The sequence below is a fragment of the Abramis brama genome (genome assembly GCF_963993115.1).
Source record: "Abramis brama genome assembly, contig: SCAFFOLD_98, whole genome shotgun sequence".
NCBI classification, from domain to species: Eukaryota; Metazoa; Chordata; class Actinopteri; order Cypriniformes; family Leuciscidae; genus Abramis; species Abramis brama.
This window is the reverse complement of record NW_028155924.1, coordinates 1-72,089: the sequence shown is the minus strand read 5'-3', so window position 1 is coordinate 72,089 and position 72,089 is coordinate 1. Positions and strand designations below refer to the sequence as shown.

Here is a 72,089-nt window from a genome sequence, read left to right as displayed (position 1 = left end):
CCAGGGGCAGCGCTTGCAGGTTCACCACCTGGTCCCGGAAAAGAGTGGTGGGAACCTTGGGCACATATCCAGGCCGGGGTCTCAGGATCACGTGAGAGTTAGCCGGTCCGAATTCCAGGCACACTTCGTCAACCGAAAATGCCTGCAGGTCCCCTACCCTCTTGATGGAGGCCAATGCAACCAGGAGCGCTGTCTTCATTGACAGGAACTTAAGCTCCACTGATTGCAAAGGCTCAAATGGAGCACTCTGCAGGGCAGTTAGAACCACTGAGAAGTCCCAAGAGGGAACGAGAGGAGGACGAGAAGGATTTAGTCTCCTCGCTCCTCTCAGGAACCTGATGACCAGGTCGTGCTTTCCAATGGACTTACCTTCAACTGCATCGTGATGTGCGGCAATAGCGGCAACATACACTTTCAGGGTGGAGGGAGACAGCCTTCGCTCCAACCCTTCCTGCAGGAAGGAAAGCACGACACTGATGGGGCATTTCGTGGGTTCGTGATGTTTAGAAGAACACCAGTTGACGAAGAGGTTCCACTTCAACGCATAGACATGTCTCGTAGACGATGCTCTAGCGGAAGTGATGGTAGCCACCACCGCAGGTTGTGCCAGGAGGGTGCCAAAGGGTGCCCCGTCCCTGAGAAAGGAGGCTCAGAGGAATTGGCCAGGGAGGTGCTGTCGCGAGGAGTACCAGTTCGGGGAACCAGGTCCGGTTGTGCCAATACGGGGCAACCAAAATGACCTGCTCCTCGTCCTCCCTGATCTCACTGGCGTAGGCCCCGCGGCCAGCTGTGCGCCAGTGCATCCGTGCCGAGCGTGCCCTCGGTCAGGGAATAAAACAGGTCGCAGTGGGACGAGTCGTGGGAGGCAAACAGATCTATCTGTGCGTCCCCGAACTGATCCCAAATCAGCTGGACCGGCTGGGGATGGAGTCGCCAATCTCCAGCGAGAGGCTGAACTCGAGACAGCTCGTCGGCCGCCTGATTCAGGTGTCCCGGGAAATAAATGGCAGATGCTTCTGACTCCATATGAGGAGGTGGCGAGCGAGTTGCGACATACGGCGGGAGCGTAGACCACCTTGATGGTTGATGTACGGTAATGTTGCGGTATTGTCTGATCGGACTAATACGTGCTGAACCCTGAGCAGCGCACGGAAGCGGTGCAGGGCCAGACGTACAGCCAGCAACTCGAGGCAATTGACATGCCAAAGGCGCTGGGGTCCTGTCCAGGAGCCCGCGGCAGCATGTCCATTGCACATGGTGCCCCAGCCCGTGGTGGAGGCATCTGTTGACAACAACATGCCGAGAAACTCGTTCTAAGGGCACTCCGACCCGTAGAAAACTGAGGTTCGACCACGGGGTGAAGGTCTGACGGCAGGCTGGAGTCACTGGGACTTGGAGCGTGCCGTATTGCCATGCCCACCTCGGGACTCGATCGCGAAGCCAAAGCTGAAGCGGTCTCATATGAAGCAATCCGAGCGGCGTTACTGCGGCTGCGGATGCCATATGCCCCAGGAGCCTCTGAAAAAGTTTCAGTGGAACCGCACTCTTGCCCTCGAATTGGCGAAGACAAGTCAGCAGTGACTGCGCGCGCTCGCTCGTAAGCTGCGCGCACATGGCGACCGAGTCGATCTCCATACGAGAAAAGAGATCCACTGCACGGGGCAGAGTTTGCTCTTCTCCCAGTTGACCCGAAGGCCCAGACGAACTAGGTGCCGGAGCACTAGGTCCCTGTGTTCGCAAACCTGGTCTCGAGAGTGAGCTAGGATCAGCCAGTCATCGAGATAGTTCAGGATGCGAACCCCGTGTTCCCAGAGGGGAACAAGGGCTGCCTCGACGACCTTCGTGAAGACGCGAGGAGACAGGGCTAGCCCGAAAGGGAGAACCGCGTACTGGTATGCCCGCCCCTCGAAAGCAAACCATAGAAACGGTCTGTGTCGAGGTAAAATGGAGACATGTAAGTAGGTGTCCTTCAGGTCGATCGCTGCAAACCAATCCTGCGGCCGCACACACTGGAGGATGTGTTTGGCCGTGAGCATCTTGAATGGCAGCCTGTGAAGGGAGCGGTTCAAGACGCGCAGGTCGAGGATTGGCCGTAACCCACCTGACTTCTTGGGTACAATGAAGTAAGGGCTGTAAAAGCCGGACTTCATTTCGGCTGGAGGGACAATCTCGATCGCACCCTTCGCCAGTAGGGTGTCTACCTCCGCTCTCATGACAGGGGCACTGCCACCGACCATAGTGAAGCGGACTCCCCTGAAGCGGGGAGGAGATCGCGCGAACTTGAATCACGTAGCCGAGCCTGATGGTTCTCGCGACCCAGCGGGACAGTCTGGGAAGCTCTAGCCAGGCCTCCAGAAAGTGCACCAGCGGGGTCATACGAACTACAGACGTACCGTCGGTGGGGCAGCGAGGCGGAATGACCGGCACCGGCGAGGGTGGCATAGCGGCCCTGTGCGGGGGCACGGTCATTAACCGCGTCCTGCCAGAGGAGGCCAGGGGAGGACCAGCGTCCCACGGGGGCGTGCTCTGGCAGGGGTCTGGCGACAGAGGGGGATGAGAGGAGCGTGGCCCGTGGGCGGCGCATGCTGTCATCCAAAACCTCTTGGGGCTCAGAGAAAGAGCATCAGTTCTTTTCGAATTAGATTTTCCCCCAGCCCTCCACCGGGGGAAGGAGTGGTCCTGCTACCAGCCCCTGAAGAACTGAGCCCTAACTCCAAGCTGCCCATCTCAGGAGTGCTGCTTAGCCAGGTGTTAGCCGGCTAAGGGGCGGAGACAGGCGGTGCCACCCTGCTGCGACCTCCTCACGCTCGGGGCCGGTGAAGGCTCGAGGGGAGGGGCTGCAGAGAGGTGGTGTCGGCGGGAAGCAGGCTAAGGAGACCGCACGGACAGATGACCGTTGGTGCAGAAGGTCCTCAGCCTGCTCATTGGGTGATCGAAGACTGTTGGGCGCAGTCCTCAACCCCACCGCCGATCAGGCTGCCCGTCTCAAGAGTGCTGCTTAGGCTGGCGTGTGGCAGTCTAAGGGGCGGAGACGGGCAGCACCGCCCCCTTCTGCGACTTCCTCCTGCTCAGGGCTGGTGAGGACCCGAGGGGAGCAGCCGCATGGAGGGGGCCTTGGCGGGAAGCAGACTCAGGAGACCGCATGGATGGATGACCATCGGTGCAGGACCCGAGTCTGCTTCAGGTGGTTTGAACACACACTGCCAAAGAGCCTAGCCTGGGACATGGGAGAGCTGAGAAAATTAATTCTCAGACCCCCGCACATCAACCTGGCTAAGCCCATGTCTGGACCACACTAGTGGACATCACCTGACCCAGGATCACGCAGGTACCGATGTCGCCTGAGCGAGGTCAGTAGTGTGCGTGGGGAAAACAACCAGGCCGGGCATGGAAGGCATAGCGTCCCAGCATGGGGGCGTGGTTTGGGTTTCCGCATTCTGTCAGGGTTGGCCAGGGAAGGACTAGCGTTCCACAGCGGCCGGTTCGGACAGAACTCCTGGGACAGCACTGCAACGAAGGCACAGACGACACACAGTACTACATGACTGTGCCACGATAGTGACAGAGCATACAGACCATGATCGCCGCGCGATCGAAAGCAGCGAAGGCGGAGGACGCCCACGGGCCACGAAAGTCACGTGGACTCCCGCAGAGCGGAGGCGTCCTGATGCACGTCCGGGAGATGCCTACAGCGCTCGGGAGGAGGGCAGTGCCATTCCAACCGATGCTGTCAGCTGCCCGGGGAAGCATGGCTGACAGCTCTGGATCGGTCCCGGCAACGATGGCACTCCCGTGGGAGGCAACGTAGTCGAAACTTCATTTCCAGAGGAATCAAGCCCGCCTTGTGATGCTGTGAGTGACATGACACCATCTGCTGGAGCCCCGAATGAAAACAAGGGGGCCCCGAGAGGAACCAGGCACACACGGAAGCCCCACGGTTTGCGATGTGGAGGGGGGCGTGGCCCGAGGAATGCTCGTCGGTATTATGCCACACTAACCCCTCAGATCACCCTGGCCACCAGCCAAAGTATCCCCTCTCGAGGAAGAGATAGATTGGGGTGTGGCAGAGGGGACTCTCACACAGAGATCATTGAGTCTCAATCTATAAACATCGCGATGGTCATGTTCCCGCAATGAAAACATGACTCATCCGCGAGCGCTGCCGAGCGTGATTAAGCCCAACACGCGAAACAGCGCTCGTGACCGTTAGACAGATGAATCACGCGCCCAGAATGGCTTGTAGGAGTGAAGAAAACTCTCGGCTCCGAAGCGAAAACATATCTGCATGTTGCCAGCGTACCCCTGCGGTGGGCGGAGATACGCTATGCAAATTCCGCAGACCCATGACATTTCATTGTCATTGGCTCGTTTTGTATACTCGAAGGTGAGAGGCTTTCTAAGCGAAACCCCAATCGTCGTCATCCGACGTAACTCGGAGTGACCACGAAAGGGAACAACACCGGCCCAAGGATTGATCCCTGAGGAACACCACGACCAAGATGTTTGTTAGTGGATGAGTATTGTCCCAAATGAACAGAAAAACATCTATCTAACAGGTAAGAGTGAAACCATTGTAAAACAGAACCACGAAGTCCTACACAAGACTCCAAGCGTGACAGAAGGATGTTGTGGTCGACTAAATCAAAAGCAGCACTTAGATCTAACAGGACCAAAGCCATTTGTTTGCCTGAGTCAGTGGTGCGATATATATCATTTAAGACTCTTAAAAGAGCAGATTCAGTGCTATGTAATGCTTTAAAACCTGATTGAAAAACTTCATTGATAGAACTATTTAACATGAAAGATTGTAATTGAGCCAATACAACTTTCTCCATGATCTTTGATACAAAAGGAAGATTTGAAATAGGTCGAAAACTGGAAAGAGATGAAGGATCAAGATTCGTTTTTTTAATATATGGTGTGATCGCAGCATGTTTAAGGCAGACTGGAACAGTGCCCGTATATAAGCATTTATTAATGACAGATTATAGACCTGGACTAATTGCATCCATAGTGTGTTTGAGGAAATGCGAAGGAACAATATCTATGGCCATGAAGTGGGCTTAAGGCAATCCACAATTTCCTTAAAGGAGTGCAAGTTGAGTGTCTCAAACACAGACCATGTGGAGGAGTATAAAGGAATCTCTGACATAGTATATCCAGTCTGAGCCATTTGAGATCTAATATCCAAAACCTTATTTCTGAAAAAGTTTCCAAAGCTTTCACAAAGGGAGACAGAAGGCTCAGGGAAAAGATTAACAGGTGGATTTAGCACAGAGTCAATAGTAGAAAAGAGGACACGAGAGTTATGCCTATTTTTCATAATCAGATCAGAAAGATATTTACACTTAGCAGCTTTGGCTGCCCTCTGAAATGAAGAAAGTGAATTTCTCATAATTTCATATGAGACCTGTAATTTGTCCTTTTTCCACTTGTGCTCAGCCTGTCGACAGGCCTGTCTGAGAGAACGCACTGATTCATTAAGCCAGGGAATTGGCACTGATTTACGAAATTTAAGCTTTAATGGAGCAATACTGTTCAAAATAGAAGCGCAAGTAGAGTTAAAATAACTGAGATGTTCGTCTGCATCCAAGTTATGTAGAGTAGATTCCGTTTCAGAAGAATTCCAAACCTCATGAAATGCTACAGTGAACTCCTCACTGGAGCGTGTAGTAAAGGTACGAGACATGCGCCCCATGGGCTGATTTTTTAGAGTTTGACCAGAGAATGGAACAGAGATATAAAATACAGGCATATGATCAGAAAAGTTTGCATTGCTAATTGTGATATCTGAAACAGATAGTCCATGAGTTAAAATCAAGTCCAAAGTATGACTTTATGCTTTAACAAAACAAATAAAACATGTATGTTATGCAGAAGGGTGCAGGCTTTTGTGTTTTATATACAGAAGACATAGGACAACAAAAGTACAAACACATGGTCAAACAAAAAAAAAGTAGCCTACACAATAAAACAAATATACAAATTATATACCCAGTGCTTTAATTTCAGTAATGTCTACTGACATTACTGTTCAGGAGTAATATGGGCTAAAAATACATCTAATAAAGTCAGATGTAAAATAACACTTCATAGTTTATCATAGATAGATTAAAGCTTATAAAAGCCAAAATTATTCATTCAAGAGCTGCAAATGATTTTCTCTTTGCCTTTTGTTATTTGATTCACATTAATGGAGCAATCGTTAGCAGGATTATTAGACTGCTGCCTCTTTAAGACCAAATGCAGATCTAATCATTATTGCGCATCATATTTTCTCCCAACTATTTACGTCCATTTAAGACATAAACTGTATTTAAGTGAATAAACTGTTTAAGTGAATCTCCAAGACGGCCATTTTGACATATTTGTGTGTATATTTGATCGTTTAGATGCCCACATGAAGCTCAAAATATACGTTGCTTGTCTCGTTGCGGTGTGTTTTGGAGTGCGCGCCACATTTGGAACAGCGTCTATTGCGTCAATTTTGCGTACTTTTAATAGCCTTTTATTATCAAACGCATCCCACAGTTTAGCAACAGTAAAGACTACATTTTACAACAATCACCGATCGTGCAGATTCTGCCATTACGTTTGGGATTTAGGGAGAAATGACAGCGCACCGCCGTGAAGTTAAGGAAGTTGCGCTGGAGAGAATGCGGCTTTAGTTTTTAATGGTTTGTAACAACAATGACTTTATGTTAGGGAATTAATTAGCTCAAATCAGCGGTAATATTCATCAATGTGAATATGCATATGTTGCTTACATAAATTAAATTATTCAAAAATAGGGAATAGGTCAAAACCTCGGCTTATATCAGTGATTACACAATTTCTCGTAACAACCACTGTTATAAACGGGTAGGATATGGTCAATTTGGGGAAATTGGAGTAGAAGTTTAAAGAAAGTTCATTTAATATGCAGACTGCACGTCCAGCGAACAGAATGTATAAGTTTTGAACAGAAATCTAGCGTCTTTAACACCGATAGATAACACTTTTCCTGTGGCCACAAAGAAAATAATTATCTTCGTGTTTTAGACAACTTTAGATTTCTTTTAATAGTAAAAATAATGGTAGAGTTTATGAGGTAAAAATCTGCACTTTCAGTGACTCAGAATTGAAACAAACAGGCAAGCTTAATTCAAATGATTTAACAAAGTTTATTCAAACAAGCTAACGGTTACATATACTACTTTAAATCACGCAGGAGTAAATATGCATAAACAAAACAACAATATAACGATCGTAACACGAAATACAATAAAATAAAAATAAAAGGTTGAGAGAGAGGAGAAGAGAGAGAATTGGGAGAGAGAGAGAATCAGCGAGAGAATAATAATAGTGAGAATGAGAATGAATTTAGGAGTGTGTAAGATTGTAGCGTTCGTAAGATGAGGTGGGAGTGTGTGTGTACAAGCACGCCTCTAGCACGTGTCGTGTGTTTTGGTCTCGGAACCCGTGGGTGAGCCTATGTGTGTGTGTGTGAGGTTGTGTGTGTGGAAGAGAGTGTGTGAGTTTAGAGCAAAGTTAGAGAAAGGCAGAAACAGTTTAAAACATTCATTAATCAACGAAACCCCAACATTCTTAGCAATTCTTAGACAACGTTAACAGTATTTCTTTCAGATTGCAAATTTAAGGATTACGTTATGTCTGTTTGAAGAACTGCCCTCTTTGTGTGTTCGTCTGTGTTGAGCAACAGTCACGTGGGTGCGTCTGGTTGCTATGGCGATTTGAGACGAGCAAAAACGCAGCAAAGTTGATCTTTAGCTTTAAGTTGGTTTCGTGGGTTGGTTGAAGAAGACTATCAAACTGAAGTAAAGTAGTTTTAAGAAAGTAAAACTTGGAAAATAAAACGAAATAAAAGCGAACGAGGCTTCCAAGGATGGAAGAAGGCGTGTCGTCTTTTCTCTCTCTGGCGGAGTGCCCTGAGATGAGAGAAGCGCGAGATTTTGAAGGGGCCAAACTCACGCCCTCTTGCGTATTTCGGCCAATCGTCTTTAACAACGTATTGGCCCAACCTTCTGATGTTTTGAGGTGTATACGCCTTTGTACTGGGTATTGGAATTCATAACTCAGTTCTTATCATCAATACTGCTGGTATTTAGTCAAATAACACGTTTTCTGCTATTTTGTGTCAAAGATCCAAAACCGTTGAGATTTCTGGAGCAAAATGATAGCAAGAATGGCACTTATATCACCCAATTTACATGGATACAGGATTTCTTGCGATTACAATCACATCAAATTGATTACAAACCAATAAAGCTATATAGGCATAATATTTGGGACAAGGGAGCATGCATACATCAAGAAAATACATTTTAAACATTTTTCAACTGCTTTGAATCCCACGTGGCGGGATCTGCATGTGTTTGTGTGTGCGTGTCTTAGCTGACACAGACAAAAGCTGCGCTGAACTTTTGGTCCTCGAGCCCGGGGTGAAAAGGGTATGTGTGGGTGTTTTAGTGGTCTTAATGAGATTAGCAGTCCGCACATCTGGTCGAACAAAGTCTGGTTGTTTTCTGGGTGTTAAATCAGTGTCTAAATGCAAATCAATGTCCAGAGATAATCCCTGGGGGTTTCTCTCGAGATTGCTCTTATTGGTCAGCGGATGCTCGCCGAGCAATAAACAAGAGGCTCTTGTTGACCTAGTAGTAAGAGATCTGAGTCTGCCGATAGGCAGTCAATGATTTATCTGATTCGTGGCGCCGTTAGGTCTACGCGGCAGAATCTTGAGACAATAGAGGTGTTGTAAATGGTGATTTCAAGAAGTTGATTAGGTCCCAGACTAATCAGAAGGGGGATTTTGATCACGGGGTAATTTTAGTAATTCAATCATATAGAGAGCTGACACTGATCATCTTCTTTTGCGTTACAGGTTATACCTCAAATATCTTCTTTTTTATAATCATTGGAAGCCAAAATTTAAATCTAAAATAAAATTAGTTTAATATCAAAGATGTAACCATTTGAATGTTTAGTTCTGTCCTCATCGTCACTCATTAAAGGTGCCCTAGAATGTGTTGAAATAATATTTTAATTTTGTCTCTGATATCTACATAGAGGGTATGGCTTATTTAAGGGCATTTAAAATGTCCAGATATGGTTTTACAGGTCCATTTTCAACCCTAGAAATTGGCCCTAGAATGAAATGGTCTGTTTTTACCTTATTTGGAAGGGTCATGAATAGTAATGAGGAGTTCTGCTCTAGTAGCTCAGAGTGACAGCAAACGGTCCGGTAACCCTTGCTTTTACAGTCCCCTAATTACTAGGTATTTACCTGGTAAATATATGGTAATTTATAGTTGGTTATTCTTAATTACCACAGGTAACAAGTATGTAAATGCAGAGAAACTACAAACTTATTACTAAGTATTTACCTGGTAAGCATATGGTAAATTATAGTATTTTAGTGTGTAATTACTTAACCCCCAGAGGTCGACGGTATCGCCGGCGATACCAGCTCGCTTTTTTTTTATCAGTGTAAAAGAAACTCATAAAAAAAATATGAATAATATTAATAAAATATTATAATATAATAAAATAAACTAATATTAAAAAAATAAAAAAAATACTCTGTTGACTTTGATTTTCCATAGGAGTTTCATACATCAATCGATTCTGTTAAATGTGTATTATTTTTGTGTATACTCACAATAAAAACAAAGTGTTGTGCTTTTCGCCAAATAAAGAAAAATAAACACGAAGCGAGTTCTGCCTTCTCTCTGTCTGTGTAGTCCATTCTGAAACGCGTCCGAAAATGAATCATAACTCAGCGAATACTTCTCACACATACACGTGATATATGTCTTTATGAAGCTTGAAAACTCTTCTTTTAAATGAAGTAATTTATATAAAAAACAAATGTTTTCAACTCATGTAATCCGTTTGAAAGCAAGGAGAGGTACCGTTTTTCCGTCTCCCTTCATTATCTCTAAATGAGCTGAGGCCGCCCCGCCCCCGGCGCGATTCACATGTAAATAGTTAGGTGATCTAGTATGCAGCGCACCCGCCCCCCGATCAATGCCATAAAAACACAGTTTCTTCATCAGTGATAGTACATCGCATTTTGAGTATGGCACGCTTCTCCAAAGACGCCCTTCAGATGATTCTGCACAGCGAGGAAGAATGCACCTTTTCCTCAGAGAAAGATTGTAACTCAGACGACGAACGGCAGCATTTTGAAGAGCGAATTGATCCCGCCGAGGACACAATTTCGGAATAAGTTTTACTTAAAGTCTTTTGTCTTTTATTTTTCGTGTTCGCATTTATGAGGAAAAAACAATATTACGTGACAGTTCTCCATTATGGACGCGAGCGCTCTAAAAAAAGCACTGAAAGACTTTCAAACTTTCACAGAGACCTCAAAACAGAAAGTACAAATCCTTTCTTTAAAACGAATTTCGTTTTGTATCAATTGTATCTTAATTTTAATAATTTTTTCATTAACAAATTTCCTGGATTTAAAGTAAATATAGGCTAGCAATCACAACATAAGGTGCTTGAACTGGAGATCATCATTAATCAGACCGTAGCCTACTCGCCTCACATGTCTAAAAAATGTGAAATATATTTACAGAAAGCTGGTTCTAAACAAAACTATCCAAAACAAAAAACTATGTAGCCTAATAAATGTGCATTTCTCGGGTGCGTTCACTAGCCTACTGCGAAGATCGTGAGTCAATAGCCTATCGTCAACTTCATCTTTGCCAGAAGTTAAATTTAAATCGCGTGTGTGAATGAATGATGATGTTTTAGCAAACTGTATTGCTGTAATGGTCACCAGTTGGAGTGCCCTTGAAAGCCACAAGAGGGCACTCCACATCAGACTTTCTACTCTCAGACTACATCTCCCATCATTCTCTGCCTGGACTCATCAGCACTCATGATCACATTCACCTGTACCTCATTCACTGATTGCATTCACCTGTGTCTCATTATCCTGTTAGTCTCAGTCTATTTTTACCATGTTCATTCATTCACTCACCGCGAAGTCTTGTTTGTGTCACACTGCATTTCTGAGCGTTTTCCCTGGTTTCTTGTATTTTGGTTTTTGGATTTCTTGCCCTGTTCCCTGGATTACTCTTTTGCCTCTGGTCCCTGCCTGTTTTGTTTGTTTCTTTGTTTGGACTGCCTGCCTGTGTACGACCCCTGCCTGTTCTTTGGATTACTCTGTTTATTAAAAGCTGCATTTGGATCTACCTTTGTGTCTCGGAGCAGTTCGTGACAATTGCTATACTGAGATGAGTAAAAATCGACTGAAATATGTTGAAATAAAATGTAGGCTATTTGTATAAGCAACGTATTAAACTGCAAACTAACAATTTGCCCTAATAATTCATGAAAACAACGTTACAGTCAGGCGAAATATGAAAGACAACATCTTGTTGACTAGATTTGGGTACAGTTTTTACTGTAGAATATACTGCCACATCAAATAAGCTTTTGTTTAGCAATTTCTATATATAAAATACTATTTTTGTCAAAAATGAAGTCATCAACTAAGATGTTAGCAGTTCCAATGTTGACTAAATTCAAACTAATGAATACATAGATAAAATATAGGCCTATAATCTTTTTTTTTTACAAAGAAAGAGTACACTTGAAATATTGTTGAAATTGTAATTATTGTTGTAATTGTAACCTTTTTAATAAAATAGCAAAACATATTTACAAGATAGATGTAAGCAAAATCTTAAATGGTCAATATAAGTCTTCTTCTAAATATATCTTTTGTCCTTGCATTGTGGCTCAGTCAGTTTCACACCTGATGAATGGCTAATTATGCAGAGTGGGTGGGACATTGTATTCTAAGGTGTAAACCACTCCTCGTTCACGCCCCCCCCCTCACCCCCTCGCATATTGGCTTTCCAAGCAAAACGAGAGTTACGTATGTAACTGCGGTTCTATGAGTTCTGGATGACCGCCAGAGGCAGTGCTTCACACTGGATACTATCTCTCGTTGCAAATGCATAGGTCGAGTCTAATACAAACAATGTCCCTCGTGACCAGGATGACTCGGGGCGCTCCCCTATTTAAGTCAAGTCAAGTCATCTTCATTTATATAGCGCTTTTAACAATGTAGATTGTTTCAAAGCAGCTTTACAGAGATAAGCGTATAATTTAAGGTAACAGAGATTGTTTTGGCTTTATAGCGGTTCTTTAAAAAAGTTATTTTCCAGCTAAAGTTAGTTTTGATTGATTCGCTTCCGTCACAACGATAATTTGTTGTTAAATTAGGGGCCGCTAAGACGACATCATTCTCTCTACACAGACTTTAAACGCGAACCTGTGAGAAACGCTGATGGCGTTCACCTGCGCATTTAGAATGGGTTCTATAGTTATGTGCGTTTGAATATACGCAGGTTTGGAATTCCCTACAGGCCAAGCCTAAACAAAGTACTGGTGTTTCCTTATAGATTTTGATAAAGAATTTTGTTTTATTTTGTCGCTTTGGGGTAGGAACGCGAAACGAATTTTCCCGACAGCGCCTTATCTGTATAGTGGTAGAGGGATCCTCCACCGGGAGAGACTGGTTGGCACTTCAGCACTGCGTTGTCATCGGGTCCAGGCGAAGGTCCTTCGTCAGATCTGGATACGGCCTGGATCCGGCAGGCTGCAGGAAAACCTCGGGATAAAAACAGACACTAAAATTAGCGTAGATGCCATTCTTCTCATGATGTAACGAGTACATCAGGATTTATGGGAAGTGTTCCCGGTTCCGGCTGACCTAATCTATGCAGCCTAACATTGAACTATAGAAGTCTATAATGTATTATGTGAATGCTAGGTCAAAGAGATGTGTTTTTAGTCTGGCTTTGAACTGACAGAGTGTGTCTGCTTCCCGGACAATGGTAGGAAGACTGTTCCAGAGTTTTGGTGTTAAATAGGAAAAGGATCTACCGCCAGCAGTAGATTTTGATATTCTAGGTATTATTAACTGGACGGAATTTTGAGATCGCAATAGACGTGACGGACTATAATGCGTTAAGAGCTCGCTCAAGTACTGCGGAGCTAAACCATTTAGTGCTTTGTAAGTAATCAGCAATATTTTAAAATTTATGCGATGTTTAATAGGGAGCCAATGCAGTTTTGACAGAACCGGGCTAATATGGTCATACTTCCTGGTTAAGAACTGGGTAAGAACTCGAGCTGCTGCGTTTTGGACCAGCTGTAGTTTGTTTATTAAGCGTGCAGGGCAACCACCCAGTAGAGCATTACAATAATCTAGCCTTGAGGTCATGAACGCATGGACTAATTGTTCCGCATTTGTCAATGAGAGCATATGACGTAATTTAGATATATTTTTAAGATGGAAAAATGCGGTTTTACAAATACTAGACACGTGACTTTCAAATGAAAGATTGGTATCAAAGAGCACACCCAGGTTCCTAACCGACGACGAAGACTTAACAGAGCAGCCATCGAGTGTTAGACAGTATTCTAGATTATTACGTGAGGAAGTTTTTTGTCCGATAATTAGAATCTCTGTTTTTTCAGAATTTAGAAGTAGGAAATTACGAGTCATCCAATTTTTTATATCCACTATGCATTCCGTTAATTTTGTGTATTGATAAGTTTCGTTAGGTTTTGAAGAAATATAGAGCTGAGTATCATCGGCATAACAGTGAAAGCTAATTCCATGTTTCCTAATGATATCTCCTAATGGTAGCATGTACAGAGTGAACAGCAGCGGTCCTAGTACTGAGCCTTGTGGTACGCCATACTGAACTTGTGATCGATGAGACATCTCTTCATTTACTGCTACAAACTGATAACGGTCAGATAAGTATGATTTAAACCATGCTAGTGCAATTCCACTAATCCCAACATAATGTTCTAATCTATTTAAAAGAATGTTGTGGTCAATGGTGTCAAATGCAGCACTAAGATCGAGTAACACTAATAGAGAGACACAACCACGATCGGATGATAAGAGCAAATCATTTGTGACTCTAACGAGAGCTGTCTCAGTACTATGATACGGTCTAAATCCAGACTGGAAATCCTCACAGATATCATTTCTTTCTGAAAAAAGGAACACAGTTGTGAGGATACTGCCTTTTCTAATATCTTTGACAGAAAAGGTAGATTCGAGATCGGCCTGTAATTGACTAATTCTGTAGGATCAAGTTGCGTTTTTTTAACAAGCGGTTTAATCATAGCCAGCTTGAAGGTTTTCGGTACATATCCTAGTGACAAAGATGAATTAATGATTTTAAGAATAGGATCTAGGACCTCTGGAAGCATCTCTTTCAGTAACTTAGTTGGTATAGGGTCTAACATACATGTTGTCGATTTAGATGATTTAATGAGTTTAGTAAATTCTTCCTCTCCTGTAGAAACGAATGAATCAAATTTTTCCTCAGGGAGACTACAATGCACTGCCTGATGCGATACTGTAGTAGACGGTTGCATAGTTATAATTTTGTCCCTGATATTATCAATCTTATAAGTAAAGAAGTTCATAAAATCATTACTGCTGTGTTGCTTGGAAACTTCGGTGCTTGAAGCTTTATTTTTTGTTAGTTTAGCCACCGTTTCAAATAAATACCTCGGATTATGTTTATTTTCTTCTAATAGGGTTGAAAAATAAGCAGATCTAGCAGCTTTTAAAGCCTCTCTGTAAGTAATCGAGCTCTCCTTCCATGAAATGCGAAATACCTCTAGTTTTGTTTTCTTCCAGTTGCGCTCCATTTTTCTGGCTGCTCTCTTAAGGGCCAGAGTGTGCTCGTTGTACCACGGCGTTGGACTATTTTCTTTAATCTTCTTTAAGCGCAATGGAGCAACTATGTCTAAAGTGCTGGAAAAGAGAGAGTTAAACGTTTCTGTTGTAATATCTAGTTCTTCTAAGCTATCTGGGATGCTGAGATGATGAAACTGATCAGGAAGATTATTAATAAAGCAATCTTTAGGAGCAGAAGTGATAGGTCTCACATATTTGAAACACGGAGTCGGCTTTGCAGCCTTGGCTAAATGCAAATTACACAAGACTAGGTAATGATCTGAGATGTCATCGCTCTGCTGCAGAATTTCAACGGCATCAACATCTATTCCGTGTGATAATATTAGATCTAGAGTATGATTACGACGGTGAGTAGGTCCTGACACGTGTTGTCTAACTCCAATTGAATTTAAAATGTCTTTAAATGCCAATCCCAATGCATCTTTTTCATTATCGATGTGAATATTAAAATCACCAACAATTAGTACTTTATCTGCAGTCAATATTAATTCTGATAGAAAGTCCGCAAATTCTTTGATAAAGTCTGTATGGTGCCCTGGTGGCCTGTATACAGTAGCCAGCACAAATCTCAAACATGATTTATTGTTTACATTATATATTTTTACATTAAGCACCAATACTTCAAAAGAATTATATTTAAAACTTGATTTCTTAGTGGTTTTGAAACTACTACTATAAATTACAGCAACACCACCCCCTTTGCGTTTCAGACGAGGCTCATGTTTATAACAGTAATCTTGCGGGGTGGACTCATTTAAAGTAATGTAATCGTTTGGTTTTAGCCAGGTTTCTGTCAAACACAGCACATCTAGGTTATTATCTAAAATCATATCATTAACAACGAGTGCTTTTGAAGCAAGCGATCGAATATTCAGCAACCCAAGCTTTAGCATTTGCTCATCTGTATTATAGCTGTTTTTTATTTGTTGAACATCAATTAAATTTTTAACCTTAGATGGGTTTAAACGTTTTTTGGATTTCCAAGTTCGGGGAACAGACACAGTCTCTATATGATGATAGCTAGGTGAAAGAGGCTCTATGTGATGGGATTTATCTGACCTTGTTGACGCGAGGCCGCTAGCAGACGGTCGGTTTAGCCAGTCTGTCTGCTTCCTGACCTGAGCCCCAGATTGTCATGTTTGAGCTCTAAGACTATGAGCCATATTACTAGAGAGAAGAGCAGCACCATCCCAGGAGGGATGAATACCATCTCTTTTCAACAGGTCAGGTTTGCCCCAAAAACTTTTCCAATTGTCTATGAATTCTATATTATTACGCGGACACCACTTAGACAGCCAACCGTTAAGAGAACACAATCTACTGACTATCTCATCAATCCTGCGAACAGGAAGGGGGCCAGAGCAAATTACAGTCCTTGACATCGTACTTGCAAGTTCACACACCTCTTTAATATTAATTTTGGTGATCTCCGACTGGCGAAGTCGAACATCATTAGTGCCGACATGAATAATGATCTTATTCAACCCCGTGACTTCCTGCAGACTGTCCCTACGGAATCTTCTCGCCTGACTCCGAGTGACAGAAAGCTCTGGCGGTCATCCAGAACTCATAGAACCGCAGTTACATACGTAACTCTCGTTCTATTTCGTTCTTCCTGACCGCCAGAGGCAGTGCTTCACACTGGATGACTTATACAACAAGGTCACGAGGAGGTCCTACTCACCCTTAAGAGGAAGTTGAGGGTCCCGACAGGACAGCTGTTCCAATATTACCGGAAGCAGCCACATTGACCCTGTAGTATCTGGCAAAGGTATTTGTTGATGACCACGTAGCTGCTGCACAGATGTCACTTAGAAGGACCCCTTTTAATGCAGCCCAAGATGTTGATATGCCTCTTGTCGAATGGCATCTCACCCCCAAAGGCACTGGATATTTGTTGGATGTGTAGGCGTGGGTGATAACCTCAACTACCCAGTGCGAAAATCTCTGCTTTGAGAGGGGCTGACCTCTTTTTGGGCCCCCGTGACAGAGAAAAAGTTGGTCTGATTGTCGAAAAACTTCTGTGGCCCTCAGATAGGCCCGGAGAGCTCTTACTGGGCACAGCAGTGTGCTTCCACTTTCTTCCAGCGTGTTTGACATCGGAGGATTAAACACTGCCAGCTCAATAGTCTGGTTTCTAAAAAGGGCAGAAAGCCGCTTTGGGAGAAATGCTGGGTTGGGCCATAACGTCACAACTGAGCCATCTGCGTTTCAACGCATACAGAATGTGTTAACTGATAACGCGTGAAGTTCACTCACCCTCTTAGCTGAAGCAATGGCCAAGAGAAACGCTGCCTTCAATGAGATCCACTTCAGATCGCTCTGCTCTAGAGGTTCAAACGGGGGCAATGTAAGAGACTTTAAGACTAGGCCCAGGTCCCATAAAGAAACCCTAATGGCCTGAGGGGGGCGCAGTCGCTGAGCACCTCTAAGAAACTGAGTAACCAAGGCATGAGAACCCAATTGCTGACCATCTATTCTTACGTGATGTGCTGAAATTGCAGCCACATAAACTCTTAAAGTAGCAGCTGCTCTATTCTTTTCTAATAGTGACTGCAGAAAACGTCAAATCAGAGTAACAGGGCAGTGCTCTGGGACCACTGCTTGCTCCCTACACCAATCAGAGAAAAGCTTCCATCGATAGGCATAAGCACTCCTGGTGGAAGGTGCTCTAGAGTTCAATATGGTGTTCTGGACACCTTGATCGCAGGCTCCAAAGAGTGGTTCCGGCCCCTCAGAGGCCACACACAAAGCTGCAGGCGGTCTGGATTCGGGTGCCAAATCTGACCCTACAACTGCTGGAGGAGATCCTTTCTCCTGGGAAGAGTCCAAGGATCCCCGTCTAGGAGCCTGTACATCACTGGAAACCAAGGTCTCCCCGGCCAGTTTGGCGCCACTAGTAGCAGCCTGTGGTGCTCTTGAAGAACCCTGTGAACAGTCACCCCGATCATCGGTATCGGGGGAAAGGCATAGAGTAACCGATCTGGCCAGGCGTGGGCTAGAGCATCTTGCCCCAGCGGACTGGATTCCTCTGCTAGTGAGAACCAGAGACGGCAGTGGGTCGTTGTCGCCGAGGCAAATAGGTCCACTTCTGCCCTGCCAAACCGCTGCCATATCATCTCTACCACTTCTGGGTTGAGCCTCCACTCCGTTGATGGAATTCTGTGGCATGACAACAAATCTGGAACCACGTTTAATACCCCTGGAGTATGCATTGCTCTGATACTTGCAAAGCGAGGGAAGGCCCAAGTCAGCAGCTCCTGCGATACTTGAAGGGATTGGCTGGACCTTGTGCCCCCTTGATGGTTGATGTGATAAACCACCGATTTGTTGTCCGACCTGACAAGAATATGCCTGCCCTTCAAAAACGGAGCGAGGTGCTTCAGAGCTCGCAGAACTGCACGAAGTTCCAGGGTATTTATATTCTCGCCCTCTTCCCGAGGACCCCATTGTCCTGTGGCTGCTCTGTGTTGCCAGACTGCCCCCCAGCCAGTAAGGGACGCATCGGTCTGGACTATCTCCCTTCGAGAAGGAATCATGCCCAGAACAACCCCCTTGGTCAGATACAATCTGCTCCTCCAAGACTTCAGGGCCAGAAGGCATTGCTGTGTCACCTTGATCAACCTGTTCTTGTGCCAACTGGGGTTCAAGTGGAGACTGTTCACCCATCTTTGAAAGGGGCGTAGTGAAAGGAGGCCCAATGGTATGACTGCCGCTGCTGCCGCCAACATACCTGTGAGCCTGAGGAAGCACCTGAATGGAAGTCTGGCATGCCTCTGAAACCGTTGAAGGAGTAGTAGTATATTGTCCACTCGTTGTTCTGATGGAGTGGCTTTCATTGACTGTGAGTCCAGCGTGAGACCTAGGAACCCCACAGATTGACTTGGAATTAATCGGCTCTTGCTGAAATTCACAGAAAGGCCCAGTCGAGTAATATGTGCGAGCAGCTGTGTGATTTCTAACACTGCCTGCTCCTGAGAGTGGGAGCAAAGGAGCCAGTCGTCCAAGTATGGAAGCACCTGTAGCCCTGTGGCTTGGATTGGAGCCAGTGCGGCCGCCATGCACCTGGTGAAGACTCGTGGCGATAGAGAAAGGCCGAATGGGAGGACACGGAATTGATAGACCTGGTCCTGGAATGCAAATCGGAGGAACGGCCTGTGTTGAGGAGCAATTGGAATATGGAAGTAAGCATCCTTTAGGTCTACTGTTGTAAACCAGTGCTGCTGCTTGACCGCCTGAAGAACATCGGTTATGCGCAACATACGAAATGGTAAGATCTTCAGGAACTTGTTGAGGCCGCGAAGGTCGAGTATGGGCCTTACACCGCCATCCTTCTTTGGAATGAGGAAGTAAATGGAGAAAAACCCACCTAGCCGTTCTGACCAATCTACTGGTTCGATGGCACCTTTCTCTAGGAGTTTTGCTATTTCTTGTTTTAAGGCAAGTGAACTGTTGGGGTCTGAGACTACGGTCATCCTGACCCCTTTGAAAGCGGGCGGCCGCCGTCGGAACTGCAGCTTGTACCCCTGGGTTAATGTTGCTATAACCCACGGGTCGGAAGTTGTTGTTTCCCAGTAACTGAGCTGCTGATAAGAAAACCGTCCGACGGCCGGCCGCCGACCTTCAGGACCTACGTCCATGGCCTCTAGAATCCCTGGTGGGCCATTGGCCAGGTGCCCTACCCCTAGAAGCCTGAAATATTTGCTGACCCCGAGCCCGGGGCCGTGGAGTAGAATTTTCTACACGTGGTGATCTCGGAGGCTGGCCCCTGTGAAGAGCACCTGGGCGTGTTGAGAACGTAGTGCGTGGCAGTTCATACCCCCTAGAAGGCTGTCGATAATTTACGTGAGCCTGTGGAACTCTCCTCAGGTCAGCAAACTGCTGCCTGGTCTGATTCACCTGGACACTACGCTCCAGTGTCTCCTGTGCAGCTGGCCCAAAGAGTTGCCCTGGAACTACAGGAAGGTCCCTTAGTGTTCTCCTACATACAGACAGAGGTGATTGTGCAAGCCAGACTTGGCGGCGTGCTTGTGTGAGCGTTGACATAAGCCTTCCCAGCTCTCTTGTCATGAATGCCACTGCCTGAAGGGAGGCATCACTTAAGTTTTGGTTAAAAGGATCACTCCCTAATGATTGAAGGGACTGAGACAGGGCCAACATGAGATGGGAGAGAGAATTGCCAATGCGACCCATTCGTGCTGCCGTGTTATATGCCTGGATAAGATGATCATCTGTAATCCTGCATTGAGGCCGGGGGCATCGAACATTAGGCCTCAATACCTCCTCTGGGGAAAGAACAAACGAGGCAATAAAAGGATCAACCTTAGGCATCTGACCCAAGCCATAAGTGTCTGCATCCTGCATCGCAGCCAATGCCCTGTTTGCACTAGTGGGGTGCATAAGAGACCTAGGGTTAGCCCAGCATCTTTGCAACTCCTCGATATAATCCTTTGATGGTGGAATTGTAAGAGGAGAGGGATGCGCTGAACCTCTGAAAAAAGCACTAGAAGAGGTTGCCACCGCCGGGGCTGTGTCAAGACCCAAGCGAGCCAATGCAGCCTGAAGAGCTTGCTTCACCAGCTCTTGCTCTGACTGTGGACCTTCTGCCGATCCATGACCAGCTTCCTGGGAACCATCATGGGAGAATTGGGATTGATGATCAGATATAACCTCCATTTCTCCATCAACATCATCATAGAACTGGCTCTGAGAAGCCGCCATTGAAAGGACATCCTCCTCCCCAATGGGTGACTCCTTAGCCGGGCTTTCGACTGAGGATACTAGTCTCTCGCTCGGTTGCAACTTCATAAGCAAAGACTTGATCTGAGCAAACTCAGCCATCAGCACATCCACCTTCTTCCCTAAAGGGTCTTCCTTGGGTCTTTTACCAGCGGAAGCACTGGTTGATTCAGTATTTTTACGCTTACTTCTTGTTTTACGTGGTGGAGGTGGTGGTAGCGACTCTCCCAAAAGCCCTTCCACCATGGTTACCCTCGAAGTCCTCCTCTCCCAAGACATGACGCTACAATTCATGCAAGCGTCTTCTGTAAGGCCCTGTTTAAGGTGTTCTAGGCCTAAACAGGAAGGGCAGCAGTCATGCCCATCATCCGCCTGGAGAACAGCCATGCACAATGTGCAAGTATGAGGTAACTTTTCCATCATTTAGTAGGTCGAGCGGAATCACTCACAGTAGATTGACTGTCACTAAGCAAGCCTTCCAGAAAACTTACTAGAGAGAAATAATTTCTATACAATATATTATACACACACCAATTGAAGTATGTAAATATACTATAACAATTCCTATATTATAGCTAATGCGTGTATATTGTTATATTGTTATATATATATATATACACGAGGCACAAGCTTATAAATGTTTTTTTTTTTTTTACAACGGCTAGCTCATTCAATGAAATAGTAGATGAGTATTGTAACTATTAGTCTATATACCAATCGCTATACAGAGCGCACACACTCCAAGCGTGGTCTTAACTAACTTAACTTACAGCTGCAAGTTATTATGGTCCTTTCAATGAGCGAAAACACTCTGTCTAGCGACCAACACAATGCCAGGAAAACGAGAACGAACCCCAGCATAAATGTAAACAAACTCACCTGCTTTATTTCGTTATCAATGCAATCCTAGTCTCAGCCTCAGACGTCACGCCCACGGAACGTTGGCTAAACGTCTGATGCATATGGTACACTTAACTGGAAACACTTCAGGAATGTCGAAGTCGTCATCTGATTGGTTGAATTTTAGCGGATTTCCGGGGGGCGCGAGTGGCGCGTTTATTTTCGGTCCGCCGGGAAACAAAGCGCAGACGTGTAATTGCGTTTCCTACTGATTTACTCGGTGTTTTGATCAGATGTGGTAATGCAGACGCAATTGTTGTTATACGTGGACAAACAGATCAATGACTTACTGCTTGTTTTCTTCTCCTTCTTTGATTTTCTATGCTGACTGATTTGTTGCAGTCGATGGTTGCACGCCGATCTGTTGTTGTGGGGACATTTCCACGCAACGAAACGTGACGCTGAACGAAACGAACTGTAATTGGTTGTTTGACATGTCGGTCAAACGGCCTTATGCCAAAGAAAGCGGCTATGAATTCCAGACCTTCAGCCGTCAGTCTGAAGGTCTGGCTACGCGAGACTAATGCAATCCCAATGAATCCGTTGCAGCCTCTGGAGGACGCGCAATCGCGAGACACCAACAATGCTTTGTTGCGAGGCTGTGAAGAACGGATTCCAGTTTTTTTTTTTTTTTTTTTTTACATAATCTACGACCTGCATACATGCACGCGAGAAGATTATAGGGACAGTCTGCAGGAAGTCACGGGGTTAAATAGGGGAGTGCCCCGAGTCATCCTGGTCACGAGGGACATTGTTTGTATTAGACTCGACCTATGCATTTGCAACGAGAGATAGTATCCAGTGTGAAGCACAGCCTCTGGCGGTCAGGAAGAACGAAATAGAACCTGTTTTACATCAATTTAAATCAATATATGGTTTTATGTGAATGATAAAGCAAGACTATTTTCACATTATTTTGAAGAAAAAACTCTAGGCGAGGACATCCATTAGTCAAAAGTCTTATTGACACATATTTACTATTTGTTTTGTGGCCTTATTTCAGAAATTTTAGTTTTTAGTTTTTTCAATAACCATGCATAAACATTATTCTCTCAAAAATTAAAACATGTACATACACGTGGCTCGCATATTATGGTAGCCCTGTTTGTGCTTTATAGAGTGAATTTACACCTTTGCCATTAATATGTTTATAAGCAACTGAAAAAAGCACAAATGTGAGGGCATGTCAGAACATCTCAAGGGCCCAGAAAACCGCTCAGACTCCAGAGGGTTAAGGTGATTAGTATGCAATTACAGAGAAACTACCAGGAAAAAAACACCACTGTTAAATATCAACTCAACAAAGTACTGTGTACTTGTTACCTGTTTAGGTTGGTAATAACTCAGATTTAATTGTGTACTTCCTCAGAATGTATGCAGACAATTTTTAGAAACACCTCCAGTATTACCCATCAATTCAAGTTAGGTGTGTAGTTATCCTAGGGTTATGTTGGTAACAGTCCATGTTTATTTATTACTATCTTGAAATTAAGATGGTAGTTTCCAATAAATTACTTTGTCTTACATAGTTGTTGTTCATTGCTACTCCCATTTATAGAGGGTTTATCAAATAATTTACCTTACACTTACCTGGTAACTACCCCGCAGGAACAGTTTTCCCTAATGTCATAGCACATCTTAAATACTGGGTATGTTCTTGAAGATGTTTTTACAATTTACTCGGTAAGTAAAGTGCAACTGTACTGTAAAATTAAGCCTTGTTTATTTCCATGGAATTACTGGGATCTTACCCTATAATCTGATCATTCCCTTTTCCATAGTCACATTTTTTTTACCTCGTATGTCCTGCAACGTTACCAAGGAAAACATGACAATTTACTCAGTAAGTAAAGTGCAACTGTACTGTAAAAGGAAGCCTTTTTATTTCCATGGAATTACTGGGATCTTACCCTATAATCTGTAATAGCTACGTAACTGTAGCTATTACAGATTATTGGGTAAAATCCCAGTAATTACATGGAAATAAAAAGGCTTCCTTTTATAGTACAGTTGCACTTTACTTACTGAGAATGTTCAACGTGATCTCATGAGAATACGTGTGTATTTTTACGTAAAATGTAATTCTACCGTACATTTACTTACGTTTTATACACACAGAAACGTTTAATACTGACGTATTTACAGCACTAAAATGTAAAATGTTTATGAATTAACAGCACAAAAATGATTAGCCTAAATGCAGTTAAACAAGAATACACTTTAAAACCTTAAAAATACCTTATGTAATCGTTTAACCATTTTAATATTTAGTTTATTTACAGTGAGACACAAAATGCGTTTTCTCCAATAGAACAATAATACACCAACATAAATTCACAATATACATACATTTTATTATACTTGACATAATCCAAATCTTTAGAATCCATACGTTTGCAAGAAAGAGATCCAAATTCAGCCCTTTATCCAGTGAGTGATCTTCATCTCCATTTCACAGGCTATCACAGCAGCGCAGTCTGTAACTGTCAAATCCCGCGCTCGTGATGAATTCAAATTCAAAAATTGCGCCCTCAAGAAGCGTTACGACATGTTTTACGGCAGTGATATCAAATGCTCATTGGCTCTCACCTGTTCGTCCATGTTCGTCACAGATTGCGACATGCCGTCGGTAAACTACTTTGAAATGGAGAAGCGAGTGCGCCTTCACACAGAGCGAAGCCGGATTAACATTTTCATGGATTAATAACTTAAATTCTGCTCTGTACCTCATTCAAAACTATTATATACTGAAAGAGAGGGCTGTGACTGCAACACATCGTCATGTGAACGACTTTTGGTACCGGTTTTGACATTTTCGCAATAAATAAATTATTGTGATTACACATATGTTGTTTTTCTTCATAATTGTAGCCTATGTAGTTTTCTACCTTTGAAAATTACATATTAATACTACTTATTAATGAGACCAGGCTGGAATGTTTTAGTTAAGTTGCAAAACACACATGGTAAAAGTTTGTGATTTCAAAAATGTTTACGCAGTAGCAAAGGATGTGGTAGCCTAATACAATAGAAATAAACAAGGCTTCCTTTTATAGAACAGTTGCACTTTACTTACTGAGTAAATTGTCATGTTTTCCTTGGTAACGTTGCAGGACATACGAGGTAAAAAATGTGACTATGGAAAAGGGAATGATCAGATTATTTGGTAAGATCCCAGTAATTCCATGGAAATAAACAAGGCTTCATTTTACAGTACAGTTGCACTTTACTTACCGAGTAAATTGTCATGTTTTCCTTGGTAACGCTGCAGGACATACAAGGTAAAAAAATGTGACTATGGAAAAGGGAATGATCAGATTTTATGGTAAGATCCCAGTAATTCCATGGAAATAAATAAGGCTTCTTTTTACAGTACAGTTACACTTTACTTACTAAGTAAATTGTCATGTTTTCCTTGGTAACGTTGCAGGACATACGAGGTAAAAAATTTTGACTATATGGAAAAGGGAATGATCAGGTTATATGGTACAGTTCCGGTAATAGCATGGAAATAAACAAGGCTTCATTTTACAGTACAGTTGCACTTTACTTTGCAGTAGCCATCTGAGTAAATTGTAAAAACATCTGCAAAAACATACCCAGTATTTAAGATGTGCTATGACATTAGGGAAAACTGTTCCTGCGGGGTAGTTACCAGATAAGTGTAAGGTAAATTATTTGATAAACCCTCTATAAATGGGTGTAACAATGAACAACAACTATGTAAGGTAATTTATTGGAAACTACTGTCTTAATTTCAAGATAGTAATAAATAAACATGGACTGTTACCAACATAACCCTAGGATAACTACACACCTAACTTGAATTGATGGGTAATACTGGAGGTGTTTCTAAAAACAGGTAACAAGTACACAGTACTTTGTTGAGTTGATATTTAACAGTGGTGTTTTTTTTCCTGGTAGTTTCTCTGTAATTGCATACTAATCACCTTAAGTAATTACACACTGTTACAACCCCTTGGCTCAAGGAGCAGTAACATGAATGGAGTCCACCATACAACATAATCAAATTTGGAACATTTAATTTTTAAACAAGAAAACAGACATAACTACATTTAAAGTAAAGGAAAAAAATCTACAAACACAAAACCATCAAGCCTTGGACTGGAGAGTGTGAGAAAGTCAGCATGTCCACCAAGCAGCGAGACCAGCAAAGACCAAGCCCCAATCTTTTTTCTTCCGAGGGTGAGAAAGCCAGCATCTTATAAGCAGCATGGTTAATCAACCAATTCTCCACACCTGCGACACATCAATTAACCTAAAGACACAAAAAGTGTTACCCAGAGACACCTACTGGACAAAACAAAGCACCACAGCCCCTTGGATCATCACACCTCCCTCCCAAAGACAGAGGCCCTTATAAAAGGTACTCTGTAAACATAATACATAAAACGACACATACAAAGAACAAACCATCACAGGATAAGATTTTTTCCAGACTTAAAATTTAAACAAAACTATTGGATCCACTTACCCCCTCTCCTTCATCACCTACCCCTTATCAATTCCACCTCGCAATGCTCTCAGGCGCCTTGAGAACACAAATGAGGTGAAAGAAGCAAAGACAAGAACCAACAGTAGTGTTATAGATTACTCGGGAGCTTGTGACAAGGTATCTTCTTTTCAACTTAATGCGGTATTAGACGCGAGACCAACGTCCTTTGGAACCACGGATTTGAACTTATTTCTCAATATAGGGCATTCCTTTTTCCAATGACCCTTTTCCAAACAATACCTGCAACTCGAATCCGGATCTACTTTTCCAGTGTACTCGGATTTGTTCAGACTCATTCTCACAACATTTCCACTGCAATCTTGCCTTTTATAAAAAGAATCACTGGTGTTTTTATGAATTAGTATATATTCGTCCGCAAGAATAGCAGCCTCAGCAGCCGTTGTCACTTTATATTCATTTACATACATAGCAACACGCTCTGGAATGATATCTTTAAACTGCTCCAAAACTATTAGATTAGAAAGCTCTTCAAAGGTACTTACACACAATGATGTACGCCAACGATTAAAAAGACTTGCCAATTCTCTTGCCACTTCAACGTAGGTTTTACACTCGTCTTTTCTCCAACCATCGAGCGAAATACCGGAGTAAACATGGCTATGCGCGACTTTTGCAGATTATTGTGAAGAAAATCTATGCATCCACAGTACAATCAGCGTCTACGTCACGGCTCTCAGCCCGCCCTCTGTTCGTTGATTGGCCCGGCCGTCCAAAGGCCGGTGGCAAACTGAAAGATAAGCTGCTATCTCAGACTGACTACAGAAGCGAAATAAAATTGAGCGGAAGTAGGAAGTCTGACGTAGTCAGGCTAGATAAAGGCTTCCTGAGCTTTATTTTCCAAAACACTTTGTAGTAAGAGTGTACGTTCCGCATCGCTCCAGCCTCTATCCTCAGCCAAGCTTTCGAACAGAGAAAAAAACACATCTGGATCTCGATCATTGAATTTAGGTAAGAGTTTAATCATCTGTACTAGACTTGTCATTCGATTTCCACTCGCCCCTGCAATTCCCTGATCATTTAAGGAATCACCATTACCACCAGAAAGCTTTCCTTGTCCGATCAAATTTAACCGTTCTGCGTCCTGAGCTAATTTCATGTCCTCTATTCTCTGTTGCATTCTAAAAGTTTCAAATTTGCGTTCTTGTTCTCGCTCTTGGCTTTTCAATTTCTGTAACTCAAGTTCTCTGTCCAATTCACGTTCTTTATTTTGTATCTTAAGGATTTCTAACTGTTGCTCATAGGTTAACCTTTTAGGATCTAACAACGCATGAGGTGTCGAAGTACCTTCAGGTATCACCTCCTCAGCAGACTGTGACTCTGAAGTCAAAACCAACATCTCTTAATTTCTCCTCTACAGCCCCTCGCAGAGGTTTTACCTTAGTGCTTTTCGCTAAAGACAATTCAAACTCAAAATGTTTGGCTACTTTAAATAATTGCTCTTTTTAAAGGCGCTCTAATTTACCCATCGTAGGAGCAACAATAAAATCCTGTAACAAATCCATTTTAATTTTACTTTGTTACTTAACCCTCTGAGGTCGAAAAACGCACCAACGCGTTTTGCTGGATTTTCTCCACATTGTAGCACTATAAACTTCAATTACTCCGTCATTTATGGTCACACAGAAAAAATAAATATAAAAAAAGAATCTGTGATATTTCTACTTTTGTATGTGTCCACTTACAATCAAATCAAAACATTGTGCTTTTGTAAAAATAAAGAAAATAAACAGGGTGTGCGTTCTGCCTCTCCGTCGCGGTGAACTTTTTTTTCTTGAGCACGTCTATAAACTGAAACCAAACTCAGCGAATACTTGTCACACATTTATGAGCCATATACCTTTGAAAACATTTAAGTGTGTACTTTTAAATGATCGGATTCAAAATGAAAACAAAGATTCTCTGTTTAAGTAATTTGTATAAAACCAACAAGATGTCCAGCTTCTCGCTTGCTCATTAAATTTAATTTGGCCACGCCCACTCGCGCAAAAGAGATTGACATGCAAATCTCCACATGGGACGCGAATGGCTCATTACCTCAAAAACAAAACACTTCACTTCACTTTTCGCCGAGTTTGAAGCGCCTGAGCTTACATTGGATTTACCTCAGAAGAAGAACGCGATTTGAAGACAAGAAAGATGTAACTTAAGGTAAGAAATTCTTACATATTAGTTTGTTATTGTTGCATAAATGTCACGTTGCAGTTGAACTGTTGCTAGATATATGGGGGAATATTATAATATTTAGACCCTTGTTTACTGTTACTGTGTTTGTGGATATCTGCTCAAACGTAGATCTGTATATGGTAACCATAATGTTTTTTATATTTGAGCGCGATCGCGTTTGAATGTATCATATTTTGGATCGCGATCGCATTTGAATGTATCATATTTTGGATCGCGATCACATTTGAATGTATCATATTTTGGATCGCGATCGCATTTGAATGTATCATATTTTGGAACGCGATCGCATTTGAATGTATCATATTTTGGATCGCGATCGCATTTGAATGTATCATATTTTGGATGAAAGCAAAACGCACCAAACTGCTTCATGTTTTTACTATTATCTAATTTCATATTATCATAACAAATGGAAACATTTGAAGTAACATGATAATCAATATATTTTTCTCTAGCTTAGTTGTTACTGAAATCTATTGGAAGATTTATACTGTTAAAGGTTATTGATATTATTATTTTATCCAGCACTGCGCATAGCTTATGCCTACAAGGCACAACAAAACTGGTGTTCATTATATTATTGTTGGAAACATTTGTGTGTGTGTGTATTCTGTGAATTTTAACCAGAAAAATCTAATTTTTATTTATAAAATCATGCGCCATCTGGTGGCATCAGCGATTGACGGATTCGTCCTTTTGGTAAGGATTTTAATCTGTTCAGCTGTTTTCCCCTTTACACACTCTCTCTTGGGGGAAGAGGTTGGTAGAAGCTTGGTGTGCAGAAATGTGCATCCGCCAATCTTGGAACCTTTATGTAGAAGTGCATGGGATCCTGCTGGTGAGAGGAACCTGGTGGCAACCTGTTGCTATTTGGGGGCTTCTCGGGCAGGATTTCCTGAGTTAAGTCAGCAAAACTGACAAAGGGCCACAGAAGTAGACCATTCCTCACAGGCTCTTCTCGAGTAACCTGGATACCTTTCGGTGTTAACGAAGGGTTGCTTGGGAGGGCGGTAAGTATCCAGCCCCCCTGGGTCCATTTGGACAGCACTGCAGGGACGGTGACCTGGGGCGAACAGGTCTTAAATGGTGCCCAATCTTCTATGGGTGGTTAGCGCCTTCCATGCAACAGTACATTTTGCAACAACATGCTTACACACTGACTGTTTGGTTGTCTTCGGTTAAGGTGGAGGGGTGGATTCTCTCACCTGGAACTCCAATTCAGGAGTCAATACTACCAGCGGTTGTCCTGTAATGGGATGATGTCGGTTTGGTTTGTCTTGGCTCTTAGGGCAAAGGACTGGTAGAAGCTTGATGCTCCTCATCCGCCAGTTTCGACGCCCGCCTCATTGTGAGTCTTATTTTGACCAGGTTGAGAGAATGGAAAATTATTCCGGCGTACTTGGCAGTTCCGATTTGGAGATCAGTATGGCTAGTAGTTGTCCTATAATAAGGAAAAGAGTGGTTAGTTTCAGGAAAAATGATCCATGTTCTTACCGGGGAGGGTCGATCTTTTGATATTAGGCACTGTCAGTGGTCGTCCTGTAATAGAAAAGGAAAGAATGATTAGTTTCAATTTCGGTAAAATCCTGTAGCCGGAACCCAACCACAGTGTCTTTGAGGATCTGGTCCAGTTCGATTAGAAATTGGCTATGAGACACTCATCCTAGACTGATCATCCAGGATAGGCCGCCTCAGAGGAGGGTGTCTGGTGTTTAAAGAGCCGAAACACCAAAGGAGTCTGAGGTACATCACTGACGAGAGTGTCTTGAATATTTCCCTCACATGGATTTGAGGGATTAGGAGGAGGTTTTAAGCTTGACCATAAGTGGATTTGTTCAGTGTCGCCTGGTCAATTTGGACTTAGGCCTATACCTATTACTATGGTTGTGCCCTAACCAAAGTTCTGTGGTTAGTTTACAGGATTGTTTTGTAGATTCTGAGGTAGCATCAATCTATTTTTTGCTCTAATTTACCCATAGTGACTCATAGCAACCCACAAGTGGTTTTCGAATTTGAGTCAGTTAGAAACTATGGGATCAAGCGGACCCCTGTCCAAGTGTAATGGGGTCCATACTTGGTCCAATGGTAGAATCACAAAAAGCATGGTGATTGAACACCCACAGGGGGGGCAGGGATCTCCCACTAGAGTCCTGAAGTTGAGCCCGACAAGGTAGTCAGACAAGCGTCGGCCAGTGCATATCCTCAGTCCCTGAACCCTTTTGAAAAACCAGGAGGGGGATGGGCTGTTGTAATATCCTCAAAAAACCTAACCTAGCCAGAGCCATCGGACATGACTAACCGGGGCGTATCCACTGGGTGGATATTAGGGACGGGGTTTTTTTTGGCCCAGCTGGGCATATAGTGGATAGAGTGAAGACCTGGAGGTATAGTTACACATTTTTGTTCTCTCTGTTTCTCTCTTTTTCTAAAAGGAAAAAAGAAAGTCAAGAGTATGGAGAGAAGAGGAATGCGGAGAGATGATGAGAGAAGGGGGAGGAGCAGAAGAGAAGAGACGAGAGGGAGGGAAGAGATAAGAAGACATGAGGATGACAGGAGGAGCGGAAGGAGACAATGGAGCAGAAGAGGAGGTTTTGAAGGAGGAAGAAGTGGGCAGAGAGAGGAGAATGGACGAAGAGATCGGAGGGAATGGGCTAGAAGTGGCTATGTAAGAAGTGAGCGATGGAGTGGTCGAAGAGAGGAAAATGGGCGGAGAGAATGGAGGAGGGAGATGGATTCTGGTGGGAGAAGCGGGATCGGTAATCATGGAAGGGGAAGAGGACGGGACAGAAAGATGAATGTGGGAAGAGAAGGTGCCTCGGAGGTGAGAGACGGGGGATGTGTAAGGGGGCCTAAGGAGGAAACTGCTGGTGACCCGGAGTTCAGGAACACAGTGAGGGCATTCCACTCATTTTTAAAGCTGTATCATTGTTCAGCGGGAGTAGAGGAAGGCCGGGATGGCCCGCCTGGTAGGCTTACGAAATTAGCCGCACAGGCAAAGAAGATTCAGCCAGCCTATAAATCAGTCAGAACGGAGTGTAGACTCCAGGATAATGCCAACAAATGGCTGCAAAATGGTTTGGCAATTTTAGAAGAACACTACCAAGGAGCCTTAAGGAGGGCAGGCCAGGAAGTGGCCAACAGCCGAGGCCTGGAGTGGAAGGAGGCCTGGCAGGTAGCGGTCAAGTGGACCCGCAGACGGTACAAGAAGTTAAGGGAGGATACGGTTCAGCGGGCCTGGAAACTGGTTAAGTCCCTTATGTCCCGAAGGAAGTTGGAGGCGGAGGCAGGGGAAAAAGAAGGAGAAAGAGAAATGATGAGTGGGGACTTGGAAACCCAAGCGGAGCCCGAGGCTTCTCAGGAGGATCGGCAAGAAACGGGAGCAATACCTATGGAAGTGGATCAACCTGCAGGGACAGCCTCCTTGCCAGTTCCGGTAGTTCAGCAGGAAATAACAGAGGAGGTACAGAATCCTCTGGGGGAAGGCCGGAAGACCCCAAGGGCCAGAAAAGGGCTAGGCCCTAGTAGGAGTAGGGCGGTGATTGCTCAAGCAGAAGAGCTGCCAGCCCTAACCCCTTTCAGCCTCGGAGGGACAAGGAGGGGAGTCCTCAGGTGATAGAGGGGAAGGAAGGGGCTCTGGATTGGCTTCTTGAGGGTGAGGATTTGGTAGGAGCAGCACAGGAGGCGGATAAAGAAAAAGAAAAAGAAAAGGAGGAAGAGAAGGGAGAGGAGGATAAAGTTGATTCAAAATGGAGTACTCATATCAACCATGGGGGGAGAGAAAATATGGCAAATTGGTCCTTGTCTCCAGTCAGTCCAATTCTCTTTATTGGGGACTCGAATCTTAATCGGTTACCGAAAACAGAGGCTTGGGATCTGGAAGTTCATGGCTTTACAGGGCCCTCAATTGTCGACGCTTACACAATCATAAGACACAGGACAAAGAGGTCAGAGGTAACAGAACATGTAGTTCTCTCATTTGGCCTCAATGACCGAAGTCAAGTGAATGTACTGACTCTGGGGAAGATGCTTGATAAGCTTGTAGAAGCATCCAGGGAGCAATTTCCGGGAGCAAAAATATATGTTCCATTGATAAATTTTGTTCAATCCCTCCCGAGGGAGCAGAGGGAGAGGTTAACTGCCCTTAATAAGAAAATTTCAGAATTGGGATGCAGCATGCCCCTTCTTCCAGAAGGAAAATTTAAAGTGGAATCAGATAAATTACACTGGACAGCCGCAACAGCAAGAGAGATGTTGAAACACTGGCAGAGGAATTTAAACGAGTGAAGGGACCATTCCGCCAGGGTCCTGTACACCAGAAATTAAATAAAAGGCATTCAGTGATTAATTTGTCTCAGTGTTTTCGATTGACATTAGCACAAGTTAATCTATTGGACAGGGGTCTATCCTTTATTCCTTCTCATTTAATGAAAAAGGTTGATAGAGGGTCTCTTCTGGCGGACCTGGGTCAGTTTCATACCAAGGTACAGAGAGCGGTATTTTTTGGCCCTAGGGAAGAGACAGGGGTCCAAATTCTTCCTTTTTGTGAGAGATCGGGCTGGTTGCCCTGGCCTCAGCAGTTACCAGGGGAAATATGGGATTTTTTTGACAAGAATGTGGAAGGGGTCCAGATAGCTTTATCGGGAGCTCGGACTCCAAGACAGAATTTACCCCGGGAAGAGGTTAAAGCTCTGGAGGAGTTGATCTCTAGGCAGGACATAGTTATTAAGCCAGCGGATAAGGGAAGTACAGTGGTCGTTATGGATAGGGAGCATTATGTGCAAGAAGCGCAGAGACAGTTGAATGACGAATCCTTTTATCGTAAATTGGCGGCTCCTATTTTTATGGAATCAGTGCCTCGCATTGAGAGGGTGGTGGATTCTTTGGAGAGGACAGGTTTTATTTGCAAACGGCAGGCAAATTACCTACTGGGGGAGGCTACACCCAGACCTAGACGGTTGTATTTATTGCCAAAGGTGCATAAACCTAAGAAGAAATGGCTGAATCCCTTCATGCCCCCGGGTCGTCCAATAGTTTCGGACTGTGGGAGTGAGAGTCACAGGATTGCGGAGTTGATTGATTTTTATTTGAATCCCTTATCTACTAGACATTCTAGTTATGTTAGGGACACTTATGACTTTTTGGATAAAGTTAAGAGTCTGAAGGTGCCACCAGGGGCATTTTTGTTTTCACTGGATGTAGAGAGCCTTTACACTAACATTGAGACCCCTTTGGGGCTGAAGGCAGTGCGGGACTGGTTTTCACGGTACCCTGATGCCTCTAGACCTGATGAAGCAATCCTAGAACTCCTGGAATTGAGTTTGACCTGTAATGATTTTGAGTTAGAGGGGGAATTTTTCCTACAGATTAAGGGGACAGCCATGGGGAAAAGATTTGCACCAGCATATGCAAATATATACATGGCCCAATGGGAGGAGACGGTTTTTCCCAAATGTGAAAAGACTCCTTTATCATACTTACAGTTTTTGGATGATGTCTGGGGGGTGTGGAGTCATAGTCAACAGGATTTTGGAATTTTTTTGGGAGTATTAAATACGCATCATGCCTCGATTAAGGTACAAGCGGTGGTCAACGAACAGACTATTGAGTTTCTGGATACAACAGTGTATAAGGGGCCGGACTTTCTTTCTACGGGTCAGTTGGATTTTAAGATGTTCTTTAAGGAGACAGATACTCATGCCCTGTTGCATCATCAGAGTTATCATCCAAGACATACATTTAGAGGTATAGTGTTATCTCAGCTCCTTAGATTTAAGAGAATTTGTTCAAGGGAGGATGACTTTCAGGAAGCTAAACGCACATTGTTTGGTGCGCTTCGGGCGAGAGGTTACTCGAGATCGCGGCTTAGAGGGATTTATAAAGAGCATTGTCGGTTGCAGGCGAGCCCGGTGCCCAGGCCCTCGGCAGTGGGTAAGGTTCTGGTTCCGGCTATCTTTTCGTATACTCCGGAGGCAGTGAGACTGAATAAAGAGATCAGGGATAATTTTAAGGAGACATTGGGAGATATCCCGGAAGGTCAGGACGTTGCTCTCCTGGCAGCCTACAAGAGGAATACAAACTTGCGAGATTTGCTGGTTCACAGCCGGCTTCCTAGGCTGAAAGGAAGGAAACCGCCAGCAATAAATAGACCCCGGATTATTAAAGCTTGGGGACAATCGAGGGCATTTTTTCTCCCCAGAATTCCTTTGAAAACGGAGAACTGTATTTATGTGATTCAGTGTAGTCGGTGCGGTAAGCAGTATGTTGGGCAGACAAAGAATTCCATCAGGACCCGTCTATATCAGCATAGATATGTGATCCGGAAGGGGGTCTTGAGTGACAGCAGGAGAGTACTGATTGAGCATTTCAAACAACATGGACTGCAGAAGTTAAGGATAAGAGGATTGGAGCATAACCCGAAGTGGACTTTAAGGCACAGGTTGTACAAGGAATACATTTGGATTGAGAAATTAGGAACTTGGACCCCAAATGGTTTGAATGAGAGGAGAGAGGTATCAGTAACTTAATCTGGAGATTCAATGGGAATTGGAATTCAAGGATGTATGGAGATCGGGGGATTGAGGAAACCACAATACACCCTCTCCGGCTCCTCTCCGACTCTTTGGGTCGGGGTTGGGGCCGGACGAGGAGAATGAATACGGGCCTAAGCCGGCTCTTAGGGAGATGTTGTTTCTAAACAGATTCAGCACCTTCAGGTTCATCTTTTCATCTTTTCATCTTTCATCTTTCAACAGGATTGTGTTTGGTGTGGCTCTATCAATTTGGATCCGGGCCTACATCTATTCCTTCCCTAAACCTACCCATTCCAACCCTATGGATAATACACCTGGTTGTGTTTGGTGTGGCTCTATTTATTTGGATCTAGGCCTACACCTATTCCTTTCCTAAACCTACCCATCCCAACAATGGATAATATACGGGATTGTGTTTGACATTGCTCTGTCAATTCGGATCTAGGCCTATATCTATTCCTTCCCTAAACCTACCCATTCCAACCCTATGGATAATACACCTGATTGTGTTTGGTGTGGCTCTATTAATTTGGATCTAGGCCTACATCTATTCCTTTCCTAAACCTACCCATCCCAACAATGGATAATATACGGGATTGTGTTTGACATTGCTCTGTCAATTCGGAACTAGGCCTATATCTATTCCTTCCCTAAACCTACCCATTCCAACCCTATGGATAATACACCTGATTGTGTTTGGGGTGGCTCTATCAATTTGGATCCGGGCCTACATCTATTCCTTCCCTAAACCTACCCATCCCAACCCTAGGGATAATACACCGGATTGTGTTTGGCATTGTTCTATCAATTTGGATCTGGGCCTACATCTATTCTTTCCCATCCCAGTTTGAGGGAGAATACACCTGATTGGGTTAATGTTTGGATTTGGCATGGTTTTTTCCAATTTAAATCTGTGTCTGTACCGATTTCTGCCCTAAAATCTATGGGCAATGTTTTTAAAAAAAAAAAAAACATTTTTTTGAAAATCGTGTTTCGCTAAATCTGGGAGGGGAGAAGTGGCTCTTTCCTGAAGTGAGGGTTTATTAAAGGGACCGTTTATTTTCAATTTTTTTTGATAGGGATGGTCTAAGTAAATCAGTTTTGAGCAAGAACTGGAAATAATATAATATATAATTTTTGGAAGTTACCACGGTTGAGGTAACCGTATCAGAAAGATAGATATCAGAAGATGCGCCATCTGGTGGCATCAGCGATTGACAGATTTATCCTTTTTGGCAAGGATTTTAATCTGTTCAGCTGGTTTTCCCTTCACACTCTCCCTCGGGGGAGGAGGTTGGTAGAAGCTTGGTGTGCAGAAATGTGCATCCGCCAATCTTTGAACTTTGAGGTGAGGGTGCATGAGATCCTGCCGGTGGGAGGAACCTGGTGGCAACTGGTTGCTATCTGGGGACTTCTCGGGCAGGATTTCCTGAGTCAAGTCAGCAAGGCTGACAAAGGGCCCCAGAAGTAGACCATTCTTCGCAGGCTTTTCTCGAGTAACCTGGATACCTTGCGGTGTTAACGAAGGGTTGCTTGGGAGGGCGGTAAGTATCCAGCCCCCCTGGGTCCACTTGGACAGCACTGCAGGGACAGTGACCTGGGGTGAACAGGTCTTAAATGGTGCCCAATTTTCTATGGGTGGTTAGCACCTTCCATGCAACAGCACATCCTGCAACAACATGCTTACACACTGATTGTGGCATCGTTTTCGGTTATGGTAGAGGGGTGAATTCTCTTACCTGCAGCTCCAATTCAGGAGTCAACACGGCCAGCGGTTGTCCTGTAATGGGATGATGTCTGTTTGGTTTGTCTTGACTCTTAGGGCAAAGGACTGGTAGAAGCTTGATGCTCCGCATCCGCCAGTTTCGATGCCCACCTCATTGTGAGTCTTCTTTTGACCAGGTCAAGAGACTGGGAAGTTATTCCGGCGTACCTGGCAGTTCCAATTGGGAGATTAGTATGGCTAACAGTCATCCTGTAGTAAGAAAAGGAGTGGTTAGTTTCAGAAAAAAATTTTTTACTCCATGTTCTTACCTGGCGGTTCTGATTCGGAGATCAGTTGTGGTCCTGTAATGGAAAAGAAAAAGAAAAAGAGCAGTAAGTTTCAGGAGAAATAATCCATGTTCTTACCCAAAGGGAGGTTTGATCTTTTTTGGATAGGCAAAGGAAAGAGTGGTTAGTTTCAATTTCGGTAAAAAAACCTGTAAACCGGAACCCAACCACAGTGTCTTGAAGGGTCTGGTCCAGTTCAATTAGAAATTGGCTATGAGACACTCGTCCTAGACTGATCATCCAGGATAGGCCGCCTCAGAGGAGGGTGTCTGGTGTTTAAAGAGCCGAAACACCCAAGGAGTCTGAGGTACACTACTGACGAGAGTGTCTTAAATATTTCCCTCTCACACGAATCTGAGGGATTAGGAGGTGGATTGGGGTCTATACCTACTACTACTACTACTACTACTACTACTACTACTACTACTTCTACTACTACTACTACTATTATTGTTGTTCTGCCCTAACCAAAAGAACTCTGTGGTTAGTTTATAGGAATCTTTTCGGATTCTGGGGTGGCGTCTATCTATATTTTGCTCTAATAAATTTACCCATAGTGGCTTAGTAATGGCCCATAAGTGGTTTTTTTAATCTGAGTCAGGTAAAAAACTATGGGATCGAGTGGGACCTCTGTCCAAGTGTAATGGGGTCCATATTCGGTCCATTGGTACAATCACAAAAGCATGGTGATTGATACCCACAGGGGAGGCAGTGATCTTCCACTATAGTCCCGAAGTTGAGCCCGACAAGGTAGTCAGACAAGCGTCGGCCAGTGCATATCCTCAGTCCCGGAAACCTTTTGAAAAACCAGGAGGGGGATGGGCTGTTGTAATATCCTCAAAAAACCTAACCCTAACCTAACCCCAACCCTAACCCATTATCAAGGGGCCCTAAGAAGGGCAGGAAGGGAGATAATGGTGAGCCCAGGGGTGGATTTGAGGGAGGCGTGGCAGGTGGCCATCAAATGGACCAGGAGGAGGTACAAAAGAATTAAGGAGCAGACGATTCGGCGAGCCGGGAACGTAGTAAAAAAATTAATGGCGGGAAGAAGGCCGGAAGAAAGGGAAGGGGAAGAGGAAGAGGTGGGCCCAGAGGTTGAAGCGATCCCTCAATTTGCGCGGGAGCCAGGGCCGGAGCCGGAGCTGGAGCCAGAGCTGGGACCCGGACCGGGATCCGGGATTAGGGTTAGAACAGGAGCGGGAACAGCAGGAACAAGGTGAAGAGGCCCCTATGGAGGTAGATCAACCTCAGGGACCGGTAATTCCAGTAGCACCCGCAGTAGTACCTGCAGCCGAGGGGAAGGGGCAGAGGATTCCGAAGGCCAAGAAAGGTTTGGGCCCCAGCACAAACAAAGCTGTGGCGATGTTGCCGGCCCTCACTCCTTATCAGATACCTCGGGAGGAGGAAAGAACGGAGGGGAGTCCTCAGGTCATTGAGGTAGAGGGGGCCCTTGACTGGCTGTTGGAGGATTCAGTAGGGTCAGCACGGGAGGAAAGGGAAAAGGAAAGAGAGAGAAAGAGAGAAGGAAAAGGAAAATAAAAGGAAGGAACAGGAGAAGGTTAAGGGGGATCGTGAGGAGGCCTCAAAATGGAGCCTACATTTCAACCATGGAGGGAGACAAAATATTAGGGAGTGGTCCCTGTCTCCATCCCATTCTTATTGTGGGGGACTCAAACGTGAATCGGCTACCAAAGACAGAGGCCTGGGACCTGGAGATTCATGGTTTTTCAGGGGCCTCAATAGCGGACGCCTATGCGATCCTAAGATATGGGACAAAAGGCTCTGAGGTATTAGAGCATGTGATCCTCTCATTTGGCCTGAATGATAGGAGTGCGGGAAGCATTACAGTGTTGGGGAAGATGCTCGAAAAGATAGTAGAAAAAACCAAGGGGTTATTTCCGGAGGCGGAAGTTTACGTCCCATTGATCAATTTTGATCAAGCCCTTCCGAGACAGCAGAAAACCCTGCTTGCTGCTCTCAATAAAAAGATTGCAGAGTTGGGATGTAGTATTCCCCTTCTCCCGGAAGGGCAATTCAGGGTAGAACCAGACAAGGTGCACTGGACGTCTGCAACAGCCAGGGAAATCCTGAGACAGTGGCAGAGGCATTTAAAAGTATGAGGGGGCCATTCCGCCAGGGCCCCGTGTACTATAAATTAAATAATGAAATAAAACATTCAGTGATTAATTTGTCTCTGAGTTTTCAGTTAACATTAGCGTTGTGGGTAGGTTTAGGGAAAGAATCGGTGTAGGCCTAGATCCAAATTGACCCTAGAAATGCCCAACACAGTCAGGTGTACTATCCATAGGGTATTGTGGGTAGGTTTAGGGAAAGAATCAGTGTAGGCCTAGATTCAAATTGACCTAAGAAATGCCCAAAACCATCAGATGTATTATCCATAGGGTGTTTTGGGTAGGTTTGGGGAAAGAATCGGTGTAGGCCTAGATCCAAATTGACCCTAGAAATGCCTAACACAGTCAGGTGTACTATCCATAGGGTGTTGTGGGTAGGTTTAGGGAAAGAATCAGTGTAGGCCTAGATTCAAATTGACCTAAGAAATGCCCAACACAATCAGATGTATTATCCATAGGGTGTTGTGGGTAGGTTTAGGGAATTAACAAACTAGTTTATTGGGCAGGGGTTTATCTTTTATCCCTTCCCATTTAATGAAAAGGACTGATAGGGGATCTCTTCTGGCGGACTTGGGTCAGTTTCATGCCAAGGTACAGAGAGCGGTATTTTTTGGCCATAGAGAGGAGACAGATGTTCAGATTTTGCCCTTTTCTGAGAGATCTGGCTGGGTGCCTAGGCCCCAGCAATTACCAGGGGAAATATGGGATTTCTTTGACAGGAATGTGGAGGGGGTCCAGCTGGCCCCATCGGGAGCAAGGACTCCGAGACAGAATTTGCCCCAGGAAGAGGTTAAAGCTCTGGGGGAATTGATCTCTAGACGTGATATAGTTATTAAACCAGCAGACAAGGGAAGTACAGTGGTCATTATGGATAGGGAGCATTATGTGCAAGAGGCACAGAGACAGCTGACTGATGGATCTTTTTATCGTAAGCTAACGGCGCCCATTTTTATGGAATCGGTGCCTCGCATTGAGGCGGTGGTGGATTCTTTGGAAAGGACAGGTTTTATTTGCAAACGGCAGGTAAGGTATCTACTGGGAGAAGTCACGCCTAGACCTAGAAGGTTTTATTTATTGCCAAAGGTGCATAAACCTAAAGAGAAATGGTTTAATCCCTACATGCCCCCGGGTCGTCCAATAGTATCGGATTGTGGGAGTGAGAGTCATAGGACTGCGGAATTCATTGATTTTTATCTGAATCCTTTGTCTACTAGGCATTCTAGTTATATTAGGGATACTTATGATTTCTTGGATAAGGTGAAGGGTCTGACAGTGCCATCAGGGGCAATTTTGTTCTCATTGGACGTAGAGAGTCTTTACACTAACATTGAGACCCCTTTGGGGCTGAAGGCAGTGCGGGACTGTTTTGCTCGCTACCCTGACGTCTCCAGACCAGATGAAGCGATCTTGGAACTCCTGGAATTGAGTTTAACCTGTAATGATTTCGAGTTTGAGGGGGAATTTTATCTACAGATCAAGGGGACAGCCATGGGGAAGAGATTTGCACCAGCATATGCAAATATATACATGGCCCAATGGGAAGAAACGGTCTTCCCCAAGTGTGAAAAAAAAACCTTATCATACTTGCGTTTTTTGGATGATGTCTGGGGGGTGTGGAGTCATGGTCAACAGGACTTTGAAACCTTCTTGGGAGTATTAAACGCGCATCATGACTCGATTAAAGTACAAGCGGTGGTTAGGGAACAAGCGATTGAGTTCCTGGATACAATGGTATATAAGGGACCGGATTTTCTTTCCACGGGTCGGTTGGATTTTAAGATGTTCTTTAAAGAGACAGATACCCATGCCCTATTGCATCATCAGAGTTATCATCCGAGACATACCTTTAGAGGTATAGTGTTATCTCAGCTCCTCAGATTTAGGAGGATTTGTTCAAGAGAAGAGGACTTTCAGGAGGCCAAACGCACGTTGTTTTGTGCGCTCCGGGCAAGAGGTTACTCTAGATCACGGCTTAGAGGGATTTATAAGGAACACCGTCGGTTGCAGGCGAACCCAGAGCCCAGGCCCAAAGCAGGAATAGGTAAGGTTCTAGTTCCGGCTATTTTTCCGTATACACCAGAGGCTGTGAGGCTTAATATAGAGATTAGGAATAATTTCGAGGAGACCTTGGCAGACATCCCAGAAGGTCAGGATATTGCTCTCCTTGCTGCCTACAAGAGGAATACAAATTTGCGAGACTTGTTGGTTCATAGCCGACTTCCTAGACCGAAAGAAGGGAATCCGCCAGCAATAAATAGGTCTCGGGTTATTAAAGCTCGGGGTCAAGCGAGGGCGTTTTTTCTCCCTAGAATTCCTTTGAAAACAAAGAACTGTATTTATGCGATTCAGTGTAGCCGGTGTGGTAAGCAATATGTCGGTCAGACAAAGAATTCTATTAGGACTCGTCTGTATCAACACAGGTATGCGATTCGGAAGGGAGTCTTCAGTGACAGTAGGAGAGTACTGATTGAACACTTTAGAAGACATGGACTACAGAAATTGAGAATAAGGGGTTTGGAGCATTACCCAAATTGGACTTTGAGGCACAGGCTCTATAAGGAATATATTTGGATCGAGAAATTGAAAACTTGGAACCCGAATGGTCTTAATGAGAGAAGAGAGATATCGGTAACCTAATTTGGAGAATCAAGGTTTTGATGGAGTCGGAAATTCAAGGAAGAGCAAAGATCGTCGGATGGAAGAAACTATAAGAAGCACCCTCTCCGGCTCCTCTCCGACTCACTGGGTCGGGGTGGGGGCCGAGCGAGGGGGATGAATACGGGCCTAAGCAGGCCCTTAGGGAGATGCTGTTGTTCCTAAGCAGGCTCAGCATCTTCTGGTTCATTTTCTTTCATTTTTCATCTTCCTTCATCATCTTTCATCTTTTTTTCTTGAAATCAGGACAAAATTTGGAGAATGGGATCTTCGACGGGGAACAAGTCAGCTCTTACACACGGAGGAGATTTTCATTGGAGTTTTTAAATAGGGGCAGAATATGATGATGGGGAAATGGTTTTGGAAAATATGGTTCCAGGAATCATTTTTTAATCTGAGCCCCTTTATAAAGTTCTGTTTTGAGCCGATCCATACTAATTCTCAGAATAATTTATTTGGTTGTGTGTTGTCTTTTTATCTATGTCGGAGGGTGTTTGGAATGAATTTACTAATTTGAATCTACACCTATTCTGTTGCCTTTGTCAAATGGGAGCTGGGCTTACAATGGACAAGACACCTGATTGGGCCTACACCGATTCTTTCCCTAAACCTACACACAACACCCTATGGATAGAACACCTGACTGTGTTGGGCATTTCTAGGGTCAATTTGGATCTAGGCCTACACCGATTCTTTCCCTAAACCTACTCACAACACCCTATGGATAATACATCTGATTGTGTTGGGCATTTCTTAGGTCAATTTGGATCTAGGCCTACACCGATTCTTTCCCTAAACCTACCCACAACACCCTATGGATAATACATCTGATGGTGTTGGGCATTTCTTAGGTCAATTTGAATCTAGGCCTACACCGATTCTTTCCCTAAACCTACCCACAACACCCTATGGTTAGTACACCTGACTGTGTTAGGCATTTCTAGGGTCAATTTGGATCTAGGCCTGCACCGATTCTTTCCCTAAACCTACCCACAACACCCTATGGATAATACATCTGATTGTGTTGGGCATTTCTTAGGTCAATTTGAATCTAGGCCTACACTGATTCTTTCCCTAAACCTACCCACAATACCCTATGGATAGTACACCTGACTGTGTTGGGCATTTCTAGGGTCAATTTGGATCTAGGCCTACACCGATTCTTTCCCTAAACCTACCCACAACACCCTATGGATAATACATCTGATGGTGTTGGGCATTTCTTAGGTCAATTTGAATCTAGGCCTACACCGATTCTTTCCCTAAACCTACCCACAACACTATGGATAGTACACCTGACTGTGTTGGGCTTTTCCAGGGTCAATTTGGATCTAGGCCTACACCGATTCTTTCCCTAAACCTACCCACAACACCCTATGGATAATACATCTGATGGTGTTAGGCATTTCTAGGGTCAATTTGAATCTAGGCCTACACCGATTCTTTCGCTAAACCTACCCACAACACCCTATGGATAGTACACCTGACTGTGTTGGGCTTTTCCAGGGTCAATTTGGATCTAGGCCTACACCGATTCTTTCCCTAAACCTACCCACAACACTCTCTGGGTCAATTTGCCTTTCCTAAACCTACCAATACTAACCCTAGGGACAATGTACCGAGTGGGGTTTGGCAGTATTGAAACAACCCTATGGGGAATACACCGGGTGGTGGTAATAATAATTTAAAAAAAAATATTTTTCCCTTTCTCCAACCTAAATCTAGGTTTGCACCGATTCAGCTCCTAAATCTGTGGGCGGTGACATCTTTTTTGAAAAAAAGATTGCGAGTTAGAGTTTTTTGGAATAAGGGCCCAGATGCCACTGAGGACTTCAGCATCCACATGAGTCTATGTACATGAACATGGTAAAGTGAAAATCAAACTCCTTGGAAATGAAAGGTATGTACAATGTTTTTAGGAATGGCACAAAGGTCTCTGTCTTTGGATCATTGTTTTCAATAAGTGCTTTTTTGGCATTTGTGTATCTTTGGATTATGTTGTGTTGTAAATAAATCCAAACAATTTAAAAGCCAATCTTTTTTAAATCTCCTCATTTACAGTATTGTGCAAGGTAGCTCAGATTGACGGGGCCTGATGGCTCCTAATAGGGCCGTTAGGGGAGGGTCTTTGTCTTTCTCAGGTGTAAAAAGCTTACATATTAATGACCTACGCATAGAGCTTTTTGACACAAAACACGTCGTAAAATTTTTAAATCAATATATTGTCTTATCTGAATGAGCAGTCACAGTGATTTTCACATAGTTTTAGAGCAAATATTCTAGGCTACGTGATACAATTCAAAAGTCTTGTGAAGAAATAATCAGTATGGGTTTCGTGGCCTTATTTCAGTGAGAATTTTTTTTGTATTTTCACAAACCACACATAAATGTCATTATCTCAAAACTACAAACTTTTACATACATGCTGCTGATATATAATTGTAGCAGAGTTTGTGCTGAATACAGTGTAATTAGAATTTAGCCATGAAAATGTCACAAGTAACAGAAATAACCAGAAATGTCAGAGCATGTCAGAACACCTCCAGGGCCCAGAAAACAGCTCAGACCTCATAGGGTTAAAGAACGTTTGAACAACAAAGTATGTAATACTCACCAAAGCCAACAGGTCACAGTTCAAATTTTGTTAAAGCCACCCCGTATCTAAATAATATATACAACTAATTATACTCAACCCTGGTCTTCGGCACGCCCACATGCAGCTCAACTGCTAACCAGTCTACCCGCGTCCGACGCACCAAAAACAACAAACTAAAATAACAAACTAAAATAACAAAAAGCTTTAAGCGCTCTTCAGCCTAACACAGGGTTATTTTTGGCTTATGCAGTCTAAACCACAACATCTGAGCAATTTAGTGCAACTATTGGACAATTCTAACTCTCTCTCTCCAGTCCAAAAACCACTAATCAAAACAAAAATTCTTTCATATGGCACTCCCCAAAACTTATTTTACCCAACCAATAATTTTACCTAAAGAATAAACCAAACTGTAATTCTAAAGAATTACCCAAATCACAATTCTAATTAAAGAATTGTCCAAATCATAATTCTAATTAAAGAATTATCCAAATCACAACTCTAAATAAAGAATTGTCCAAATCATAATCATAATTAAAGAATCATCCAAATCACAACTCTAATTAAAGAATTGTCCAAATCATAATTCTAATTAAAGAATTGTCCAAATCACAACTCTAATTAAAGAATTGTCCAAATTATAATTCTAATGAAAGAATTATCCAAATTATAATTCTAATGAAAGAATTATTCAAATTATACCAAAACCCTAAGCCAATTCAGTTAATCCGGGATAAGCCCCCATATGTTACAACCCCTTGGCTCAAGGAGCAGTAACATGAATGGAGAGTCCATACAACATAATCAAATTCGGAACATTTAATATTTAATAAAGAAAACAGACATAACTACATTTAAAGTAAAGGAAAAAAATCTACAAACACAAAAACATCAAGCCTTGGACTGGAGAGTGTGAGAAAGTCAGCATGTCCACCAAGCAGCGAGACCAGCAAAGACCAAGCCCCAATCTTTTTCTTCCGAGGGTGAGAAAGCCAGCATCTTATAAGCAGCATGGTTAATCAAACAATTCTCCACACCTGCGACACATCAATTAACCTAAAGACACAAAAAGTGTTACCCAGAGACACCTACTGGACAAAACAAAGCACCACAGCCCCTTGGATCATCACAACACTACCATATGCTTACCAGGTAAATACTTAGTAATTAGTTTGTAGTTTCTCTGCATTTACATTCCTGTTACCTGTGGTAATTGCCAATAACCAACTATAACTTACCATATATTTACCAGGTAAATACCTAGTAATTAGGGGACTGTAAAAGGAAGGGTTACCAACGGTCTCTGATGTCCAGCGTGACAATGGAGAGATTAGGCGTTCAACCGTACATCAGAGTCCTGCACGGGTCCAATTTTGTAAATCCGCACCCGCCCGTACCCGCAGTGCTTCAAACCGCATCTGACCCGTTTTCTGACAGCAGCACTAATTAAAATCCGCACACAACCCGAACCGCTTAAAATAGAACCAACCACCCGACCCGCACCCGAAATAAAATAAGTTTAGCCAATCACATTATAGACACAATTACAAAAATGTTTATTGCCAGGTCATACAGAAGTTATTACTGTCACAGTGTCTGGTTTGTGTTCCCTGAGTGTCCTCTTCCCGCACGGTGTCCTACACTCTGTTACTACATTTCCCATGATCCTGTCTGTCACTGAGTGTTCATTGTGTTCAGCTGTTTCTCGTCACCTCGTTTAGCACTTGTGTATATATACCCTGTCAGTTTCAGTGTTTGTCACAGAGTCCTTGTATATTGTCCCCACACTTCCGTTGTTAGTTCGAGCCTGTTTCTTGTGTTTATCTTTTATGTTTTTGGATTGCCTTTTGGATTATGACCTATGCCTGGACTGGTTGTGAGTACGGATTACCCTATTAAAATACTGCATTTGGATCTTACCTTTCCCTGTGTGTGATCGTGACAATTACACGACAATTAACACAAACACGCCCTGCACACCACACATACTTAACCCCCTGAGGTCGGCGGTATCGCCGGCGATACCAGCTCGCTTTTTTTTTTATCAGTGTAAAAGAAACTCATAAATACTCTCTTGACTTTGATTTTCCATAGGAGTTTCATACATCAATCGATTCTGTTAAATGTGTATTATTTTTGTGTATACTCACAATAAAAACAGTGTTGTGCTTTTTGCCAAATAAAGAAAAATAAACATGAAGCGAGTTCTGCCTTCTCTCTGTCAGTGTAGTCCATTCTGAAACGCGTCCGAAAATGAACAATAACTCAGCGAATACTCAGTCAAAACAGGCATACAGACACACAGGCATGATGCTTGAATTCTCTTCTTTTAAATGAAGTAATTTATATTAAAAAAAAAAATTCTCATCTTGTGAAATCTGTATTAACCCTCTGGAGTCTGAGCTGTTCTCTGGGCCCTGGAGGTGTTCTGACATGCTCTGACATTTGTGCTTTTTTCAGTTATTTATAAACATGTTAATGGCAAAGGTGTAAATTCACTCTATATATCACAAACAGGGCTACCAAAATATCTGATCAACATGCATGTATATGTTTGAATTTTTAAGAGAATAATGTTTATGCGTGGTTATTGGAAAAAATAAAAATGAAAGTTGCAGAAATAAGGCCACAAAACACATACTAAATATGTGGCAATAAGACTTTTGACTAAAGGATATCATCGCCTATAGTTTTTTCTTCAAAATTATGTGAAAATAGTCTTGCTTTATCGTTCACATAAAACAATACATTGATTTAAATTGATGTAAAACAGGTTTTGCTTGGAAAGCCAATATGTGAGGGGGGCGTGAATGAGGAGTGGTTTACACCTGAGAAATACAATGTCCCACCCACTCTGCATAATGATGAGCCATTCACTCAGGTGTGAAACTGACTGAGCCACAATGCAAGGACCATTTAAGATTTTGCTTACATCTATCTTGTAAATATGTTTTGCTATTTTATTAAAAAGGTTACAATTACAACAATAATTACAATTTCAACAATATTTCAAGTGTACTCTTTCTTTGTAAAAAAAAGATTATAGGCCTACATTTTATCTATGTATTCATTACTTTGAATATAGCCAACATTGGAACAGCTAACATCTTAGTTGATGACTTTATTTTTGACAAAAATAGTAGGCTATTTTATATATATAAATTGCTAAACAAAAGCTTATTTGACGAGGCAGTATATTCTACAGTAAAAACTGTACCCAAATCTACTAAACAAAATGTTGTCTTTCATATTTCACCTGACTGTAACGTTGTTTTCATGAAATACGCTTACACACGCTTAAAATGATGATAATTAAGTGTAAAGATAGGTATTACTGAAAATATTTGGTGTTTGGGGTGAGGATTGGGGTTGATCCATTTATAAAGTAGCTGTTTTTTTTGTTTTTTCTGATGTGCACAAATAAGCGACAGGTAGCCTATCATAAGATTTTCTTCTCCATGTTCCTTTTTTTCTATTTTTTTATTCGTTCATGCATGTAATAATGAATGAATGAATGAATGAATTTATGTATGACTTGTGCAATAAATAAATAAAAAAAAAAAAAAAATACGATAAGCTATTGACTCGCGATCTTCGCAGTAGGCTAGTGAACGCACTGGAGAAACGCACATTTATTAGGCTACATAGTTTTTTTGTTTTGGATGGTTTTGTTTAGAACCAGCTTTCTGTAAATATATTTCACATTTTTTAGACATGTGAGGCGAGTAGGCTCATGATTCATGATGATCTCCAGTTCAAGCACCTTATGTTGTGATTGTTAGCCTATATTTACTTTAAATCCAGGAAATTTGTTAATGAAAAAATTATTAAAATTAAGATACAATTGATACAAAACGAAATTCGTTTTAAAGAAAGGATTTGTACTTTCTGTTTTGAGGTCTCTGTGAATGTTTGAAAGTCTTTAGTGCTTTTTAAAAACGCGCTCGCGTCCATAATGGAGAACTGTCACGTAATATTGTTTTTTGCCAGCTGTGGTAAACAGCGCGCATCTATGCCGTTCATTCATTCATAAACAGAAACCCGAGAAGGAAAAACTTACTAGCATTCCTCAGCTCGTATTCCTCATTATTCCTCACAGCGCTGCGTTGTAAACAAGTAATGTTCTGAATAAACTGGTGTTTTGGTTTTCTCCAGCTGATCGGGGCGTTCACAGGATTGCGAGGATTACCTCAGCCATTTGCGTTTGAATAGCACGCGCTCTCCGTGGGCGGAGTCACATTACATTTGAATTAGCTCTAATGAGCTCGACTGGAATCGCTCTCTTTTAATACAGATTTCACAAGATGAGAATATTTGTTTTTTATATAAATTACTTCATTAAAAAGAAGAGAATTCAAGCTTCATGCCTGTGTGTCTGAATGCCTGTTTGACTGAGTATTCGCTTTGTTATTGTTCATTTTCGGACGCGTTTCAGAATGGACTACACTGACAGAGAGGAGGCAGAACTCGCTTCGTGTTTATTTTTCTTTATTTGGCAAAAAGCACAACACTATGTTTTTATTGTGAGTATACACAAAAATAATATACATTTAACAGAATCGATTGATGTATGGAACTCCTATGGAAAATCAAAGCCAACAGAGTATTTATGAGTTTCTTTTACACTGATAAAAAAAAAGCGAGCTGGTATCGCCGGCGATACCGCCGACCTCTAGGGGTTAAAAGAGAGCGATTCCAGTTGAGCTCATTACAGCTCATTCAAATGTAATGTGACACGCCCACGGAGAGCACGCGCTATTCAAACGCAAATGTCTGAGGCAATCCACGCAATCCTGTGAACGCCCCCATATCAGCTCGAGAACACACAAGTTAATTCAGATCATTACTTGTTTACACTGTCTCGCAGCGCTGTGAGGAATAATAATAATGGAAAATGTACCTCAGAAGTGCGAGTATATCGAGGAGCGAGCTGAGGAATACTGTTGTAAGTTTTTTTCCTTCTCACGTGAATCGGGTTCTGTTTATGAATGAATGAACGGCAGAGATGCGCGCTGTTTACCACAGCTGGCAAAGACAGTTTAAATTTAAATCGCGTGTGTGAATGAATGATGATGTTTTAGCAAACTGTATTGCTATACTGAGATGAGTAAAAATCGACTGAAATATGTTGAAATAAAATGTAGGCTATTTGTATAAGCAACGTATTAAACTGCAAATTAACATTTATATGCCCTAATATTTCATGAAAACAACGTTACAGTCAGGCGAAATATGAAAGACAACATTTTGTTGACTAGATTTGGGTACAGTTTTTACTGTAGAATATACTGCCACATCAAATAAGCTTTTGTTTAGCAAATTTCTATATAAAATACTATATTTGTCATCAAGTCATCAAAGTCATCAACTAAGATGTTAGCTGCTCCAATGTTGGCTATATTCAAACTAATGAATACATAGATAAAAATGTAGGCCTATAATCATTTTTTTATAGAAAGAGTACACGTCACACCTGAATGGCTCATTATGCAGAGTGGGTGGGACATTGTATTCTAAGGTGTAAACCACTCCTCGTTCACGCCCCCCTCGCATATTGGCTTTCCAAGCAAAACCTGTTTTACATAGATTTAAATCAATGTATTGTTTTATGTGAACGATAAAGCAAGACTATTTTCACATAATTTCGAAGCCAGAACTCGAAGCGACAACATCCATTAGTCAAAAGTCTTATTGACACATATTTATTATGAGTTTTGTGGTCTTATTTCAGCAACTTTCATTTTTATTTTTTTCAATAACCATGCATAAACATTATTCTCTTATTCAAAAATATACATGCATGGTGATCACATATTTTGGTAGCCCTGTTTGTGCTATATAGAGTGAATATACACCTTTGCCATTAACATGTTTATAAATAACTGAAAAAAGCACAAATGTCAGAGCATGTCAGAACACCTCCAGGGCCCAGAAAACCGCTCAGACTCCAGAGGGTTAACTGTGAAATTTGAAAAATACTGTTCGATAGAACTGCTTGGTTTGTTACCACAGTTATCTGCGTGCATCCTCGGCGATGAAGTTCCACATCTGAGGCTATCCAACACGAAAATGCATGCAGCAAATAAGCCTTTCACAATATTTTCTTCAGATAACTCCAGATTTCTACCACACACATGCATCCATCTCGACGACTGCAAGCAGATCGCGCGCCGTTATGACGAATTTTTGAAAGTGAAAGTAGCATAGGTAACGTTATTGGTCCTGGGAGGGCGCAGTTCCACCTGACATTGAACATGGGCTGGCATATGCAAATTTTTGGAGGCGTGCATATTAATGATCCCGACTGTTGCGTCACAGTCAGTGTTATGTAGATATTTGTCTATTTTTCAGGGGTGTTTTTCAAAAACGAGATTTAAATAAGGAGAAACCAATGGTGTTTGAGACTCACTGTATGTCATGTCCATGTACTGAACTCTTGTTATTTAACTATGCCAAGATAAATTCAATTTCAAATTCTAGGGCACCTTTAAGCAGGGCTGTTGTTCTCTCTCACACACACACTCTCTCTCTTTAGCAAAATTGCATCACAGACAAATGGTTCAATATTATTATATATAGAAGTGGCTGGCAAGATTAAATTTGCAAGATAATAATTTCTTAATAGCAATAATAAATAGCGCATGTACTTTCTTAATTTCTCCAGTACCGACAGCAGAACCGATAACGTCCGAGCTTATCGATCCAGCGGTCTTTCATAATTCAGCACCGGGGCCCGTTTAATACCGGGTTTCAGCACCCATCCCTAATAATGACCCACTCGAAATTGACATAATAGTAATACATAGGATGATAACAAAAAGCTTACACAACAACTCTTGCTTATTGATATAAACAAGTAATTTTTCTTTCATCTCAAGCCCTTGTTATATTTACAACTATTTAATGGACACTTTTTACATTTATGAGGTTCTCAGATCCAATATAATTTTGGTTGGGTAAACGTAAATAGTGTCGAATGGGAGTATAGTGGTAATGTAGTGGTGAACTACAGCAAATATGACTTTACATTCTCATTTTTCTCCAATTTCGTTTAGATATTTTAATGCCAATAACACAAATCAAAGTGTTATAAATATAAAATGTAAAAATGTATAAGAGTTTTGGTAGATTTACAATGCTAATAACATTAAAATGCCTCATTACAGTCTGTAAATATCTCTTAACAACATGATGCAATCACTAGTAAGACTTTCAAGTGAATTACGGGTCATTGGTCAGGCGTCCAATCACAACTGACTTCCAATGACATTTGAGGTTATTAAAACAGTAAGTCCCGCCCCTCGACTGCAAAAAATAAAAGTGTTCAAGCGAGCAGAAGCAGCAGGCGAGGGGAGATCAAGCGCGAGAGCATGGGGAATGATCATGCACATGCGTGCGAGGGCTTGTATTGCGTGCAGAGGAGATGTCATGCGCACGTGCAGGGTTTGAATGAACTCGCAAGTTCCCGTTTTATCACGTGTAGATCTGTTATCCTCTCGCGAAAGTCATTTACAGCGAGCCAGCATCAGTTGTCTGCTCGGTTCTTTTTGTTATTGATTTATCGCCATACTACATTTTTTTATACTGCATGACATTCGAAGCTTCTAACGTCATCAATCACATGGTAGTGTCATTTCGATACAAGCATCGGTACAGTGTGTGATACAATAGTGCTACAAGGCTTAAAGGCAGGGTAGGCAGGTTTTTTCTAAAAAACTTTTTCCCAAATTTCTTTATATACCAATACATAATTATCGAGTGTCTGTAGTCCTCTCATGGCTGCAATTAACACAGCTACTTATTTCCATTCAGAACGAATGAAATGATTGGCTGGGTGACTGTCACTCTCCCTCGCTACCATGGCTACCACCCCTGCCGCTACAGGAGCTGCCCACATGCGCACACCCGCAGGAGGGGAAGAGGCATGGAAGCTAGGAAGAATCACAATTATGGCAGAGAAAAAGTGGGAAAAAGCGCCGGCACCTCCATGCCCTAATTATATTGTCTGCTATGTATTAAATCCAGGTAGGATATAAGATAACATAATCTGATACAGAATATAATGTATATTGTAGGCCTATATGCAGGGGTGGACTGGGACAAAAATTCAACCCTGGCACTGTAGCCACACAAACACAGTATACTGCCAAAAATGATTGTATACTGCCAGAAAGCATTTCGAGGTCAAAGGGGCAATGACCACTGGGCCACCTCCCCTCCAACCTTTCTCAACATTTCTGAGAATACTTTTTTCTGACAACACACTTTTTCATGAGACATTTCCTCAGTAGCAGAACTTAACTATAACTACAGCCTCAGACTTCTTACCATATCAGGAACAGAGACTCCAGGTAAGATGTGATTTAAAACGATATCAACAGGCAGTGTCAGTGTGTGTCGGAGTAAAGGTTAAGAGAAGGTTAATACAATGCTCAGCAAATCAATCTACATGTTCACTGAAAGAAAAAGTTAAAGCAAGTTTTCAGAGGATAGACATTAGTAATTGTGAAAATATTGTAATATCTCTGTAAAGCTGCTTTGAAACAATCTACATTGTTAAAAGCGCTATATAAATGAAGATGACTTGACTTGAGTGAATGAATGACTTGAGTACACATGATCTGTGTACTCGTCTACAGACCTCCCAAATTTAACAAGGATTTTATTCAACAATTTTCGGACTTCCTCTCTGGACTGGTGACTCGTGGTGACAGACTCCTCACTCTTGGGAATTTTATTATCCATGTATGCTGTCCATCAAAGCTGCTGGTAAATGAATTTAGCTCACTCACTGAGTCACTAACCCTTGTACAGCACATCACTGATCCTACTCACAACAAGGGTCATACATTAGATCTGGTATTATTGTATGGTCTTTCTGTGTTCAATTTAGAAATTTTATATACTGGCATTTCTGACCATTATTCAATCATATTTGAGTCTGTGTCAACCTGCCCTCGCCCTACATACACTCAGCCTTTATGTAAAGCCCGGTCTATTCACTCGTCTACTGCCAATCTCTTTTCAGAATTATATTTAATGCATTTTTCAGATGGGTTAGGGTTAGGGGTCTCGTGTGCTCGGCCCGTTATGCCTCTTTATGGAGTTTCTTGTGTCGACTTCATGATCGTGTTTCATAAGCCCGTTCCCGGAGTGGAATGCACGTCTGTTAGATTCAGTTTATAACTTTATTTAGAGCTGGTGGTAATTGGTGATGGGTTTTTCACATGTTATTTAGTTTAGGATTAGTTAGGGTAGCAGTCAGAGGACCCGGAAGACTCACGGAGAACATTGTCTTTTGTTTTCGAATGGGAGGTAGGCAAGTGTTATTTCTCCAGTAGATATGTGGGTGCAGGGTAATCTTTTTGTTTGTTTTGTTACTTTCTTTTACCACCATGCTATGCTTATGACAAATTATTCATTATTTAAATCATTTATAAATAAATAATTTATGCACCGTCACTGAATCTCTGTGGTCTTTATATGTTATGATGTTCCATTTTAATTCATTTGATGGGCTCGTAACAGTCACCAATGAAAATTAAAAACAGCTTTATTTCAAAAACAGCTTGTGTAACATGAAGATTGTTTAACAAATTAATAAAAGAGACAGGGTGTAGCTACATCACAGGTGGCTTGAAAGACGTGGGCAATATGGTTTATCCATTTTGCAACACGAAATGGAGGCAAGCAACAGTAATTTGTGGCTAGTTTTATATATACAGAACTTGAAGATCTTCCTCTTTTCGTTTTCTTTCTTGCTACATTAAAGATAAAATGGTGACACTTCTGTTTTTGCACAGGCGCAGTGAGGGAAAACACACTGAGTTTAGGGCAATCGGTTTGTAGCTCTGCTTCAACTGTGCGATTTAGTCACGAGGAGCAACCAAAATTTCGGACATGCCAGAAATTAATCCGACCATCCGATTGCCGGTCAGGCGTATCCCCCCATACACTGCATGATCACTGCGCAATAAACTACGCACAACAAAGCTGAAAATCGTCCCGACCCGAAAAAGAGTCGCACAAGTCAGATTTCGACTCAAAATTGGACGAAAATTGCACAGTGTATGCCCAGCCTTACTCTCCAACTAGAGACTCGGGTCTTCTGACCTATTGCTATTGCTATTCCTCGTTGCTGTTATAAATCTAAGGGTGACCGTGCCTTTTCGGTGATGGGTCCGAAATTATGGAATAGTCTTACTTTCCATGTGAGGTCATCTTCATCGCTAGCCATTTTTAAGTCTTCTTTAAAAACAGATCTGTTTTCTTTGGCTTTGAGTAGATCACGAAATGGGTTTCTGAAGCTGATAGAGAGTATGATGTTGTATTTAAAAAGTTTATTCTTGCTTGATCTGTAAAGCACTTTTGGTCAGCTTCAGTTGTTTTTAAATATGCTATAAAAATAAAGGTTGACTTGACTTGATCAGAGAAGGTTAGGAGGAGTCAGCAGGACTCATCAGTGGCATCTGGTCCCTGTAAAAAACAACAACAACTGTGAACATGCTGAAATCAGGAGCAACTAGGGCTGCACAGTTTAGGGGGGAAATCTGGTTAAAATTGCGATTTAACATTCACATTGTGCCTGCTTTTAGGGTTGCACTATTTCATTATTATAAAATTACAGTATTTAAAAATAAATATAATATAGTAATTAAAATAATAATAATAATTTTACCTTTATTTTATAAGAAAAATGCAGGCAGCCTATAACTATAAATAATTAGAAAGGAACACTTAAGAAACAACAAACAAAGAACGAGAACAAATGGTGACAGGGAAAACTAAGCAGAATATGACCATGAAACTAAACAAGACAACAGAGGTGTCAAAAGTATTCACATTCATTACTCAAGTAGAAGTATAGATACTAGGGTTTAAAAAGACTTCTGTAGAAGTTGAAGTATCAACTCAAGCTTTTTACTCAAGTAAAAGTATAAAAGTTCTGGTTTCAAAACTACTTAAAGTATAAAAGTAAAAGTAATGTAAGGAAAAAATGCCATTAAGGACAAAAGCTTAGGCTGCGCCACAGGGGCCTATATAGTGCACTACCCCAGCTCCTCAAAAAACACATCATTTGACTATAATTATATTAAAATGTTGATGTTGAAAATTTTGGGATGATGCACTAAGCTACCTGTTTCAGCCGTATATATGCCCATAGAAAATTAATTTTCTAAATAAATAAGCTAAATAAGCGGAGGAATCAGGAAATTAATAGGATAATGTATTAAGGTTTTTAGTCTATATTGACCTTAACATTACGTAAATTAATTAATTCTGTAATGTTACAAATAACTAATAAAGACATGGTGGCAGTTTAACAGAGACTTAACTTTACTCCGCTCATAGTGCAATGCAATTGTGCAATACTGTCTTGTTCCTTGCTTTTTGAAGAAGCCAAACACGTCTACATCTTTCATTAAAGGGATATAGTTCACCCAAAAATGAAAATCATTTACTCACCCTCAAACTGTTTCAAACCTGTATGAATTTCTTTCTTCTGATGAACACAAAAGAATATATTTTGAAGAATGTCGATAACCAGACAGTGGATGGACCCCATTGACTTCCATAGTAGGAAAAATATATTCTTTTGTGTTCAGCAGAAGAAAGAAACTGGTTTGAAACAACTCGAGAGTGAGTAAATGATGACCGAATTTTCATTTTTAACTAAGTGAACTAATCATTTAACAGAAATTAACTGTTAGCATATGTTTCACATCAATACTGTCCAGTTTGTCCTGTTGGACCCGACACACAGCAATACTGTCATGTGTCACTTGTGACCTCTGAGCCATGTTTTCAGTGTCCTAAGAGCACTAAAACTTCTTTCAGTCCAACTGATGAGACTGGGATGATTTGATCAACAGGCCTCTCATTTCAACAAGACCAGCCTTCAACAGACCAAGCAATGTTATTTTTTCATATTTTATGGGGACTTTCCATAGACATGATTTTTATACTGTACAAACAAACTGTGTATTCTAGCCCCCTAACTCTCTCTCTCTCTCTCTCTCTCTCTCTCACGCTCACACACACGCACACACACACGCACACACACAAACGATTATGTTAGTGGTATGTTAATTACGATTGTCATTATATTGTAAAAACGTCTGTCCCCAAATCAATATTTGACGCGATATTTGGTATTGATATTTCTCCCTCGCTTACCGCATCTAGGTTTCCTTAGGACTCGGAGGAGTTTTGGCGCTTCGCACAACTAAATGTGACTACAGCCTCTCACAAGTTAGAAAGAAAACACAAAGCCAATCAGTTTAGCGATGTGTGTTCAGGAGGCGGGACTCTCTCCACCTATATCCGGTGTGTGGTGAGCGCACTGGCGCCGTTGTACTGTGGCTGCCGTCGCATCATCCAAGTGGATGCTGCACACTGGTGGTGGTTGAGGAGAGATCCCCTGACATGATTGTAAAGCGCTTTGGGTGTACAGTAGTACATATGAAAGCGCTATATAAATGCCCGATTCTATTCTCATATATTAACCGTTTGTGTAATTGGCCAATTTTTTTTTTAACGACGACAAGCCGTAATGAAAACAAGCCGAAATGAACTTGGAGTAACGAGGCTATTTTTAAAATTTAAGGAGTAGAAAGTACAGATAATTGCGTGAAAATGTAAGGAGTAGAAGTAAAGTAGTCTGAAAAATAATTACTCCAGTAAAGTATAGATACCCAAAATTTCTACTTAAGTAATGTAACGAAGTATTTGTACTTCGTTACTTGACACCTCTGCAAGACAAGGTCGTGACAGGCATCTCCTTCACATTCAAACAGGTCTCCTTGTTGACGATTCCAAGATGGCGGCACCTTTGACGTACCTGAAGCAGCTGAGCTGCATCTACTGTACATATCTATGGTTGGCGACCCTAGCTGTGGTGAATGCACAGGTAAGTGCACTCCCTCAGACAAAATGTGCAAGTGTAACCTGATGTATTTCATGAGATTAAGGATAAAAAACCTTTGTGGAAGTTTTTTTTTTTTTTACCATTCCTTCAAAAATAGGAAGTGTTACAACCCAAACCTGATGAACTTCAGATTTTAAATAAAGACACCAAAGGACTTCATTTCTTAGCAGACGAAGGAAACAAAAAACATCCAGGTAAGATTGAAATGTTGTTACAAAATGTGAATGTGCTATCAAAAATATCACTGGACAGATTCAATATCATTTGAAGGAAAAATGTCTCAGGTTACGTATATAACCTGGTTCCCTAAGAGGGGTTGGTAATGTCATTTCCATAGTGTCAACACCATGACAGCATCTAATTCCCCTTTCAGGGAACCAAGTTACATGCGTAACCAGAAAAAGTTCCCTTTCGGAACTCAACGCTGTCATGGCATTGACACTATGGGAATGTCATTACCAACGCTGCCACACAGAGGAAGACTGTCTGCTCAACAAGGCTGTGTAATACTGGCACAGACAACTGTTGAATGCAGACATGCCTTGGTAAACCCTGAAGGACCTGTGACCCTGGGGTTGAGCCCATGTCCAGACTGTAAATCCTGCGTAATGTGTGCGGAGAGGGCCAGCCGGCTGCAGCACAAACCTTATGTCAGGGCCCACCCCTAGACAGAACTATAGAAGATGCTACACTCCTTGTGGATTTCCAGAGGCAAAGCCATTACGAAAGCCTCATAGGACAGAGCGATAACATCTATAATCCAATGGGAAAGGCACTGCTTGGTGACTGTGTTACTAAAGCAGACCAGAAAACAAGACAGGGGTAGCTGCAGGTCAGAGCAACGGGCGTGCAGAAAGGAGGTGTGTTTTGGAGGTAGTAGTAGTAGGTCAGAGCAATGGGCGTGCAGAAAGGAGGTGTGTTTTGGAGGTAGTAGTAGTAGGGGTAGCTGCAGGTCAGAGCAACGGGCGTGCAGAAAGGAGGTGTGTTTTGGAGGTAGTAGTAGTAGGGGTAGCTGCAGGTCAGAGCAACGGGCGTGCAGAAAGGAGGTGTGTTTTGGAGGTAGTAGTAGTAGGTCAGAGCAACGGGCGTGCAGAAAGGAGGTGTGTTTTGGAGGTAGTAGTAGTAGTAGTAGTAGTAGTAGTAGTGGAACGATCCATCAACCTGTCCATACAAACATACATACAACATGACAATTGGGTAGACAGGACAGGAAGACAGAAGATTAGAAAACAAAATACAGCATAACATGAGGACAGGTGAGGAGAAAAAAGGCAACCCCCAGACTATGCTCCTGTAAGGAGTACAGTTTGGGAACAGTAAAAAACACCTCAGCAACATTTGCACATAATCAGTACACAACATGAACACATAAGACTTGCAACAGCGGAGGGGAGTGGGGGATGGAGGTAACCCAGCACAGGCAAGCAGCCATCCGGTCCTGCAGCCATTCTCGGCGCTGGTCACAGACTCGCTACGCCTGGCATCCTAATCTAGGTGCCTCAGTCTGCAGGATGTCATAGCGATACACAGCAGTTGCCATGGAGACAAACTTGATCAGGTCCCAGACAGAGTCAACAATCAGCAGGTGTCAGTGGGGAATGGGGGAAGGAATGCAAGAGCGTCTCGCTGCAGTGCTCTTCCGGGGGAGTTGTTGTTCCAACAGGCCTTGGCCAAGGCCAGTGCTGGTTGATGGGGGCCGAAAGCAGATAAGATTGTGGTTGTTTGGTCTTGGGACGAGTAGCCGCATTCCAATTTACACAGCTCCTGGTCCATCTTGGTCTCTGAAACGATCCATTTGCCTTTGCAAAGCTGTGAGCTTCTCCATGATGTTATCCATACAGTGGTTCATAGTCACAGTCTGAGTGCTGACAGCTCTACCCACTGCTTCAATCATGACGGGCAGCCTTGTGGGGTTTTGGACAGCTGTCACCATCTTCTTAATTCCTCAATAAACCAGGGCAATGCCTAATCCAAACAGCAGAAAACCTGTTATCATGGTTCGGAATAGTGTGAACAGACCCTTCTCCACGTCCCTACCATTCGGCATGCCCCAACCTTTTGTCATGCTCATTACTCCAACCTGCAGATATCCACACTTGCAAAAAACTGGGATAATGTACGCCACTGGCCCAAAATAAATCCTAAGAGCCTGGATTGGTTATAGTAGATGCAGCCTCTCTATTGCTACAGCGATTCATACGGCAAAGGGAAGTACGACCAGGTGGCTGGTTACAGGAGGTGTGCAAAATAGCTCTGATCATACCTGGGGGAAAGTCTACTGACAGGGCCTGCAGATCTCCTACTCTTTTGAGCAATGTCAGTGCAAATAGTAGAGCCACCTTAAAAGTGAGAAGCCTCTCTGAGGCTGACTCTAAGGGCTCAAATGGAGCCTCTAATAAAAAAACTAAACTTTCCAGGACCACAGAAAGATCCTACAAAGGAACTCTGCAATTTTAGGTCATACAATGTTCTTGTGGTGGGAGCTCTGGAAGTCAAAAGTGTCTCAAAATCCTCAGTTGAGAGATCAGAATCTATGAGCTGTTACCCTCTGGAAGAGCAGTTCGGTTTCTGCCAAAAGCAGGAACTGCTGTGCCTGCCTGAATAGGAGGTGCAAGCACAGCTCGCTCTGTTGACTGATGTAAGAGACTCTATTGTAAGTTGCTTTGGATAAAAGCGTCTTTTAAATGTGAACATGCAAATGAAGCATTTTATATGATATAATTATACTGACCTGAAGGTCAAAAGTTTAATCCTGTATTTTCTTTGACCATTTTCTTTGCCATGCCATGTGCTTGCTATGGCCTCAGTGCTTGCTTGACCCCATATTGCTGCTTGCATCTTTATTTTAAAATGGATTTCTTCAGTATTAACTCTTTCCCTGCCATTGACGGAAATTTCCATCATTTGTGACAAAACACTTCGCCGCCATTGACGGAAATGTCCGGCATTTCGTGTTTTTACTGTTTTACGGTAGGGGGCACTATTACGCATCTTCTGCATAATCTATTGTAATACCATCTATGCTGGTGTCAGCCAGGCATCTCTCTCACGCCTGCAGACTACTAAAAGGGGTACGTAAACGTGACCACATTTCTCCCACACTGGCTTCCCTTCACTGGCTTCCAGTATGGTTTAGGATTGATTTTAAAATTTTAGTGTTTGCTTACAAATCCTTAAATGGTCTAGCCCCGACCTACCTTTCTGACCTTATACAACAACATGTTCTATCTAGGTCTCTTAGGTCGGCAGATTGTTTGCTCTTGGCTGTTCCTAGAGTAAGGCTGAAACATAGGGGAGATCGGGCCTTTTCAGTTGCGGCCCCTAAACTATGGAATAATTTACCATTGTCTGTGAGGCTGGCCCCAACACTATCTGCTTTTAAATCTAGTCTTAAAACACATTTATTTTCCTTGGCTTTTAGTTCAGTTTGAGAGCTGTGTGTTTTTGTCTTTTTGATGTCATTTTATTTTTGTTGTTGATTCATGATTTGGAATGTATAGCACTTTGGTCAACTTCTGTTGTTTTAAATGTGCTCTAGAAATAAACTTGACTTTGACTTCTGAAAGAGTACCAAATCTCCTGATCAAAACACAGGTGAAAAAGAAGCAGAAACATTCATTCATCAACATTAAACACCACATTAATCAAACTGCCTAATGTTACCGAATACTGAATGAAAAGTCGACCCAGGACAAGCTATAGAACTGTGCAAGCTTTGAGTATGTTGACTCAATCTACTCTATCCATCTATGTTTTGATCATCGTTCTGAATTAGATCTAGATGTAGTCTTTGACAAAAAAGTGATTTTTTTCAGCTTTATGCTCAAATTGTTGCTTTTTTGATGGCGCCAAGATGGCGCCGGTGCTTATGGCGTGCCGTCTCTCGGTCCTTTCCTGTTTGTTTTTTATGGTTGTTTTATTAACAACATTGTTTATACATGACGCTACCTCCGCACTGATTTATGACCATCATACACTTTTAAATATTCGAAGTTCATATGAGAAATATTTTGAAGATGGAAGAGGTGAGTTGCGGCTCCCAATCACTAAGCCGCCGCTGATTATTCCTACCTGGCTGAAACGCGAGCCCTGGCCTCCTCTGGAAAAGAAACGGCGCCATCTTGGAAAGCGGGGAGGAAAGTTGGTGAAACTAAAAGCGTACCTGGTCTCTCTTCCGAGAACGCCTTGCCCAGCGGATGTGCTACTGTGGGGATGGAGTGGCGGCCGGGTGCTGTGTCGGCGCTCGGAGAGAGTGATGCCGCGGTGGGTACAGCCCGTCAGACCGGCGGAGCCCGTGACCCATCCGTGCCCTGCGTCCCTACTGGAGGGGAGCTAAACTGCGGAATCTTCGCCCTGTACCACTTGGCCTGCAGCAGCCTTACGGTATCTCGGTGGACGATGCGGGACCAGAAATCAGGTTGGCGTTGATAAACGTTTCTCAAAGAACGGACAAGACTTTTATTTTAAACGAGTTCATTAGAGCTCGAAACTCGAAAGTGGTACCAAGCAATTTTGCAGTTCTTAATACTCCCCGAGAAACGGGAAGGGGAGGCGGTGTGGCCTCTATTTTTAAGGATAATTTTATTTGTAATAGGCTCAATACTGAGTCACTGCATGAAAATTGGGATTTCCGACCCCGTAAACGGCCGTAAATCTCCCTAATTTTCGGCAGTTAACGACAATTTACAGCCTGTGAACGTCGCGTTCGTCTGTGCCGAATATGGTCGGAAACGAACCATGACGTATGCAGAGCGCTCGCGCCGGAGGTGTGAATGGCTCTAATTACCATATGAATAGCAGCTCCCGCCAGAGAAAGGCTTGAATTTCCTCACTCACTATTGGTCACCCTAGCTCATTATAAATTCAAAATTATAATATTCATTATGATATATAATTTTTTTAATATATTCATAATATGCTATTCTGTGGTATATTCATGTCATTGTTAACCTATGGACTACACTATTATTACCATCAAGGACATGAATTTATAAAGGAAAGGAAAATTTGCCAGGGACATGCTGTTTATTCAAAGAAAGAGCTTTATTAGCACAAACACAAAACAATATACACCTATGTACAAAGCATAGATCATCTGCACACAACAAATTGGAAGCTCAGTGTCTGTTTTCATCTTCGGAGCTGTAGGTGACTAGCGGCGTTCTCTCTGAATTCGATCCACTTTGAAAACGTCTGTGGTGCGTTGTCCTGTATTTAGGAGTCGCCTCTAATCTCGACTGCAGCGTAGCACAGAGCACTGTGAGCTCCTGGCTGGTGGTTGAACTTCATCGGACATCAGATCTAGCAGCTGTAAAAACAACCAATACAGACAATCCGTACTGTGATGCACTGTGTATGGACTAAGGGTGTCACGATTTCGATTTTAAATCGAAATCGATCGAAATTAATGCTCAATCTCGATTATCGAATCAAAAAATGGAATCATCGATCCTGCCACGCCCCCATGTCACGTCAGCTCGGCTTGCCAAGCGGGGAAAAAAACACACGTGTTGAAGTGCTGCCAACTCTCACGCATTCACCATGAGACACACGCAATTGACACTTTTCACACGCACAGAAAAATCGCGAAGCAAAGAGGACACAGAGACCGACAGACTAAAACAGCTGGTTACTTTTTATGGTATAAAAAAAATGTCAGCTCTCAGATTCTGTCACTTTTATTACGAAATTCAAACAATAAATACCGCTTTGGCGCTTGTAAATGTTACGTGACAGATCCCTAGCGCACGTGAACCGATCATCTCTAACGTTACTAGCTAATAGTAAAAAACACGAACACTGTTGAAAGATACAGTAGGCTACAACTTACCGAAATGTATATTCCTCATACGTAATATCGATCAATCAGTGTTTTTCATCAGCGTGAAGAGGTCAATAACACAGCTGGAGAACAATTGTGTCACATTTACCTCAGGAAAGCGATTTAAATGACCATAATAGGCTACAGTACGTAGTTGGCAAGAAAAAAATAGCTATAGAGAGTATTTTGCTAAATATGTGTTCTATATTACATATTTATTATATTTTACTTATATCATTAAATAATGTTATTATAATAAAAAAAACGCATTATATTTAATTATTTTTAACCTTAAATAATAGCCTACTACCAGCTGATAGGGCTCTCTGTACGTTTACAGCATTAGGTGACTTGTTTTTTTTTCTTGAGACAAGTTAACGCCTATCTTGTGTAGCCTACCTAATATTTATCCAAATGAGTCAATATTAAATCAAACCAAATCACAATAATTGATTTGAATTGAAATAATAAAAAAGCTAAGCTTACCAGAAATTGTATCATGTAAACATTGTAACATGTTGTCACTAAACCAAATAAAATTCAGTTTAGTTACTAAAATGTTAGTGACAATCACAATACACTTATTGTGATGCAATTTTTTTTACAATCAAACAAATCGAGAATCGAATCGAACCGTGACTTTAGAATCGAAAATGTAATCGAATCAAGGATTTGGACACAAGACATCTATTAATGCACGTGAAAAATAGTCACATTGACTAAAAATCTTACCCTCTTTCTTCTCGCTCGACTCCGAGCTGAACTCTTCACAGCTTCGGCCTGCAATGCCAGATCTGGTTGTTTGTACCTGAAGCTCCTGCGTGCTGTCTCGTAGTACGTCTTACAGGCAGCTGGAAAACAATTAAATGAGAGTGATATGAATAAAAACAACGCAAGTCACAGTAAAATGAAACAAGGAGAAAATAGTTAAAGTTACTTACAATGTCGTCATGATCAGCGTCATGAAAATCTGGACTTGCAGACATATCTCTGAGTAAATGTGAGGTTACGCCCTCGTTATGAGGCGAGGTTACTCTATGGAAACAAAATGTATGATTAAGATCGGTATCTATAACGGATCTATTTTCTTATACAAGAGAATGAAAGCATATTCTTTGAATCTTACCTTTAAAATGTTTGTAAGTTTTTATGAAAGTAAAAAAATAAAAGAATGTAAGTTTTTTTTTTTTTTTTACCTTGATCCAGTTCGTAGCGCCCACAATTTGTCTCAGAGTTGTGAAGATGGCATACTGCTTCCTGTAAATTACAGGATTATTTACAATTATTAAACAAATAATAGCCATCAGCCATCGTTATGAGGCGAGGTTACTCTGTGGAAACAAAATGTATGATTAAGATCGGTATCTATAACGGATCTATTTTCTTATACAAGAGAATGAAAGCATATTCTTTAAATCTTACCTTTAAAATGTTTGTAAGCTTTTATGAAAGTATAAAAAATAAAAGAATGTAAGATTCTTTTATTTATTTTTTTACCTTGCTCCAGTTCGTAGCGCCCACAATTTGTCTCAGAGTTGAGAAGATGGCATACTGCTTCCTGTAAATTACAGGATTATTTACAATTATTAAACAAATAATAGCCATCAATCCCATGACCTCTTGCTTTATGATGAAATCATGAAAAACAGAATATTCTTACATTTCACAAGGCCTGACAAAATACAGCTGCAGGTAACTAGCGGCATTCTGTCTGAATTCGGTCCATTTTGCAGACGCCTGTGGTGCGTTGCCCTGTACTTTGGAGTCGCCTCTAATCTCGACTGCAGCGTGGTACAGAGCTCGGTGAGCTCCTGGCTGCGAAAGGACGGAGGTCGCACAATGCATCCAGACACCCCGCCGACGACGCCGTCTTCCTCATCAGACATCAGGTCTATGATAGCACACTTCCGAAGGCCCACCTCATCCTCAGCTAGCACACTCTGTCTCGCTTCTAGCAGCTGTTAAAACCAATAAAGACAATCAGTACTGCGCAATGCACTGCGTATGGACAACACACATCTATTAATGCACATGAAAAATAGTCACATTGACCAAAAACGAATCTAATCTAATAAATCTTACCGTCTTTCTTCTCGCTCGACTCCGAGCTGAATTCACCTCAGCTTCCGCCTGCAATGCAAGATCTGGTTGTTTGTACCTGAAGCTCCTGCGCACTGTCGTGTAATATGTCTTAAAGGCAGCTGGAAAACAATTAATTGAGAGTGATATTAATAAGAACAACATAAGTCACAGTAAAATTAATAAGAACAACATAAGTCACAGTAATATTATACAATAAAGGAGAAAAAATGCAACCGGGTGAAATTGAAGAAATACACACCGGAAGCAAACTATGCTTTTTGAAATTGGGGTTTTATTCTGACTGCTGTTTAAAATAAGTGACAGCGGTCAATGGAAACAGATAAAAGTCTGATTAAGAAAAAAGTTTGCCTTGTTCGAAGAGATTTCACAAGAAAAAAAATAGATTTAACTAGTTAAACAAAAAAAAAAGAAAAAAAAAGAAATTGTAGAAACAGTTTACAGTAAATTTGAAGATGACAATCAAATGTCACAAAAAGCTTAACCAGTGGATCAATGCCTAAATCCACAGAATACTTAACTCAGTTCAAACTGAAATGCAGTGTAATACATTGCAACTGGTCAGATTTAAATTGATTTCTCCAAACCAAAATACGTTACAATTAAATACGATAACACAAACTGGAATACGGCAGTGGCTGAGGTAACGTTAGGCCTAAGTTACAAGAGCACTTTAACAAAGCCACAATCCACGTTTAATCATGCCATGCGGAACCAGAAATATGCATTTAACCATTAAGTTATACTGTATAATCACAGAATATAGATTCAACTCATTAACAGATTTATCAAATAAACATGCCATCAGTAATTTCCCCCATAAACCGTAACTTACATACCCAATCCGTTACCGTCCGATCACCACGAGGTTCACTCGTCACACATGCGCTCCAAATAAATCTATAAACAAAAATGTACACATCAAATGTTCTTTTAACTTCGCTTCACAACTTATTTGTGCATATTTAAGATATTGGAGTAATATTTACCAAGAAAGAAGAACGTATAACACAGAATCCGATCGATGCACGCACCGTCATGGAGCTCTCCTGAACAGTGTAAAATGGCGTCTCTGGTCGCGCGCACGCGTCCAGCACAAGTGAATAGTATCGCGAGAAGAGAAGGATTTCTTAAAGGGGCCACAAACATTTTTAATGCAAAATAGAAACGAGGTATATTTACAAGTAGTGGTAACAGCTACCCCTGTCTCTATATTTACACTACTACTAGGCCAGAAAAGTAACAAAAAAGTTACTTACACACAATATCGTCATTATCAGCATCATGTCAATTGATCTAAGTAAAAATATATGCACAGATTTGAGAAAATAGTATTTATAGAGATAAATTGTTGCCTATCACAGGGCAAACATGTGAATGTTCACGGTACATTTTATGCAAACAACTCTAATCGTAGTTGTAACTCTATATGTACAGTAGGCATAATTCTTGTCATTGCGTATGTGTATGCAGCATGAGTCATATACAATCTTCTGTTCGTATTGTATTATGCACAGTGGTTGGGCTCTAAGAGATTGTGATGCTGTTTGCATGGAATGCACATTTTACCTTTGTGGCAAAGCCTGATTGTTGAAATAAATGGTTTTGTGTCTTTTTTACATAACATTGGCTATTGCTAATGACACTAGCTACTTTCATTAAATATATCAATTTAAGCTAAAATTTAAGAGTCTATAATTAGGCTATACTGAGCCTGATCTATTTATACCAGAGATTTTCTTAGAATTAAGTAAATACCTTTTAGAAAAATGTTACCTGGGGTCTCACCGGGACACGCAAATATGAGTCGTTCACCCCTATTTTATTCAAACTCCTGGCTACCTGTCACATTCAGGATTGATTTTAAAATTTTACTATTTGTGTATAAAGCTCTTAACAAACCGGCCCCCAATATCTGACCAATCTCCTCTGCCCGTACACTCCATCTCGTACTTTGAGATCCAGTGATCACTGTCTTCTCATCTTGCCCAGATCCAGACTTAAAAAACGAGGCGACTGCACTTTTGCGACTGCAGGTCCAAAACTTTGGAACAGTCTACCCCTCTATATCAGACTAGCTCCCTCAATTTCCATCTTCAAAACATCCTTGAAAACTTATTTATTTTCTCTTGCTTTTAATACCCCTTGACTATGACACAACTATTGCCTTTTTTTTTTTCTTTTTTTTTTATTGTACTGTTTCTGCCCTGCATTTTATCTATTGCCCTGTACAGCACTTTGGTCAGCCTTGGCTGTTTTTAATTGTGCGTTATAAATAAATATTGTATTGTATTGTATTTTCTTTAGAATTAAGTTAATACCTTTTAGTCACCTGGGATAAAACTCCCCCTGCTACCCTCATTTGCATTTGTAAAGCTCACAGCAGTCTCATTTACATGTTAAAGCATTAGAGGCAGGGGGGTCACGGGGCAAGCAAGTCCCACGTCAATTTCCGACAATTTCCGACAGTTTGCAGTGTTGCCTGTAAATTGCCGTTTGCAGTCGTAAACCTGAACTTCCACGACAATCTACAGCGCCGGTAACTGTCGAAAATCCCACTTTTCATGCAGTGAGTGCTTCTCAAGTTTTGAACTCCCAAGTATTTGAAATGCAACTGTTATCTCCTGTGCTTTGTGCTATTGTTTACCGACCACCTGGACTTAATAAGAACTTCATTTCAGAGCTGTCTGTGTTTTTAGCGGATATTATTGTGAAATATGACAAAATATTAATACTGGGTGACTTCGACATTCATGTATGCTGTCCAACAAATTCTCTTTCAGAAGACTTTTTAAATCTCATTGACTCTGGTGGCCTTCAGCAAATGGTTAACGGTCCTACACATATCCATGGACACACGCTGGATTTGATTCTGTCACTTGGTTTATCAGTCAATGACATTATCATAGATGATCTCCTGGTTGCTGATCACAATCCTGTTTTATTTACTGTTCTCCTTCCATGTCAACCGAAAAAAGTCTGTACTACAAAGAGACTGGTTCGTTCGATAAAATCAACTATACATGGGGATTTCAATACAATTTTTCTGGACTCTATGCAGGATATAAAAACGGACTTCCTATCACCCCGTTTTAGCGTGGAGGAGTTGGTAAACATTCTGTTTGTTTGGACACACTTGATCATGGAAGCACCTCTTAAGGCAGGTGCATAGAAAGCACAAACCAACGCCATGGTTAAATGGACAAATTAGGTCCCTAAGAAGGGAATGTAGAAGATGTGAACGGAAATGGAAGAAAGATAAGTTGCAAATCTCTTATGAAATGTTGAAAGATTCGTTGTCTAAATTTCAACGGGCTGTAAAATCTGCTAGGACGAGCTTTTTCGCAAATGTTATTGAGAAAAATCGCCAAAATCCGAGATTTCTTTTCTCAACAATTGATTCTGTTTTGAATCCTAAATTAGAGGCACCTCCTGTTTTGTCTATTGATTTATGTGAAAGTTTTTTACACTTCTTTGTCGATTGCATATCAGAGGTTCGGAATAATATACAGCAGTGTACATTTGTGCCTTCGAATGCACTAGAAATCATTGTTAATTTATCGCAATTTGAGCCTATTTCTATCTCTACTCTTAACAATATTGTTTTTAAGCTGAAGTCTACATCTGCTCCTCAAGACATTGTTCCGACACCTCTGTTAAAGCAAACCATTGAATCGGTTGGCCCATATATGGTTTCTATAATAAATAAAAGCTTACTTTCAGGGATTGTTCCCGAGTATTGTAAACATGCTGTAGTCCAGCCTTTGCTAAAAAAAAGAAAATCTGGATAAGAGCGTTCTTTGCAATTATAGACCTATCTCAAAACTTCCATTTCTGGCAAAGATCTTAGAGAAATGTGTTCTGATTCAACTGGAGTCATTCACTGATGAAAATCATGTCGGTGAAGTACTTCAGTCGGGTTTTAAGAAGCACCATAGCACAGAAACAGTGTTATTGAAGGTTTTTAATGACATCTTTTTGGCAACCAATCAAGGAAATGTGACTGTTCTTCTGCTGTTGGATCTCACAGCAGCGTTCGACACGGTTGACCACAGTATTCTTATTTCCCGGCTTGAAACATGTGTGGGCATTTCTGGAAATGCCTTAACTTGGTTTAAGTCCTATCTCTTAAATAGATGATTCTCTGTTTGTATGGGTGAGTGCACATCAGCTTCATCACCTTTATCATGTGGCCTTCCACAAGGGTCCGTTTTAGCACCACTTCTCTTTTCTTTTTATATGCTTCCTTTGGGTGCTTCCACTGCTACGCAGACGATACACAGCTGTATATACCACTTAAGTCAAATGACTCCACTGCCATAGAAAGATTGTTGGAAAACAGAACTGATTCTTTTTGGTCCCTCCGACCTTGATAACGCAGTTGAAACTGAGCTGGGTCCTCTGAGCCTGTTTAGAAAACATAATGTAAAAAATCTGGGGATGATTTGTGATAGTGCACTTAAATTTGTCAAACAGATAAATGAAATCGTTAGAATGAGCTTCATTAAATTGAGGATGATTTCCAAAATTAAACCTTTTTAAAGATCTGGAAAAAATAATTCATGCATTTATCACTTCGAGATTAGACTATTGCAACTCGTTATATTATGGTGCCCAAAATAAAGTTTTAGATAGACTGCAGATGGTCCAGAATGCGGCTGCAAGATTGCTTACAAGCACTCGCAAATTCGATCATATTACTCCGGTGTTAAAATCATTACATTGGTTGCCTGTCACTTTTAGGATTAATTTTAAAATTTTGTGATTTGTATTTAAATCTCTACATGGGTTAGCCCTATCTTATATCGCTGACCTAATCCAGGAACAAAAGTCAATGATATCACTACGATCACAATCTCAGAAACGTCTTGTTGTTCCTCGGTCTAAGATGAAGTCTAGAGGGGATCACACATTTGCGGTCGCCGCCCCTAAATTATGGAACAGTTTACCTTTATATATCAGGGACCTTCCTACACTCGGTCAGTTTAAAAGCCATCTGAAAACATATTTTTTTATGATAGCATTCGATCAAGATAAGTGTGAAGGGTGCTAGTGTCTTTTATTTCCTTTTTATAATATATGTTTTTTGACTGTTTTATGATGATTATACTACCCATTTAGCTATATGGACATGCATTTTCTTTTATTTGTTTTTTCTCTGCTCATTGTTTTATTGCTTGTACAGCACTATGGTCAACTTTGTTGTTTTATTTAGTGCTTTATAAATAAATTTGAATTTGAATTTTTAACTTTAAAGGAAATGCATAAAGCTACAATAAAACCTTTTTGTTTTTTAAAGCAGAGGGTGTGCTCTTTATTTTTTAATTTTGCATGTTTGAGATTTTCACACAACAAAATATTCTGGGGGTCATGAAAATTTTGTGAAAATGATAGTGAAATGCTGGCAGTGGCTAGCAACATTTTTCAAAAATCTTGGCGGGTAAAGAGTTAAACAGTATTCATTACCATCAGATATAATTTTGTTAATATATGATAATATTCAAAGTATAAATTATACCTTTTATTTGTTATTACTGCAGCCCTGGCATCACAGACCATTGAAGTGGCAGCTCTAGGAAGACCTCTGTTTCCTGGTATGCTGTATGACTGCCGCAAGGATACCTTCATTCCAGGTGCTTTACAGACCTAAAATATATAAATAAATAAAAGTTTATTTTCCCCTCTTCATCAAATATTGCATCACTAATTACTAGGGCTGTCCCCGACTATGGATTTTCATAGTCGAATCAGAATCGTCATGTCTTGCCTATAGTCGACTAATAGTCTAATCATGTGTATGGGGGTGGGGGTGGGGGTGGGGGCGGGGCTGGGGGCGGGCTGGGGGCAGGGCTTTAACGCTTCAAAGCCGCGATGTACAGAAAATCACACAAAGATATAGAAGAAAATGTTTTTGATAAAAACATTTTTGATCGATAAAAATAAGAAATAACATAAATAACTCCTGAAAGGCCACACTGCAGATTTGCATTTCACATGCAAATCAAATTAAATCGGCTAAATTACCTGTGCGAGCAGGCTAGCCTACAGCACAACATCGATGCACCGAAAAAATAAACAATTAATTTAATAAATTAAATTAGAACAGAATATAGGCCTACCTTTCTAATAAATAAAAATAAATCAGAATCAAGTCACATGATGAGGAGCAAATGTGTGCAAAATGCCTAAATTGCAGGGGAACATATATTCAAGCCACAAATAGTTAGATTAGATAACCCTGACAGATCAATAAATAAAATTAAAATAAAGAAATGATTAAAATAACGATAGTAGCCAGAATTTTCAACTTTGTCTTTTTAACTGCAGAAACAACAATAAATGCTAAACTGGAGAGGCAGTCTTTTTAGCTAAAAATGTTCACAGCATCCAAAAATAAAATTAGAACCGGCTGAAAAGTTTTGAAATCACTTGTACCTGATCGAAAGAAAAAATCCAGTATTTCACTCTGTCTGTGTCCGTTGGAGTCTTTTCAAATTGTGCACGCGGATAAAATACATTCTAAAGTGAAACCCAGTCTATGCGTGAAACATGTTAACGTTGGCCGGCAGAAGTGCGATCATGGTTTTCCTGATGCTAAATCCAGCCTTGGAGAATATCCTTTCTGATGGTGTACATCCACACTTTAGATTTTCTTATCCCAGACATTGTTAAAGATTTAAAGCCTTGCTGCGAAGACGCTCCTCTGTCGGTCACGGATTGAAAGTGAAACTTAAATCTGTCACGGGGTGTTTGGATTTATTCACGCACGTTAAAAAAATATTTATTAAAAGCTTCTTTCTTTGCACATTTTTATATACAGCATTATCATAATAGGCTGAATATTAACGTATTGACATAAAAGCTAGTTCTATGTGAAATCAGACATTGAGCGCCCTCATATAGCCAAAGTGGCATGATCCTCGTTTTTTATAACACCTCTGCGAAGATTCGACCGTGAGATCGGTAGTCGAATCAGGCTCCTCCTATCAAAGCATCGAATCTTCGACTATTCGGGGTCACCCCTACTAATTACCAATCTTTGTTTAACAACACTATAAAACTTGCATGTTTCTTTAACAGTACATCACTTCCTCGTACATCTATCTATAAATTACAGCAACGTCTGTCTGTCTGTCTGTGCATGTGTGTGTGTGTGTGTGTTTGTG

General features: G+C 41.9%; 1 protein-coding gene and 1 long non-coding RNA gene across 3 annotated transcripts; one reads left to right on the top strand and one right to left on the bottom strand.

Moving 5' to 3' along the window:
* Window positions 1-52,303: 52,303 nt before the first annotated feature.
* On the top strand, window positions 52,304-70,573 carry LOC311077287 (uncharacterized protein; the record flags this gene model as incomplete). The annotated part of the gene is made up of 5 exons (XM_084139108.1): window positions 52,304-52,425; window positions 52,714-52,843; window positions 56,872-56,984; window positions 57,100-57,196; window positions 70,464-70,573. Exons 2-5 carry the CDS (start codon window positions 52,822-52,824, stop codon window positions 70,571-70,573), a joined length of 342 nt encoding a protein of 113 aa, XP_083995234.1. The 5' UTR covers window positions 52,304-52,425; window positions 52,714-52,821.
* On the bottom strand, window positions 63,550-66,024 carry LOC311077288. 2 transcript variants are annotated; one of them, XR_014604860.1, is made up of 7 exons: window positions 65,913-65,990; window positions 65,763-65,823; window positions 64,906-65,024; window positions 64,484-64,781; window positions 64,020-64,080; window positions 63,765-63,858; window positions 63,550-63,674 (listed from the first exon to the last, which is right to left on the bottom strand). It is a non-coding gene; the product is annotated as an uncharacterized lncRNA (long non-coding RNA). The 2 variants fall into 2 exon arrangements; XR_014604859.1 differs by having other exon boundaries at window positions 65,763-66,024.
* Window positions 70,574-72,089: the final 1,516 nt, after the last annotated feature.